This window comes from Neofelis nebulosa, chromosome 12 (genome assembly GCF_028018385.1).
Source record: "Neofelis nebulosa isolate mNeoNeb1 chromosome 12, mNeoNeb1.pri, whole genome shotgun sequence".
Taxonomy (NCBI): domain Eukaryota; kingdom Metazoa; phylum Chordata; class Mammalia; order Carnivora; family Felidae; genus Neofelis; species Neofelis nebulosa.
The window spans coordinates 3,664,957-3,734,646 of record NC_080793.1 but is presented as its reverse complement, the minus strand read 5'-3'; the positions used below and the strand labels follow the sequence as shown (position 1 = coordinate 3,734,646).

The window sequence follows — 69,690 nt, the reverse complement described above, 5'->3', positions numbered from 1 at the left end:
CTCTGGGCCAAATAATGCTCCAAATCCGTGCGTTACCTGGGATGGAGGCCAGACCCGTCCCAGTCCAAGGGGAGGCGACCTTCATGGGAGCAGGCGTCAGAGATGCGGGATGTCCCGGGGTGGGACTCGGGCAAGCGAGACCCCAGAGAGGCAGCGCTGGTGGCCTTCAGATGGGCAGGTTTCTGGCCTGGGGACCGGCACCCTAGGTATCCACGTGAGGAAGCAGAGGCCCCAGCCGATCCCCAGCGAGAAGTCCTCGTCCTGCAGGGGACCGGCTGGCCCAATACTGGGAGAGCCCCCAGAGCCCGGAGTCGGCCCTTCCCCAGCCCCATGTGGGGCCCCAGGCGCGTTGGTCAGCTCTGCTCCCCAGAGTTAAGTGGGGGCCCCCGGCAGGTGGTGGGGTTTCCCAGGAAGAGGGACCCCGTGCTCCAGGACGCCAAGATGCACGCCTGCGGGTAGGACAATCCAAAGTCAAGGAGATGGGCTTCCTGACCAGCTCGTCTTACTAGTGACCCAGGCTGTGCTATTAGCCTCGGTGTCCCCATCTGTGACATGGGGATGTAACGGGCCTTCTAGATGGGTGGGCACATTCCCTGAGACATGAGGTGGAATCGTGGCCTGGTGCCTGGAGGACATAAAGGGCCACCTGGAAGGCTGTCCCAGAGTCCCCCAGGGCACAGGATTCCGGTAGCCCCTCTTTGGCCCCTACCCACTGTCCCCCTTCTGGGAACACTCAGCGTTGTTTGCGGAGGAGGTGGAGACGATCCAGGAGGTCAACAGGTCCCACGTGGAGGCAGGTCAGTACTGGAGGGACAGAAGGACGTGTCCCGTGCCCCCTTCCAGGGCCCGAGTTGTGACGCCCTCTGACCAGACCTCTGACCTGATCTGGGGTAGACCCCACTTCTATGGTTTCCCTTCCCTCCCTCCTTCCCTTCCTCCTTCCCTAATTCAGCTGGGGAACTCAGGTCCCTGCTGTGTGCTGAGCACCATGACCTCTTCAGTGAGCACGACCCTACGGGGTCCCCCACGTGGCATCTTCCTTTGCAGGGTCTGAATCTTCCTGTGCCGTGTCCCCTCTGACGAGTCTGGGAGGAGGCCTCTGCACATGTGCCTGCAAGGAAGCACGAGTCCAGAAGGTCCAGACCACCTGCCCCAGGTCCCAGCCTGTGGAGCCTGAACGGAAAGGCGGCCCCAACCGCCTCAGTGGATGAGGGAGGCTGGACCTTCGTCCCTCCCAGCCTTCTCCAAAGTGCAAGGCCTTCTCTCCAGCCCAGGGTGAGCCTGCTGGGCACACAGGCCCCTCCGAACATGCCCTCGTTCACATGTGGGTCTGGGCCCCTTGCCCCACCCTCAGCTCCTCTGCCGGATGCAGGGGGAGCCCTCTCCTCTCCCTGGGTCTGCTCCTGGGGTCCCGGCCTGCTGGTCTCAGAGGAGCTTGCAGATTTGCTCCCCATGACCAGCGTGGGATCAGGGACAGGATGGGGGCTGTGGGTCGAGGCCTGGACTTAGCGAGTGCGGGACGATGGGATTTGGTAAAAGAATGACCTGCAGGTTCAGCTGGACTCCCGTAGACTGAGCAACCAGACTGCATACCCACTGGTCCCCCCTGAGCGCACAGGACAACAAGGAACAGAGGAGCAGAGACCCGGAGGGACAGGCTTGGCCCAGGGCTCACCTGCCCTTACGGTTTTAAACCTCACCTATATGGGGGCGGGCGTACGCTGTCCCGACGGTACCTAAGGCAGAAGCCCTGTGTGGCAAACACGGGACAGAGCTGCTCAGGGTGACACCGGGATGAGGCGTGGACTCCCCGAACGTCCACGGCCCCCTAGAGGCCCGACCCCCAATCCCAGAAGCACAGCTCGACGAGCCCATGAGGAACCCATCGCTTCTTTTTATAGCAGGGAACACCGAGGTTTTGTCCAAGGTCACCCAGAACTTGGAGGGCAGAGCCCGTGGCAGGTGGCCTGAGACCTGGCATCTGTCCACAGAGACACGTCTCCTGTTGTCGCCCAGTCCCGATACCGAGGCCCCGCGGGGCCTGACATGGATGTCTGGGTCTACCCTGAGCTCTCCAGAGCCGTCTGCTGGGCTCCCGGGAAAACGCTGGCCCTTGCTCCAGACAGAAGGTTCTGCCCTCTGGTAACAAATGGGAGGTGCATGCACTCACTGGGCTTGAGGCCCTGCCTCCACCTGCCCTTGGAGATGAAGGTCTGGGGAGCCCTGTTCCTGCTCCTTCCAGGGTGCTAACACATGCTCGACCACGTAGCCCCTCCTTCCTGGGAGACATTCCCGGGCCTCCTCCGGGATCTCAGGCGGAGGTCACAGCAAGGGATCAAGCGGGAGGATCTGGGTGGGAGGGAGGTTGAGGACGCAGTCTGGAGGCCAGGGCTCCCAGTCCAGCTTGGCCGCTAACCAGAAAAGGATCCCTAGCCATTCCCCCGGGGGTGCCGCCCCGTCCCCTTGGTGACGTCAACCCCTCTCCTGGAGTTACCAGTGGGGAGACCGACCAGCAGGAAGTTCTTCCTCCTCTGCCCGGAAGAGTCGAGACCAAGTTCACGGACAAATCGAGGGCCTTGTTTCCCTACACACCCGTGGGACACATGGGAAATCTAAGGACAGGCCAAGGGAACGGAGGCTTGCTTATCCGGGGTGGCTCGGGCATAGCCCCTCCACCGCGGGCCTCACTTGGCTTGGTCCTAAGCTGCTGGACGAGCCCGCTGATCCCAGCGAGACCACATGGCTGTCACCAGAATTCCTCAGTGAACCCCTCCCTGCTGCAGTCAGCTCCATGCGAGCAGGAACTAGGTTGGCTCATTGTTCTAAGTCCAAGTCCCCAGAACCTTCCCGCAATGTAGTGGACGTTTACCTTTCTCGAATAAGCAGATGAATTGATATGCGAAAGGTGCTGTCATTGACTGAAACCGCTTCTGTCCTTGTCCCTTTGTGGATGCGTCCATGCCTGCCCTCGGCACCCTGTCTGCTCCCCGCTGTGTGCCCGAACCTGGATCCCAAAAGCGAGCCCCGGACCCCACCCAGGAGGTGGTACGGCCTCTCACCCGTCAGCCAGCAAGGGGAGCGCCGTCCCCATGGCCCTCCTCACCCTAAGAAGACACGTAAGCCATATTCACCAAGGTTTTTAACCATTGTACACACTCACACACACACACACACACACACGCGCACACACACACACACAGAGCGAAGGGTGGGGGCCCTGGAGGACCCGCACACGTAGGTCTCCGGCACCTCCCGCCGCCCCTGTGCTTTTGTGGGTTTGCTCTGGTTCTCTCGGATCCTCCTCCCGGCTCCCTTGAAGGCGTCAGGTCTCCGCCCGAGTCCCTGGGTCACCCACCCACCTCTACTCTTAGGAAGACGTGCAAATGCACACCCTGCATTTCCTCCCATCTTCCTCTCGCCTCCCAGACTTGGGTCGTCAGATTTGGGAGTCGAGAACACCCCTTGTGTCTTCCCTCACCTGTCCTAACACCCAGATCTTCCCAGGCCGACCCCGAGGCGGTCCTCGGGCTGGATTTGTCTCCTGGGAGGTGGGGGTCAGCAGACAGAGGGCAGACGGTGCCGGTGGGGGCAGGAGAGGGCCGTGGTCCACAGGCCCAGTGCCGGCTTGTCTGCCAGGGCCCCCGGGCTGGGTGAGCCCCACCGGCTCTCCTCTTTCTTACCGGGAGGCATCCTTGTCCTGAACGGGCACCAGGGAACCTGAGTGAAGAGACCACTTTGCTTGGAGACGAGGGGCGGTGTGGCAAGGGCTGCAGAAGACGTTGGCCTTGGATGGGGAAAGCGAGGCCGGCCACGCACTGCTGTCCCGTTCAGGTCCCTCTGGCACCTGGGTTCACCTGCAGCCGGAGGGGCTGGTTCCCGGCAGGCTTGCCACATCCCCCTGGAGCCCCTGGTCCCTCCTCTCTGCCTGAGGACTCTCTCCCAGACACGGGAGCCCATCACATCTGAACTGGGGACCTGTGCTTCCTCACCTTGTCACCTGGGCGGCCGGTCCCCAGACCAGAAACCTGCCCGTCTGAAGAGACCACCAATGCCTCCCTTGGGTCTCACTTGCCAGAGTCCCTCCCCGGGACGCCCCGCATCTCTGACGCCTGCTCCCGTGGGGACCGCCTCCCTCGGACTGGGACGGGTCTGGCTTCCATCCCGGGGAACGCACTGGCTTTGGTGCATTAATTGGCCCAGAGTCCTGTGAACCTTTCTGGCCCTGGGTCGTGAGGGATGCTCTCCCCTCTGTGGTGTGACCGTCCAGCCTTCTGCATCTCCCAGTTTGTGATTGGGCCACGGGAGGACCAGCCCTGTCCTGGCTGGCGTCAGACTGTGGCGTCACAGCACGCACAGGGGTCTCTATCTCTGACACGTGCCCTCTTTTACTAACACAGCCTCTTGAATCCTCGTGACATCCTCTCCCCTCCCCGGTGGAAGGCCCGTGTGACCGGTTCTGAGGGAGAGAATATAACGATGGGTGTCGCTTCCAAGCTGGTTCATGAAAGCCTGTGGTTTCTCTGGGTTCCTTTTCTCCCGGGTCCATTCTCTGTCTCTGTGTCAGTCTGTGTGTCTGTGTGTGTGTCTCCCTCTGACGAAGCAAGAGCAGACAATATGAGCTGCCCCAGGAGGCCCAGTGCCAAGAACCTGCAGAGGCTCCGGGCTGAGACACAGAAGTCCTGAGACCCCCCCAGTCCCGGCCGAATCCTGCCAAGAGCACGTGCCCGGTCGCGGTCTTGGAGGCGGACCCTGCCCCAGTCGAGCCTCCGCTGAGGCTGCAGCCCTGGCCTCCTGGGTGAACGTGGGGCTGAGGCCCCCAGCTGAGCCGAGCCGGGAGACTGGTACAGAAAGTGTGAGGTGGTCCAAGTAAGGTGAATGTGTCCCCCAGCATAGACAACAGCCCATCCTCCAGGCTGGGGCCCGGGCCCACTCTCCTCCCTCCCGAGCTCTCTCCGGCCACACTGGCTCCTCCTCAGCTCCTCTGCGGACAAACCCTCCGTGCCTCTGAGTCTCTGCAGCTTTGCTTGTCCCCGGAGCACACTGCTTGCAGACGTGTGTGGGACTGGCTCCTCTTGTCCTTCTGGGTCCCAGCATCAGAGCCACCCTGGAAGCCTGTGAGACCCCCACCCACCCAGGGCCCCTGGCCGCCCTCCTTCACCCTGCTTCATTTCCCGACAGTGTTGGTCTTTCCTTTCACACGGATTCACTCTTGTGCTTTGACCCACCTCCCCCTCTGGGCTGTGAGCTCCTGGAGGGCTGGGACCTCACGGGATCTTTGACTCCGGCCCCTGGGCCCAACACAGCCCCTGCTCAGGGTAAGAGGTACAGGGGCTGAATGCGTCCAGAGAGGAACTCAGAGTCCCTACCTGCCTCTGAGCAGCTCACGCTGTGGACATGCAGACTAATAGTAAGAGGTACATGTTGGGTTGGGGGCAGGGGACGCCCAGCTTGACCCCTGAGCGTCCCTTCCCCCTCCAGAGACTTCACTGAGCACAGTGGACACAGCCTGCCCCCTGGTGGTCAGCACCGGCATGACAGCCCCAGGCTTGGAAACCAGAAAACAAAACACACACGTTTGTTTGGGTGTAGTCCAGGCAGCAGCCCTCCCTGGCCCTAGGGGGGCACAGGGGCAGGACCTGCGGGCTCCAGGGCGATGTGAGGACTTCACAAGCCTCCCTTGGCCCCCGTTCCACCTCTCCCGTCCCGGTGCCCCGTTCACTCCTAAGGCTTCCTCACCCCAGCCAGGGCACTACCTCTGGAAGCCCTTCCTAATGAGGCCCCGGGGCTCCGACAAGGAGGGTATTGACCTCGGTCCCCACACCAGGGTCCGCTGCTTGGCCACGTGCTGCAAACCCAGGTCCTCGGTCCTCCAAGTCCCCAGGCTGCCCTCCGCTCAGAAGGACCTTGAGGGAGGAGATAGCATTTTCCCAGGACCAGGAGCATCTTGGTGCAGGGGTGGAGGTCCAGGGCCAGCAGACAAGCCTGTGGGACCCTTGGGACACCACATCTATGCAGCCCAATTTACACAGGAGTAAGCTGAGGCCTGTCCCGTAGCCCCCTCCCACTAGGGGGGTGTCTCCTTCTAGATCCAGGCTGGTGGTGGACACAGGACCCCAGATCCCGTCTTCTTTGGGTGCCCTGGGGAAGTGCCCAGCCCAGGCAGCCCTCTGGGTACCCTGGAGACCCCGCTGGCCATCAGGCTGGCACGTCTCCCCACCCCACGTAAGAGCCCTGGTCATGCTGCCAGCACACTGGGCGCCCCTGCCCCGTGGCAGAACTGCCTCTAGTCCCCTTCTTCTTGCCCCGGTGTCACCTCCCCCCTCCAGGGTGTACTCCCCTTGAGCCGCTGCCGGGTGGTCAGTGTGCGTGTGTGTGTGTGTGTGTGTGTGCGTGTGCTTGCCTGTACGGTCTGGGGACATGCAGATATAACAGCCCCACCTCGTATGGGGTTGATAGGGATCCGACGGGACCTCAGGGGTCTCCTTCCCAGGGCGAACCCCAGGGGAGGACTGAGTTTGGCCTAGGACGGAGACCCCCACTGCTTGGACTCTGCCCACCTCACGTGTCCTGGGCCGGTCCCTGGCCTCAGTCTCCCACCTGGCCCTGAGGTTGGGCGTGGAGTGACGTCAGCGTGGACAGGGCCCAGGCTCTCCTCCTGGGTGGATGGAGAGGAGATGTGCCAGGCACACAGGCCTCCCTAGCAAAGGGCAGCTGGGTCTCGTGTCCTCGGCCTGGCACGGCTGTGTGCCCTCCCCGGGGGGCTCCGTGCCACTGATCCCGTGTGCACCCTGCCTCCAGACCGCTGCCCTGTAACCCCAAATCCTGTGAGCCCTCGGGTCAGCCTCACCCCAGCCAGTGGGCTGCAGACTTGAGGGCCGGGTGGGTTGGACACGCGGGTACACGAGGGTCGCCGAATGTCCCTATACCGTCCCAGCTGTCACAGACCCCACGCTCCCCCCCAGGGTCCAGCTGGGTGCACGGCCGGGGCAGGGGGCCTGGAGGAGACGGTGGACACCAAGTACGGGCAAGGAGAGGATCGGCCTGTCACCTCCCGCCTCCCCCTCCTTCTCTCCACCTCCTCCCATTGTCTTCCTGCCAGAACCCGGGACACAAGGGGCAGCCTGTCCCTGGCCGCAGCCCTGGCCGGGTCAGAGGGGTGGGAGGGAGACCCGGAAGGAGGGGGCACATCGTGGGGATGTCTGAGTGTTGGGGGTGGTTAGAGTTGCTAGGGACTCCCCGGGGTGCTCACTGACTTCACCCCTTCTTATACATGAACTGCGGCCCCGGGATCAAGGGCACTCAGCTCTAAGCGACCAAGGCCAGCGGTGAACGGGAACAAGGGACTCAGTCTTCACCCTCATGGAGCCCTGCCCTGACCAGCCCAGGTCTTGTCCTGGGTTGGGGCTCCCCCAGCCAGGTGACCCCCGTGCCTCCTGCTCACCTTCCTGAGATGGGAGTCACGGACCCCATTATCAACGAAGAAAATGAGGCTCTGACCCCCACCACGTGAGTTTGTGGGTCACAGGGCTGGGACATGACCCTATTGTGGGTTTGCCCCCAGGACAATCCGACCCAAAGCCTGAGCTCGCACGGGAGCCTGAGGAGGCTCCAACCCTGGAGATGAGGACGTCCTGGGTGGGGGCCATGGGAGGGGCGGTGGCGACAGGGGCCTCTGAGGGGCCGCGGCTCCGTGGGTTCCCTGGGGGAGGAAGGCCCTAGGGAGGCCGGAGTGGGGTGAGGGCTGCCCACAGGGGAGGGCGTCTGGACCAGCTCACGCAGGGCGCCGGAAGTCGGGCCAGGAGTCGGGGGTCACTGCAGGTTGGGGAGGGTGGGGACGCTCTGCCTCTGTGGCCCCAGCTGCTGACTGTGGGGGAGACGCCGTCCCTCCACTTAGGCTGTGAGCCCGAGGGCAGGGTGGTGTCTGGGCTTCACCATCGTGTGCGGGTGCCTGCACACAGCAGCAGACAGACACGGGTGCTGACGCCTGCGGTGATGAATGAATGGACACGAGGCCGCGGCTCCCATGTGTCGCTGTAAACAGCGGGGCCCGCGTCATGCGGCTCTGGGACGGTCCCAGTGAGTCAGCGAGATGTGAAGTGTTATTCCTCACCCGGCACAGTTTGAGGGCTGAGAATCCAGCAGGGAACGGGACGGGGTGTGTGCGCCTGGAGCTGACCGGAGCGGGTGCCGCTCGAGCCGGGCATAGACGCCAGAAATACGTCGCTTGCGGGTGTTCTCGTCGGCCCTCCCTCTCCGGCTGGGGACGTGGTGGCCGCCGGCCTGCAGCAGAGGGAGTAGCGGGAGGGAGCGGAGTCCACACGGCCCCCAGGCGAGGGGCAGGGGCAAGCACAGAGCTGACGCGGAGGGGCAGGGAGAAACGCCCGGGGCCTGCAGCCTGCCCGTCTGGACACGCGTGGGGGCTAAGCAGGTGACCTCTAGCCGGTCAGTCCCTGTAGCCCCGACACTGGGGCGTCCGAGGGTGATGCCGCAGAAAGCCAAGCACCTTTTTCCCAGTTTGATGCCGACTCAAACGCCCAGGACCCACCTGGGAGCCAGGGGAGGTGGAGGCCAGCGGTGGGATTATGGGGTGTCTCCGGGCCCATCACTGTTCTTTTTCTCATTTCTAGCATCCTGTAGGAAATATGCCAGTAACTGGAACAAGGTATCACACACGATGTCTGCATAACACCCTGTTCTAGATTTTCTGAAACGAGATCCTCTACAATTAGGGTCATGGCAGACGCTGGACCCCGGCCAGCACCCCGGCGGGAGACACCGTGGCTGGCGTGCAGGGTCTGGGGCGGCAGGGCCGCCTGGCGGGGGCGGGGATGTTGGGGGACGCACATCTCCTCCGGAATCCTGCTGTGTTTCTTGGGTCTCAGCCCTCCCTGCAGTGTCTACATTTTATATTCCACCGGAAACTGGCCCAACCTTTTGTTCCAGAATTTCACATGGCCAGTAACAGCCGGGACAGAGGAGTGAGCGCACAGGTGTTTCCTACAGCTGCCCTGGGCCAGTGCCCGCCTTTCCTGGCTTGTTTCCCAACTGTCCCCGAGGGCCTGAGGTGGAACCACATCGCTCACCCAGCCTGGGGGCAGTGTGGGCTCCCAGCAGGGCTGGAGGGTAGCAGGAGGCAGTGGGTGGGGACGTCGGAGGCAGGGGTGGGGACACTGGGGCAGGACTGGGGCCCTCCAACCAGGGCAGGAGAGGAGACACACGCCTGGGGCAGGGGAAGGGAGGCTCGGGCTCAAGTCGCGGGCCTCTGTCCTCACTTAGCCACGTCCTGGGACCCAGCCAGGAGGGCGCGCATCCCGCCCGGGAGTCTCCGCCCCTCCTGGTCCCGCGTGGCGCACGTCCGTGGGGGTGTTGGAAGGATTCCTCCAGCCGCTGTGGGGCCTCGTCGTGCGCACTGGGTGTGCGCAACCTGTTGCAGGGCGACCCGTGCCCGCCCACAGTTTGCAGCCCTTGCACGGGCCTCAGCCGGTGCCCAGAGTCCACTTAGGACTTTCCGGTGCTGGGGCAGGTCTGGGTGCCCTTCGACTGCCCAGCTGCCCCGGGGGACCGGGGATCCTTTGCCTGTCCCCGGGCCTTTGTCTTGCACTGTCCTTGTTTGTGTATGAAGGGACCGGCTGGAGACCTCCGTCCCTCCATGGAGGATCGGGGACCCCCGTCATCCAGCAGGTGAGAGGGCGCATCCTCGGTACCAAGGGGAGCACCGTCCACCACCACTGCCCTCGACCCCCTCGGGGCGCCTGGGGGCAGGGGCACACCTGAGGTCATTTTTCCTGTAATGACCTGGTAGCAGGCGCCCAGCTGTAGCTAGGGAGGCTGTGTTGGGCCTCTTCTACACACAGAATAACGCGGATGTGCTGGTTTCCGAAGGCTCCTTTAAATGCAGCTGATGTTGTCAAGGTTCACCGTGAGTGCGGCATGGACCGGGAGTTCAGTCGGTCTCAAGCCTGATCATGTTCTTCAAATCATTTTTATGGTGTAGATAGGCCGTGTTCTGTATCCACTCAGCAGTCGATGGACATTGGGGGCGTTTCTACCTTTGGGCAACTGTGAGTGGCAATGCTGTGAATGTTCACGGTCAGGCTTTTCACAGGTTTTCATCCCTGGATCATATGGATACTCCGTGTTTACGTTTTGAAACATGGCCAGACTGTCTCCCAAAGGACTACATCACTTTATATTTCTGCCAGCATAGGAGGAGGACCCCAACGTCTACAGATCCGTGCCAACACTTCTTAATATCTATCTTTTTAATGACAGCCGTCCTGGTGGATGTGAACTTGTATGTCATGGTGGCTTTGATTGGATTTCCATCCTAAAGAACGATGTGGAACATTGTTGGTCACTTGTTTATCGTTTGTCGAGAAATGTCTCCTCAGCTGCATTTCCCTTTTTTTTTTATTTTTTATTTAAAAAAAATTTTTTTTTCAACGTTTATTTATTTTTGGGACAGAGAGAGACAGAGCATGAACGGGGGAGGGACAGAGAGAGAGGGAGACACAGAATCAGAAACAGGCTCCAGGCTCTGAGCCATCAGCCCAGAGCCTGACGCGGGGCTCGAACTCACGGACCGTGAGATCGTGACCTGGCTGAAGTCGGACGCTTAACCGACTGCGCCACCCAGGCGCCCCTGCATTTCCCATTTTTAAAAAAAATTTTTTCATGTTTATTTATTATTGAGAGAGACAGAGGCAGAATGTGAGTGGGTTAGGGGCAGAGAGAGAGGGAGACACAGAAGCAGAAGCAGGCTCCAGGCTCTGAGCGGTCAGCTCAGAGCCCGACGCGGGGCTCGAACTCACGAGCTGTGAGATCATGACCTGAGCCGAAGTCGGACGCTCAACCGACTGAGCCACCCAGGCGCCCTGCATTTCCCATTTTTAAATTGGATGCGTGGTTTCTTCCTATTGAGTTGTAAGATTTAATATGCATTCCACATGCGAGTCTCTTAGGATATATGTCCTTAGCCGATTCATTGTCCCATTCAGTAGGGTGCCTTCTAGCTTTCGTGATGCTGTCTTTCAGTTCACCTACTTGTAGTGTTTCTTTTTGAGAGAGAGAGAGAGAAAGACAGAGTGCAGGTGGGGGAGGGGCAGAGAGAGAGGGAGACAGGGAATCCGAAGCAGCTCCAGCTCTGAGCCATCAGCACAGAGCCCGATGCGGGCTTGAACCCACGAACTGTGAGATCCTGAGCTGAGCTGAAGTCGGCCGCTTAACCGACTGGGCCCCCCGGGCGCCCCTGATTTTGTTGAACGGACGCGTGGCATTCAGTCCGTTCCGTATGTACCTCGATGATTGGGTAGCTGTGTGTATGGCCGAGTGATCACACAGCAGGGCCTGTTAACGTCCATCTGCACACGTAGTTGCACATTTTTTCTTGTCACAGAGACTTTTCAGATTTACCCCTTTGCAGTTTCCACACGTGCAATGCAGTATTAACTATAGTGACCAGGCTGCACATCACGTCCCTAGGCTTATTTATTTTATCACCGGCAGCTTGTACCTTTCGCCCACCTTCCCCGGTTCGCTCATCCCTTAGCCCCTGCCTCTGGCAACCACCAGTGTGATTGCTCTGTCTGTGAGTTCTTTGAGCTCTGTTTTTAAGATCCCACTTACAAAGGAGACATGATATCTGTTTTTCTCCGTCGGACTTATTTCCCGTAGCATAATATCCTCGTCTGTGTTGTCACAAACGGGTTTCCTCCTTGTTTATGACTGACTAGTATTCTATGATATGTACGTTTCTGTGTGCGCACACTCCCACATCCTCTTGATCCGTCCATCCATCGTGGACGTTTGGGTTCCTTCCACGTCTTGACTCTGTAAGTAGTGCTGGGAGGCGGGGGTAAGATATCTTTTGGCGTGAGTGTTTCGTTTTCTTCCCCTAAATACCCGAAAGTGGAATTGCCGGATTACATGGTGTTTCTATTTTCGATGTCTTGGGGAGTTTCCATGCTGCTTTCCGCATTGGCTGCACCAGTTTACCGTCTCGTACAATTTCTTTGTTGGTACTGTGCTTGTATCCTGCAGCCTTGCTGAACTATTTTATTACTTCCGGAAGCTTTTCTGTGTATTCTGTATGATTTCCCATGTCCACAGTCATGTTCTTTGCAACTAGAGACGGCTTTCCTTCATTCCCTCCGATCTAGATGTCTGTTATCCCCCTTTCTTGCCTCGTCGACACGGCCCAGACCTCTAGGACAGCGTGGGCTGCTGCCGGGGGCTTGGGCCTCGTCCGTCTTGCTCCTGAACTCAGGGACAAGGCTTCCAGTCTTGTCTCCGTTCTGGGTGACGGGAGCTGTGGCTTGTTCGTAGGTGGCCTGTAGGAGCGCTCAGGGAGTTCCCTTCTGTTTCTGCTTTGAGCGTTCGTATCACGAAATGGTGTTGGATTCTGTCAAGCGTTTTCTGTACTTAGTGGCGATCGGATTTTACAGCAGCGTGAAAACCACGAAGTCGTGTCGCTTTCCCTCTTCTTCTGTCTTTCTCCCTCACACAAACACACAGAACTTCTCTGGAAGCTCATCAGGATCCGGATGGGAGCTCTTTGGTCCTGGTTATCCTCGTTCGGGCCGCTGTGTGCCTGGGGGTGGGCCCGTTCAGATGACACGCCCCACAAGGGACAACTAGAAATCAAAATAGTAACGATGATCTTCCAGGTGGTGGCTGCCTCTGGCACGCGTATGCCATAATTTCCTCCTCTCTGTCCCGACGATAGAGTGAGAATTTTTAGCATCAATGGAGTCGACTGTACGGGAAACAGAGCATATCAAGCATGTGTCCTAACGGGTAATGACAAGGAGGCAAAAACCCCTGCTCACCCGAGACGCATGGCAGAAGGAATACAGCATCTTCTGTACTGACTTCCTTTGTGGAAGTCCACATTCCGAAAAGACCGTTTCTGGCTTGTTTTCTGAGGCCTCGCGTCGGGAGGCCCGTTTTTCTCTTCCGGGAGTCTGGGTGCTGACGGTGTTTCCGGCCGGTCTCGTGAGCGGCAGCCCTGAGCCCACAACTTGGCCTCTTCCAGGTAAGAGGGCTTGGGGGGTCACCTGTGTCCTCAGCCAGGAAAGCATCAGCCACGCACTTCTCGGCATTCCCAGGAGGTGCCCGCAGAGCCCAGTACGCAACACGAGGCCTGGACCGGGGAGGCACTTTGCACGCTGCGTGGCGCTCGGTCTCTAAGGCCCGCAAGTGACAGAGACTCTTAAAGTGGGAACGGGAAGGCAGTTTAGCGCTGTGGTCGTTGAGGTTCTCCAGGTTTAGCTCCAAAGAAAGAGAGTGAGAAAGTCATCCTCCCTCCTAACGTAGCACAGCTGTCCCACGTACAGTTCAAACCATACAAATCCTCTCCCCGAGGAGGATGCTGAGCTCTCAGGGGACGTCCACGCTAGTCTTCGATATCCTGTGACTTACATCCTATGATGTGAAGTGAGCCGTTATTAATGCATCTTATATGATGTTACACGATAAGATGTTACACGATAAGAAGGAAGGGAAGAAAAGAAAGGTATTTGATATTCACGCATACGGTCTACAGGTGAGGAAGACGCCCTGGGGTGGATCCTCGGGCTGGGGCTTCTCTGCGCGGCGCTGGAACGTGTTCTGGTTTTGCAAAGGCACGTGGGAAGGCGCTCGCGTGGCCAATTTTCGTCCTCTTGCGGCACCAGTGCCGACCACGGTGCCGACCACGGTGCCGGCTCGACCCCCGGCTCCAAAGCTCGCACCGCCTTCAGGGCCAGCTCTTTGGTATCGAATCCGGAGTTAGGGGCGTCTCCGGCACAAGCCCAGCAGCAGATAGAGCGGCAGGTAAGGAGCGCGGGCCGGCTCTCCCACCTGAGCCAGTGTCAAGTCCAGAGCTGTTGTTCTCACATCGGCTCACGTGAGAGCCCCGGAACCACGGCCAGCTCCAGCACCGGCTCCAGGACCAGCGGAAGGGCTGGAACCAGCACAGGCACCCGCGGTATCACCGGCTGCAGAGACAGAGGCAGCTCTGTCGTCACCCGACTTGCCAGGTCCGGCACCAGCCAGCTCTGGAGTGTGGGTCGGACCGACGTACATTCCAGAGCAACGGACAAGGCAGGAGCGAACTAGACCTGGTCCTCATCGCTCCCGGCAGCACGACTAGAGCTACAGGCATCTCGAGGGCTGGAACCGTCTCCACAGCCAGCGTCAGCCCCGGAAGTGGCTTCAGCGCCAGATCCCACCCGAGAGCCAGCTCCGGCACCGGCTCAAGAGCTTGAGAGACCTGCAGAGCCAGCCAGCTCCCGCCGAAGCTCCAGACCCAGAGTCAGTCTGAGCCCCGGCCTCTGCGTCTGAGCCACTGCCACAGCGGGTTCTGTCACCAGCCCAGAACCACAGCCAGAGCCGGCTCCAGGGCCCGAGGTCAAGCCACTTCCCAGCTCGAGTCAACTCCAGGTCCGGCACTGATTCAACTGCCGAGACCGAGGCCGCTCCAGCTTTAGCTGTGGTGCCAGGTCCAAGGTCAGGGTCGGTGTTCTCCCGCCAGCCAGCCCTGGCTCGATGCCGGCTGGAGCGCTGCCTCCAGAGACGGCGGCTGCTCTCTGGCCAACTGCAGTGTCAGCCCCGGTGGTCGTTCCAGTGCCCACTTGAGAGAGAGAAGCTGCTCGAGGCCCATGTAGCGCCGGTGCCAGGGTGCACGGAAGAGCCAGCTCCAGCATCGGCTCCAGCATCGGCTCCAGAACTAGAGTCCGGACCGAGTTGAGGGTCAGAGCCTGCCACAGCAGCAGTTCTCATACCGGGTCCGGAGCAGAAGCCCCCGCAAGTGCCAGCTGCTGCGCCCGCTCCAGAGCGAAAGCTGCCTTGGGCACCAGTGGTAGACGCAGAGCCGATGCCACCTCCGGACAAAGAACCAGCTCCGGCACCGACATCCCAGCCACGTCCTGCTCTGGCACCGGCTCCGTCACCGCCTCCTGTGCCGGAGCCCGTGTCCGCTCCAGCGCCGGCTCTGGTGTCGGCGTCCGCCCGGACGCCGGGTCCGCAGGTGGAGCCAACGCCGGGGCTCCGACCAGCTCCCCCGCCGGTTTCCCCACCAGCCGGAGGGCCAGATCCAGGACCGGCGATGCAAGCGGGGCCCCCGGCACCGGGCGCGGCATCGCAGCCGCGACGAGAGCCAGCTCCGAACCAGAGCAGCTCCAGCACCATGGACAGCTCCCGCAGCGGTTCCGGGCTCGGATCCCCCGGGACTCTGGCACCGGCTGCGTCGCTCGCACGGGCTGCACGGCCAGCTGCACTTCCAGGGCCAAAGCTGAAGCCGCTGCAGCACCCACTCCGGAGCCAGAGCCAGAGCCAGAGTCCACAGCAGAAGCTCTAGCTTCAGCTCCAGAGCCATATCCGGCTGCAGAAGCAGGTCTGGGTCCTCTCTGGAGGTGCCTGCGGCTCTAGCACCTTCCCTAGAGCTGGAGCCCCGTCCAACACCGCCTCTTGCCCCAGCTGCACAGATGGGGCCGGCTCCGGCTTCAGCCCTGGGGCCAGTTCCGGGGTTAGAGCCCCCGTTCGAGCCAGAGCAGCTCCGGCACCAGCTGTGGAACTACCCACACGAGTGTCCGCTCCTTCCTCGTCCACCGCCACCATCGTGGGGGCCGGTATGGGGCTGGGGTCAGGACGGTCTTTGCTGGGCCGGCCACCCCAGGTACCCTGGTCACTCCACTCAGAGCTCGCCTGCCCGATCCCTCCTGGAGATCACAGTCCCGGGGCTCTGCACCCCCGTTTTCCCAAGCAAGGATCTCAGTGGCCCGGGAGACCGTGGAGGTTGAAAGCCGAGGCTTGTACCTGACACATGATATAAAATTTGACCCAGAAAGTCCACTTGACGGCTTGTGTCCTGAAAAAGGAGAGATTTATGCACACAGTTGATCCCTTGAGGAAGCTGGGAGTGAAAACTCACAAACGGCCCATGTTCCAGGGCTGGGGCGCTTTGGAAATTCTGATGTGGGGACACAGGATGCAGAGGAAGAGACTTGAGTGGCCAGCACCCAGCCCCAGGGAAAGCTGGCTCGGGAAGAGCACCTACCTGGCACCCGGCTCACCCCACACGCTGCACCAGAGTTTCTCCGCTGGTCCTGGGACGAGCCCTGCTGGGGGAGGGTCCGCGCCTGTGGCCGCGGATGGGGGCTGCGCTCTGTTGTCCAAGAGAGGGGTGCCGGTCACACTTCTCGCTGTGGATCGGCTGGGGCCTGTGCTTCCTCACATTGTCACCTGGGCTGCGGGTCCCCAGACCAGAAACCTGCCCGTCTGAAGGTGCCCAGCACTGCGTCCCTTGGGTTTCACTTGCCCGAGTCCCTCCCTGGGACGTTCCGCATCTCTGATGCCTGCTCCCATGGGGGCTGCCTCCCCTTGGACTGGGACGGGTCTGGCCTCCATCCCGGGGAACGCACTGGCTTTGGAGCATTATTTGGTGCAGAAGGCTGTGAACCGTTCGGGCCCTGGGTCATGAGGGATGTTCTCCGCTCCGTGATGTGACCGTCCGGCCTTCTGCATCTCCCGGTTTCTGTTTGGGCCACGGGAGGACCAGCCGTGTCCTCTCTCGTGTCAGGCTGTGGTGTCACAGCACAAACAGGGGTCTCCACCCTGAGACCATCGTCACCGAAGGGGCCTCTTTTTCCCACCTAATCTTTAATCCATTGTGATTTCAATATCAAAGGAGAAAAAGTCTATTTCAAACGAACACAAAGTACAAAAATGAATCTGTCTCGTCTGAAAAGTTGGTTCAGACCCAAAGGTATCTCTGGCGAGATTCCCCTTGACGGAAACCTCCAGAGTAGGTAACGGAACACCGAGAGAAAACAGACTCGGGTTCCCAGGGGCTGGAGGGGACACGAATGGGCACTGAGGGCTGCGTGTACACGGTGACCCTTGGGGACCGAGATATTCTGCAACAAAATTCTGTGGCGTGGTTCACAGCGTCGTGAGCGTACCCCGTGCTCAGGAATTGCACAATATAAAATAAATTTTTATTGAAGATTAATGTGGATTTTAAACAAACCATGAACAAATAAAGTACCACCTAAAACGTGGTGGAGAGAAAGGATAAGGGAGAAGAGGAAGAGTCATTCTGGTGACGGGGTCGGTGACTGGGACTGGAGCAACAATTAGAAATACAATAAACACCCCTCGAAGGCCTTTGGGCCCTTGATTTGTGGCCGGAATCCATACGGGAACCAGGGCGGTGGCAGGAACGGTGTCGGGAGCAGAAGCAGGAACCAGCTGACACTGTTCAGGTGCCCGCTGTCCCAGCACAGGTTCCAGGTCACCTGCTGGCTCTCCGGCCCCTGCAGGAGTCGCTCCAGACTCCACCCCTGCCTGCAGAGACGCCGAGGACCCGGATGCCCTTGGGTCGGGCTCTGGAGCCCCACCAGCTTCTGGTCCTGCCCCGGACTCTTGAGAAGGAAACAGAGTGATGGTTGCAGCGGCTCCAAAGCCTCAGGGTGAGAGGAGGGAAGTTCCCCCCGCCCCCCACCCACCCAGCGACGGCCTCTCAAGGGCCTTTGCAGACACACAACTCACCCCAGAGCCTCCCCGAGAAGCCGCGGCCAGGAACCCACACCAGGACCTCTGCCCCCCTGCAGGCCGCAGCCCGGGCTCTCAGTCTCTGCTCCTGGCCCCACACGAGCCCCCGGGGGCTCCTCCCTGGGTGGCCCAGCACCGCCCGGACCCCGTGAACACACATCTGCCACCCCAGCCTTCTCACCCTCGGGCTCTGGCTCCGGGGGCTCCGGGTCCTGATCCCAGGACCCGTGAACCAGGACCCTGTGGAGGGGCCGGGGCGGTGAAGGAGGCCTTCCCAGGTCATCCCCAGGCTCTGCTTCCCAAGACCTCCGTGCAGCCACTCTCTCCCTGGGTCCAGGGTGGCCCTCCTGGGCGACGGGGCACACGCACAACTCTGTAGGGCTGGTGTATCGGGATTCGGCCAGACGTTTCCCGATTTCATCAGTTGATTTCTGTAAAGACAGTGACCCGCGGACGGCCCGGAGACATCACAGCCCCGGCCGGCCATCCTCAGTGTCCTTCCACCCTCTCCACCTGGGGCTCCCAGATTGGACACAGACCTGAGTGTGCATAGACCTGCCCCTGGGACACAGTGACATCCACCAGCAGGGCTTGGGATGAACATCGGGGACAAGAGGGCCACCCCAGCACACCCTGTCCCTCCCAACCAGCCTTGACCGAGTGTGAGCCTGACTTGCCCACCAGGCATCTGACCCCTTCATCAGCCTGCACCTGCTCGGGTGGGCCCTCCACACACGACCCCTCCTTCCACACAGACACACACACACACACACACACGGGAGGGCACATGGGACCGCACAGGTCAGATCAGAGCGGTGTCGGGCTGGAACGGCTATCTCTGGGTCTCCCTGTGTTACCTTTGGGTCCCTGCGAGATAGAGACCTTAGGCGTCCAGTGCACGACCTGACCCACTGTCTCCAGGGTCGGGAAGCGTCGCGGCCAAGGGCGCCCCTGAGCCGGCAGCTGCGGGACACGGGCACACAACAGGAGAACATGTTCGTCAGGCGAAGGTGTCCCAACGAATGAGCCCAGTCGGGCGCTGTCTCCAGAACGTGGGTGCCTGGTGACCCGGGTTGTGAGTTCAATCGGGCTCTGTGACCAGGGATGTGAGGTCACTTCCTGGGGCCCCCTTACCCGGCTTCCTCCTCCCACAGGAGCCCCTCCCAGTCTGCAAAGGGCTCCCCTCCACCCCATGCCCTGTCCCTACAGTGACACCAACACAGCCCAGACACGTCCCCGCGAGGCCTGGTGCGGCCGGTGCCACGGCTTTGGGGCCACAGAGCTGGGTTCAGACCTGGGATTTCCTCCTGACCACTGCTGGGACCCTGCACAGACCCCGTGCCTCCTGGGGCCCCCCATTCTCCCCATCTGCCCAGTGGGGTCCTTGTGGCATCTACTTGTGGGGGCGCCATCAGGGAGCCACCTGTAGACACGTCTCGTGCCTGCTATCCTGTGAGGCTCGTGGGCACACGTGGCCGTGGAAGGATGAGGAAGGGGTGCGCCTGGCACGGAACACAGGAGAGGGCCGAGTGGAGTCTCCTTGAGGTCATGGCCTCCTGCTCAGCCCAGACCCAGGTGTGTGCCGACCCCTAGGGCACCTGCACCCCAGCTTCCGGCCGGGCTCGGGGACGGACACCAGAATGTGTCCCTGTGTCCTGTAGCTCTACACAACTCACCCTGTCCCTCCCGGTCACCCTTGACCTGGGGTGTGGACATGACCCTCCCATCAGCCTACTCCTGCTCTGGGTGGCTTCCCCCCCACGTCCCATCCTTACAAACACACACAGCCTCACACACACTCACAGACACAGGGAGGCTCGTGCGACTCACAAGTCGGATCAGGCTAGTGTCAGGCTAGACCAGCCAGTCCTGGGCCTCCCGGTGTCACCTTTGCGTCCCTCCGGGCACATGACCACAGCCTTCGGGGGTGAGACCTGACCCCCCGTCTGCAGGTGGGAAAAGGCTCTCCCTGTGGGCTTTTCCTGAGACCACAGCCTCGAGGTATCAGGACACAGCATGAGAACACGTCGCGCATTCGAAGGTCTCCAACCACGGGAGCTGAGTGGGGTGCTTCTCTAGAATGGGGGTGCCTGTGATACACACGGGGGTATCTGGGGGTCCCCTGGCCATCGGCCTGGCGTGGCTCCCCTCATGGGCATGTTCCCTGGAGACAAGGTCCCCGCCCCACACTTCTTCTCTTCCCCAACCCCTGTCACCTCCAGGGTCCACTCATCCTTTGACCCCCACGCGGGTGGTTAGTTACTGGGGGGCGGGGGACTGTGTTTCCATGCAATTGCGTGGACCTGTGCCCACTCGGGGATGCCCAGAGGAAAGGACCCCACACGGGATGGGTTCAGTGGTCCTCCAGGATGTTAGAGGCTCTCATTCCCTCGAAAACCCCCTGGGAAAGTGAAGCCCTGGCCTAGGACCTGAAACCTCCCCCAGCCCCTCTAGGCTCTGCTCACCTGGTGGGTCCCCGGCCAGTCCCTGCCTCTCCTGGCCTCAGTTTCCTGACTGTTCCATGAGCGCTTGGAGGAGGAGCTTCACCAGTCCGGCTAGAGTGGCCCCTGGCTCCCACCTTTGGGCAGGATGTGGCGCGGGAGCCTTGGGGGCAGGGAGGTGCTCCCACCAAAGGTCGAGGCAGGTGGAGCCTGGGCAGGTGCACCGGGACCACGGGACTGCGCGCACGGGACCACCTCGCGGCAGGAGCCCACGACACCTGGGTCGCACGTATCCGATCTCCGACGCCCGCTCAGTGACCCTCATATCCTCTTAGGCCTGGGCCCACGGCCACTCCACCCAGGCAGAGCGGCTGGACGCAGCGGGTATGGAGACACGGGGGCAAGAGGGAAACGAGACACACCCCCACCCTGCTGACCTGGCCCCCACACTCCACTCCGCTATTCATGCGGGCGCGTGGCTGAGCCAGGAGGAGGGGGAGGTGGACACCAGTCTAAGGGGGGAGGTCAGGCCGCCTTTCCTTCTTCCCCATCCCCTCCCCCTGCCTTCCTGAGAGCCCCCTCCGCCCACAAGCTTCCCCACTTCGGAAACCTTCACCTCCCTGCTTTCATCCCCCACACACCCACCGGAGGTGGGAGCCGCCGACCCCATCTGCAAAAAGAGCACCGAGGTCCCAGAAGCTGGCATAGAGCTTGCGTGTCACACGACTCTGACGTGGTCCCGCTGTGGGTGTGAGCCCGGGTCGCTCTGACCCGGAGCCTGGGCTTTGGCAGGACCCCGAGGAGGTGACCTCTGAAGCCAGCCTTAGAGATGAGGGTGTTCTGGATGGGAGCTATGGAGCGGGGCGGTGGGAGCAGGGGGCTCGAGGGGCAGGGATGGTGGGCTCCCTGGGGGAGGAAAACACTAGGGAGGGGGGAGGGGAACACCCCAGGGAGGGCATCTGGCCCAGTTCACTCGGGGCTCCGGACGTCAGGTAAGGAGTCGGGGGTCACCGCAGCTTGCCAGGTGCAGGGGACGTGACCAGGCAGTGTCGTCACAGCCACGGCATCCTAGATGTGGAGGGAGCTCGCGGGCTTGGTATTTGCCCCCAGGCAAGCATGGATTCCCAGGCACCGGCCTGGGAGGACGATGCTGCCTCGGTCTCCCCCTCTGTAGAGCAGAGCAGGTCGTCGCCTCCTCCCGGGGCTGGATTCCCCGGCAGGTCCAGAGATGGTCTCCTGTCAGAGGCGTTGTTCAAGTGAGGTCTGTACCCGGAGAGGTCTCGGAGAGGGGACCAAGGGACGTGCCCCCTGCCAGCTCGGCGGATGCTCTCGTCCAAGCTGCTGATCGTCACGTCCAGGCCGGCACCGGTGATGCGGTGTCGCCCGCCGGCTGGGGGGACAGGGGCAGTGAGGAGCTGTGCTTGCGGACCCTGAGAGACAGAGCTCGTGAGGGCCCAAGGCTGCCCCGGGGCGTGTGGTGGCTGAGGCTGAGCTGAAGCCCGATGTCTCTGGGAAGGACCGGGAGGACAGCCCAGGCCCTGGGGTCTCTGGCGGGGGGGGGGGGGGGACTGGGAGGACAGCCTGGGCCCTGGGGTCTCTGGGAGAGACTGGGAGGACAGCTTGAGCCTGGGGTCTCTGGGGGGGACCGGAAAGACAGTCCGGTCCCTGGGGTCCCTGGGGGTACTGGGAGGTCAGCCAGGGCATTGGGGTCTCCAGGAGGGACCGGGAGGACAACACAGGCCCTGGAGTCTCCGGGAGGGACTGGGAGGACATCCTGGGACCTGGGGCGCCTGGGGGGACCTGGAGGACAGCCTGGGCCCTGGGGTCTCTGGGGGGGGGGGACCGGGAGGACAGTCCAGGCCCTGAGGTCTCTGGGAAGGACAGGGCTCCAAACTGAGACTCACAAGCTGCCGAAGCAACTTCCTGCCGAGTTTTCAGTGAAACCGCCTCTCAGTGTATATGGTGAATTCGGGGGCTCACACATTCAAGTGCAGAGTCACAGCCAGTATAACCCGCTGACCCCCTACCATCGCCAGGGAAATAGTCACGGGGAAGAGCTCTCTGGGCTGGGGGAGCGCTCCTCCCATTTCTCCTGGCCTGGGGGGACCCCAGAGAACGTCTCCATTGTTCTCTTTCCCTCTGAGGGAGGAGCTGCCCCGAGCACCCCTGCACCCTGGGTGTCCCCGCCCCCGGGTCCCCACTGCTGAGAAAGAGGCCACAGTGACCTGTGTCCGGAGTCTGGTCGGCCACCGCTCCTGGGGCCATGCCAGGCCCTGGTGGCTGCATGGAAAGGCTGGATGGCTTTGGGGGCGGGGCCTCACTGGCGTCCCCTCTCCCCTTCCCCACTGCGGTCTGCGATCCGGGCCCTGTACGGGTGCTCCATCCGTCACCGGTACCTGCCTTGTTCCTGCCATGGGAGTGATCGCTCTGCATCACCCATTTCACAGAGCAGGAGAGTGAGGCCCAGAGAAGGGAGGCAGGTGTTTCTGGGCACAGGGCTGGTCAGCAGAGCGCTGGAATACCACCTCCAGAGCCCCCGCCAGCCCGGCAGGGACCCCCCGAGCCGAGGGCGAGCCTTCCCCTTCTGCCTGGCCACTCATTCTTCCCAGACCTCGACGGTGGCCTGTTCCTTTTGGCCACAGACATTGCTGGCCGAGCAGGAGGGAGTCCAGCTGGTAGGACAGGTGTAGCTGCAGGGCACAGGGACACCTGTGAGCTACCAGGAGCCACATTGTGGTCTCTGTCCCCGAGCCTGCCCGGCAGCCGGGGTCCAGGTGCCCTAGGGGTCAGCACACACCTGGGTCTGGGCTGAGCAGGAGGCCATGACCTCAAGGAGACTCCACTCGGCCCTCTCCTGGCTCCTGCCCGGTCTCACCTGTCCTCCTGAGGGGCTCCAGGGCCCGGATCCAGGCCCCTGATGGCTGCTCGGGCTCCAGCCGCGAAAGATGTAGAGCCTCTGGAGCCGCGGAGTTCTTGGGGCTGGAGGGAGAGCCGGCCACCGACGGGGCCTCGGCTGGGGAGGATGCGGGCCTCGTGGGATGAAGAAGGGGCCGGGACTCGGTCCCGGGGTCACAGCTCATGTATACAAAGGGCTGACATCACCGAGTGCCCGGGAGATGGCCAGTTACAGTAGCCCCCTGACACTTGGTCATCCTGGAGGTGGCCCCCGGCCTCCCCGGGCAGCTTGCCACCCTCTGACTGCTCACGGGGCTGCAGCCAGGCACAGGCTGGACCTCTGTCCAAGGTCCTGCCAGGAAGACAAGGCGGAAGGAGGAAAGGAGAAGGGCAAGGGGCAGACCGACTTCTCCCTGCCCTGAGTCGGCCTCCACTGCTGCCTCCAGGAGCCCTGGCCCAGCCATGTCCCAGGGTCCATGCACCTGGACCCTGGGGTGGAGTCTGCGGTCCAGGCCAGCTGGGTGGGATGGGTGTAGTCACTGGCCATCGTGTCCCCAGATGTCCAACCCACCTTGCCTCGCACCCTGAGGCCTGCCTGGATGGGGCGGGCATGCTTTTGGGGCTGAGGAGAGGTTCGGTTCCCAGAGCAGTTGGTGGAGGTGGGAACATGGGGGACCAGCCAGGTGGGGAGCGGTTGGATTCATGCACATCACTGGACCATCTGGATCATCTACAGGTGCTGGGTGCAGGTCCCTGGGCACACCTGGCCACCCCACGTCCCCGCCGGCCCTGGGGAGAGAGGCCTGGGTACCCGGGGCAGCTCCCCTCCATCTACCCCTGGGGTAAGCCTGGCCACACTGATGCACTTCCCCGTCTGACCCCCAGGGACAGAGCGACCCTGAGGAGAGGCAAGGACTGGCCTAGGACATGTGAGGTGTGCAGGGTCCAAGGAGCAGGGCTGGTCTCCAGTCCTAGGCCAGCCTCTATCCGCCCCCCCTCATGGGGATCCCCGTGGGAATGAGAGCCCCTGAGATGCTCAGGGGTCCCTATCCACCCCGTCCCTGTGAGGCTGTGACCTCTGGGCATCTCCAGAAAGGCACGTGCACACACACACACATTCTGACTGTCCAACTGGAGATCAGAGGGGAGTCCACACTGGGAGGGGGTGGGTAATACGGGGGAAAGAAGAGAACGGCTGGAGGCAGTGGGGCCATGGGGCAGGGACATCAGGATTCCTGGCAATAGCCCGGGACCCACAGCATAGGGAGGGACACATGCCGGCTGAGGTCAGGGGGTGTCCAAGGTGTCCAGGAGGATTGGCAGGAAGTAGGGAAGACGGGGTCTGGGGTCCTGTGTGTACCACGCTGGGCCCCTGGAGCTAGGAAGTGTGGACGGGGCTACAGCACAGAAGGACTCAGCTTTCTCCTCCTAAAATGGGCTGTGTAGACAGTGTCCCAAGTGTCCCACAGGCTCATAGACGACTCTATGTCCTGGGATCTTCATCCCTGGCCCTCTGTTCTCCCCTCCTGGGAAAACGCTTCCTACTCCCTCAGGGTCCTTCTGAGCAGAGGACAGCCTGGGGGCTTGGAGGACCGAAGACCAGGGTTTGCAGCACGTGGCCAAGCAGCGGACCCTGGTGTGGGGACCGAGGTCAACACCCTCCTTGTCGGAGCCCCGGGGCCTCATTAGGAAGGGCTTTCAAAGGCAGTGCCTTGGCGGGGGTGAGGAAGCCTTAGGATTGAACTGGGCACCAGGGCAGGAGAGGTGGAACGGGGGCCAAGGGAGGCTTGTGAAGTCCTCACATCGCCCCTGGAGCCCGCAGGTCCTGCCCCTGTGCCCCCCTAGGGCCAGGGAGGGCTGCTGCCTGGACTACACCCAAACAAACGTGTGTGTTTTGTTTTCTGGTTTCCAAGCCTGGGGCTGTCATGCCGGTGCTGACCACCAGGGGGCAGGCTGTGTCCACTGTGCTCAGTGAAGCCTCTGGAGGGGGAAGGGACGCTCAGGGGTCAAGCTGGGCGTCCCCTGCCCCCACCCCAACATGTACCTCTTACTATTAGTCTGCATGTCCACAGCGTGAGATGCTCAGAGGCAGGTGGGGACTCTGAGATCCTCTCTGGACGCATTCAGCCCCTGTACCTCTTACCCTGAGCAGGGGCTGTGTTGGGTCCGGGGGCCGGAGTCAAAGGTCCTGTGAGGTCCCAGCCCTCCAGGGCCACTCCGCCCCTCGTCTCAAAGCAAAGTGGTCTCTTCACTCAGGTTCCCTGGTGCCCGTTCAGGACAAGGATGCCTCCCGGTAAGAAAGAGGAGAGCCGGCGGGGCTCACCCAGCGCGGGGGCCCTGGCAGACAAGCCGGCACTCGGCCTGTGGGCCTCGGCCCTCTCCTGCCCCCACCGGCACCGTCTGCCCTCTGTCCGCTGACCCCCACCTCCCAGGAGATGAATCCAGCCCGAGGACCGCCTCGGGGTCGGCCTGGGAAGAGCTGGGTGGAAGGACAGGTGAGGGAAGACACAAGGGGAGTTCTCGACTCCCAAATCTGACGACCCAAGTCTGGGAGGCGAGAGGAAGATGGGAGGAAATTCAGGGTGTGCATTTGCACGTCTTCCTAAGAGTAGAGGTGGGTGGGTGACGCAGGGACTCGGGCAGAGACCTGGCACCTTCACGGGAGCCGGGAGGAGGGTCCGAGAGAACCAGAGCAAACCCACAAAAGCACAGGGGCGGCGGGAGGTGCCGGAGACCTACGTGTGCGGGTCCTCCAGGGCCCCCACCCTTCGCTCTATGTGTGTGTGTGTGTGTGTGTGTGTGTGTGTGTGTGTTGTGGTTAAAAACCTTTGTGAATATGGCTTATGTGTCTTCTTAGGGTGAGGAGGGCCATGGGGACGGTGCTCCCCCTTGCTGGCTGTGGGTGAGAGGGACTCTTTTTTCCCACCTTATCTTTAATCCATTGTGATTCAATATCAAACGAGAAAAAGTCTATTTCAAAAAACCACAAACTACAAAAATGAATCTGTCCCATCTTAGAAAGTCGGTGCAGACCCAAAGGTATCTCTGGCGAGATTCCACTTGAAGGAAACCTCCAGAGTAGGTAACGGAACACGGAGAGAAAGCAGACTGGGGGTTCCCAGGGGCTGGCGGGGGCACGAATGGGGAGTGAGGGCTCCGGGTACACAGTGACCCTTGGGGACCGTGATATTCTGCAACAAAATTCTTTGGCATGGTTCACAGCGTTGTGAGCGTACCCAGTGCTCAGGAATCGCACAACGTAAAATAAATAAAACATTTTATTGAAGATTAATATAGATTATAACTAATGAATAAATAAAATAACAGCTAAAAGTAGAAGAGAAAAAGGATAAGGGAGAAGAGGAAGAGACATTTTGGTGGGAGGTCGGGCTCAGGGATTGGAGAATAAATTTGAAATAAAGTATCATAAACAAAAAATAAAAGAAAATAACAAAGGCACCCTGTATAGGTCTTCAGTCCCTTGATTTTTGGCCGACATCCATGTGGGAGCAAGGGCAGTGGCAGGGGCGGGGAGAAGGGCGATGGCAGGAACAGTGTTGGGAGCAGAAGCAGGAACAGTGGAACCAGCAGAAGCAGGACCCAGCTGACTCTGCTCAGGTGCCCGCTGTCCCCGCACAGGTCCCAGGTCGCCTGCTGGCAACCGGGTCCCTGCAGGAGTCGCTCCAGATACCACGCCTGCCTGCAGATACGCCGAGACCCCCGATACCGTTGGGCCGGGCTCTGGAGCCCACCCGGCTTTTGCTCCTGCGGCGGACTCTTGAGAAGGAAACAGAGTGACGGTTGCAGCGGCTCCAAGGCCTCAGGGTGAGAGGAGGGAAGGTCCCCCCCGTGCCGGCCTCTCCAGGGGCCTTTGCAGACACACAACTCAACCCAGAGCCGCCCCGAAAAACCGCGGCCAGGAACCCACACCAGGACCTCTGCTCCCCTGCAGTCTGCAGCTGGGGCTCTCAGTCTCTGCTCCTGGCCCCACACCAGCCCCCAGGGGCTCCTCCCTGGGTTGCCCAGCACTTCCCAGGCCCCGAGCATCCCATCCCCCACCCCCAGCCTTCTCACCCTCGGGCTCTGACTCCGGGGACTCCAAGTACCGGTCCCAGGACCAGTGAACGAGGACCTTACAGCGGCGCCGGGGCGCTGAAGGAGGCCTTCCCAGGCCAAGTCCAGGCCCTGCTTCCCAAAACCTCTGTGCAGCCACTCTCTCCCCGGGTCCAGGGTGGCTCTCCTGGGCGACGGGGCACACGCACAACTCTGTAGGGCAGGTGAATCGGGATTCGGCCAGACGTTTCCCGATTTCATCGGTTGATTTCTGTAAAGACAGTGACCCGCGGACGGCCCGGAGACATCACAGCCCCACCCGGCCATCCTCAGTGTCCTTCCGCCCTCTCTCCCTGCTGCTCCCAGATCGGACACAGACCTGAGTGTGCACAGCCCTGCGCCTGGGACACAGTGACATCCACCATCAGGGCTCTGGATGAACCTTGGGGACAAGAGGGCCACCCGAGCACAACATGTCCCTGCCGTCCAGCCTTGACCGGGGTGTGAGCCTGACCCGCCCACCAGGCATCTGACCCCTTCATCAGCCTGCACCTGCTCAGGTGGGCCCTCCACACACGACCCTTCCTTCCACATGCACACACACACACACACACACACACACACACAAACAGGAGGGGACCTAGGGCCGCACAAGTCAGATCAGAGCGGTATTGGGCTGGACCGGCTGTCTCTGGGTCTCCTGAGTTACCTTTGGGTCCCTGCGAGCTAGAGACCTGAGGCGTCCAGTGCACGACCTGACCTACTGTCCATGGTCGGGAAGCGTCGCGGCCGCGGGCTCCCCTGAGCCGGTGGCCAAGGGACACGGGCACGCAACAGGAGAACAAGTTCGTCAGGCATAGGCGTCCCAACGAATGAGCCCAGTCGGGCGCTGTCTCCAGAACGTGGGTGCCTGGTGACCTGGGCTCTGAGTTCAATTGGGCTCTGTGACCAGGGAGGTGAGGTCACATCGTGGGGTCCCCTTACCCGGTTTCCTGCTCCTACAAGAGCCCCTCCCAGGCTGCAAAGGGCTCCGCTCCACCCCATGCCCTGTCCCTACAGTGACACCAACACAGCCCAGACACGTCCCCTCTTCTGTAAACTGGGCTGAGTAGACAGTGTCCCAAGGGTCCCACAGGCTCATAGATGAGTCTGTGTCTTGGTATCTTCATCCCTGGCCCTCTGATCTCCCCTCCTGGGAAAATGCTTCCTACTCCCTCAAGGTCCTTCTGAGCGGAGGGCAGCCTGGGGGCTTGGAGGACCGAGGACCTGGGTGTGCAGCACGTGGCCAAGCATGGACCCTGGTGTGGGGACCGAGGTCAAGATCCTCCCTGTTGGAGCCTCGGGTACTCATTAGGAAGTGGTTCCCCAGGCAGTGCCCTGGCTGGGCCGAGGAGGCCTCGTGAGGGACCTGAGCCCCGGGCTTGATGAAGGACATGGTCCACAAGGGAGGCTTCTGAGGGTTGTCACCTGGACCCTGGAGCCGACAGGCCCTGCTCCTGCAAGACACACAGAGACAGACAGAGTCCGAGGCAGAGACAGAGAATGGACCCAGGAGAGAGGAAACCAGAAATTCCATGAATTGGCCAGGAAATGACACCCGGTCATCATGTTCTAGCCCTTAGAACCCGGTCACACGGGCCATCCACCCGGGAGGGGAGGGTGGACAGAGGGATGTGGGACCAGGAATCGGGAAGGCTGGGAGCCACAGTGGGGACCGCCCAGCACCTAGGCCCAGACCAGGCAACGGGACCCGAGCCCAAATGCAATGAGCCCCTGGAGTGCGTGTCCGGTGGGCACAGGGTCTGAACGAGTTCACCTCCACCTCCCGCGGGGCCCGGGACCTAGGCAGGAGGGGTGGCTGTGCCTGGACCCGGAGCAGACCCAGGCCCGCGTGAGTGTGTTCCGTGCCAGGCCCACCCCTTCCTCATCCTTCCACGGCCACGTGTGCCCACGAGCCTCATGGGATAGCAGGCACGGGACGTGTCTACAGGTGGCTCCCTGATGGCGCCCCTACAAGTAGATGCCAGAAGGACCTCACTGTGCAGACGGGGAGACCGGGTGGCCCCAGGAGGCACAGGGTGTGTGCGGGGTCCCAGCACTGGTCAGGAGGAAAACCCAGGTCTGAACCCAGCTCTGTGGCCCCAAAGCCGCGGCCCCGGCTGCACCAGGCCTCGCGGGGACGTGTCTGGGCTGTGTTGGTGTCACTGTAGGGACAGGGCATGGGGTGGAGGGGAGCCCTTTGCAGCCTGGGAGGGGCTCTTGTAGGACCAGGAAGCTGGGTAAGGGGGCCACAGGAAGTGACCTCACCCCTCTGGTCACAGAGCCCAATTGAACTCACAACCCGGGTCACCAGGCACCCACCTTCTGGAGACAGCGCCTGACTGGGCTCATTCGTTGGGACACCTTTGCCTGACGAACATGTTCTCCTGTTGTGTGCCCGTGTCCCGTGGCTGCCGGCTCAGGGGAGCCTGTGGCCGCGACGCTTCCCGACCCTGGAGACAGTGGGTCAGGTCGTGCACTGGACGCCTCAGGTCTCTAGCTCGCAGGGACCCAAAGGTAACACAGGGAGACCCAGAGACAGCCAGTCCATCCCAACAGTGCTCTGATCTGACCTGTGCGGCCCCAGGTCCCCTCCCGTGTGTGTGTGTGTGTGTGTGTGTGCGCGTGGAAGGAGGGGTCGTGTGTGGAGGGCCCACCTGAGCAGGTGCAGGCTGATGAAGGGGTTAGATGCCTGGTGGGCGGGTCAGGCTCACACCCCAGTCAAGTCTGGAAGGCAGGGACAGGCTGTGCTGGGTGACCCTCTTGTCCCCAAGGTTCATCCAGAGCCCTGCTGGTGGATGTCACTGTGTCCCAGGGGTAGGTCTGTGCACATTCAGGTCTGTGTCCGATCTGGGAGCAGCGGGGAGAGAGGGCGGAAGGACATTGAGGATGGCTGGGCGGGGCTGTGATGTCTCCGGGCCGTCCGCGGGTCACTGTCTTTACAGAAATCAACCGATGAAATCGGGAGGCGACTGTCGGAATCCCGATTCACCTGACCTACAGAGTTGTGCGTGTGCCCCGTCGCCCAGGAGGGCCACCCTGGACCCGGGGAGAGAGTGGCCACACGGAGGTCTTGGGAAGCAGAGCCTGGAGATGGCCTGGGAAGGCCTCCTTCACCGCCCCGGCCCCCCCACAGGGTCCTGGTTCACGGGTCTTGGGACCAGGACCCGGAGCCCCCGGAGCCCCCGGAGTCAGAGCCCGAGGGTGAGAAGGCTGGGGTTGGAATATGTGGGTTCACAGGGCTGGGGGGTGCTGGGCCACCCAGGGAGGAACCCCCGGGGGCTGGTGTGGGGCCGGGAGCATAGACGCAGAGCCCCGGGCTGTGGACTGCAAGGGGGCAGAGGTCCTGGTGTGGGTTCCTGGCCGTGGCTTCTCGGGGAGGCTCTGGGGTGAGTTGTGTGTCCCAAAGGCCCCTGGAGAGGCTGGCGCTGGTGTGAGCTGGGACCTACCCTCCTCTCACCCTGACGCCTTGGAGCCACTGCAACCATCACTCTGTTTCCTTCTCAAGAGTCCGGGGCAGGAGCAGAAGCCGGTGAGGCTCCAGAGACCAACCCAACAGCATGGGGGCCTCGGGGGCTCTGCAGGCAGTGGTGGTGTCTGGGGCGACTCCTACAGGGGCCCGGGAGCCAGCAGGTGACCTGGGACCTGTGCAGGGACAGCGGGCACCTGAGCAGAGTCAGCTGGGTCCTGCTTCTGCTCCTGCTTCTCCTGGTTCCACTGTTCCTGCTTCTGCTCCCAACACTGTTCCTGCCACTGCCCTTCTCCCCGCCCCTGCCCCCGCCCCTGTCAACGCCCTTCTCCCTGCCCCTGCCCCCGCCCTTGCTCCCATATGGATGCCAGTCAGAAATCAAGGGCCTGAAGGCCTACACGGGGTGTTTATTTTACTTTATTTTTGTTATGTTTTATTTCAAATTTATTCTCTAATCCCTGACTCCGACCCTCCACCAGAATATCTCTTCCTCTTCTCCCTTATCCTTTTTCTCTTCTACTTTTTAGCTGTTACTTTATTTGTTCATTAATTATAATCTATGTTAATCTTCAATAAAAAGTTTTATTTATTTTACATTGTGCAATTCCTGAGCACTGGGTACGCTCACAACGCTGTGAACCACGCCACAGAATTTTGCTGCAGAACATCTCGGTCCCCAAGGGTCACCGTGTACCCCGAGCCCTCACTCCCGATTCGTCCCCCACCAGCCCCTGGGAACCCCCAGTCTGCTTTCTCTCCGTGTTCCGTTACCTACTCTGGAGGTTTCCTTTAAGTGGAATCTCACAAGGGATACCTTTGGGTCTGCACTGACTTTTCAGACAAGACAGATTCATTTTTGTACTTTGTGGCCGTTTGAAATAGACTTTTTCTCCTTTGACCTTGAAATCACAATGGATTAAGTATTAGGTAGGAAAAAAGAGGCCCCTTTGGTGACAATGGGCATGGTCTTGGGGTGGAGACCCCTGTGCGTGCTGTGACACCACAGCCTGAAGCCAGACAGGACACGGCTGGTCCTCCCGTGGCCCAAACAGAAACCGGGAGATGCGGAAGGCTGGACGGTCACACCACAGAGGGGAGAGCATCCCTCACGACCCAGGGCCAGAACGGTTCACAGGCCTCTGGGCCAAATATTGCTCCAAATCAGTGCGTTCCCCCGGATGGAGGCCAGACCCGTCCCAGTCCAAGGGGAGGCGACCCCCATGGGAGCAGGCGTCAGAGATGCGGGACGTCCCGGGGTGGACTCGGGCAAGTGAGACCCGAGGGAGGCAGCGCTGGTGGCCTTCAGACAGGCAGGTTTCTGGTCTGGGGACCGGCAGCCTAGGTGTCCACGTGAAGAAGCAGAGGCCCCAGCCGATCCCCAGCGAGAAGTCCTTGTCCTGCAGGGGACCTGCTGGCCCAATACAGGGAGAGCCCCCAGAGCCCGGAGTTGGCCCTTCCCCAGCCCCATGTGGGGCCCCAGGCAGGGTGGTCAGCTCTGCTCCCCAGAGTTCAGGGGGGGCCTCAGCGGGTGGTAGGGTCCCCCAGGAAGAGGGACCCCGAGCCCCAGGACACCAAGATGCACGCCTGCGGGTAAGACAATCCGAAGTCAAGAGATGGGCTTCCTGACCCAGGTCATCTTACCAGTGACCCAGGCCGTGCTATTAGCCTCGGTGTCCCCCTCTGTGACATGGGGATGTAACGGGCCTTCTAGATGGGTTGTCGCATTCCCTGAGAGATGAGGTGGAATCGTGGCCTGGTGCCTGGAGGACATAAAGGGCCACCTGGAAGGCTGCCCCAGAGTCCCCCAGGGCACAGGACTCCGGTAGCCCCTCTTTGGCCCCTGCCTGCCCACCCCCTTCTGGGAACACTCAGCGTTGTTTGCGGAGGAGTTGGAGACGATCCAGGAGGTCAACAGGTCCCACGTGGAGGAAGGTCAGCGCTGGAGGGACAGAAGGACGTGTCCCGTGCCCCCTTCCAGGGCCCGAGTTGTGACGCCCTCTGACCGGACCTCTGACCTGACCTGGTGTGGACCCTGCTTCTATGGTTTCCCTCCCTGCCTCCTTCCCTTCCTCCTTCCCTAATTCAGCTGGGGAACTCAGGTCCCTGCTGTGTGCTGAGCACCGTGAAATCTCCACTGAGCAGGACCCGATAGGTCCCCCACGTGGCATCTTCCTTTGCAGGGAGTGAATGTTCCTGGCCGTGTCCCCTCTGGCGAGTCTGGGAGGGAGGCCTCTGCTCACGTTCCCGACAAGGAAGCACGAGTCCAGAAGGTCCAGACGACCTGCCCCAAGTGCCAGCGTGTGGAGCCTGGACAGAGGGTGGTCCCTGGCAGAGGAGGACCTGGGCCCACGCAGCCCGGAGGAGGAGGGGGAGCACCGTGGCGGCCTGGCGCTCAAGTCCGCTGGGAGACGGTGTCTTACCCGGACCGGCCCTGTCCCCAGGGCATTCGGGGTACCTGCGCTCTCAGGTGGCAGGCTGGCCCCGGCTGGCAGGAGAGGAGGCGCCCCTGGGGCAGGACAGAGCCCTCAGGCAGAGAGGAGGGTCGCAGGTGCTCCCCCAGGGGCAGGTGGACTCGGGCGCCCTGAGGGGGCGTCACCGGGACAGCTTGCCTTGCCAGCCGCAGTTCCCCAAATCCAAGCACAAGACCCTAACAGCCTCTGCCCCACCCCCCAGAGCAGAAACCGCTTCTGTCCTTATCCCTTTGTGGATGCGTCCTTGCCTGCCCTCAGCACCCTGTCTGCTCCCCGCTGTGTGCACGCACCTGGATCCCAAAAGCGAGCCCCGGACCCCACCCAGGGCCTCTGGGCCACAGCCAGCAAGGGGGAGCGCCGTCCCCATGGCCCTCCTCACCCTAAGAAGACACGTAAGCCATATTCACCAAGGTTTTTAACTATCGTACACACACACACACACACACATAGAGTGAAGTGTGGGGGCCCTGGAGGACCCGCACACGTAGGTCTCCGGCACCTCCCGCCGCCCCTGTGCTTTTGTGGGTTTGCTCTGGTTCTCTCGGATCCTCCTCCCGGCTCCCTTGAAGGCGTCAGGTCTCCGCCCGAGTCCCTGGGTCACCCACCCACCTCTACTCTTAGGAAGACGTGCAAATGCACACCCTGAATTTCCTCCCATCTTCCTCTCGCCTCCCAGACTTGGGTCGTCAGATTTGGGAGTCGAGAACACCCCTTGTGTCTTCCCTCAACTGTCCTAACACCCAGCGCTTCCCAGGCCGTCCCCGAGGCGGTCCTCGGGCTGAATTCGTCTCCTGGGAGGTGGGGGTCAGCGGACAGAGGGCAGACGGTGCCGGTGGGGGCAGGAGAGGGCCGTGGTCCACAGGCCCAGTGCCGGCTTGTCTGCCAGGGCCCCCGGGCTGGGTGAGCCCCGCCGGCTCTCCTCTTTCTTGCCGGGAGGCATCCTTGTCCTGAACGGGCACCAGGGAACCTGAGTGAAGAGACCACTTTGCTTTGAGACGAGGGGCAGAGTGGCAACGGCTGCAGAGGACGTTGGCCTTGGATGGGGAAAGCGAGGCCGGCCACGCACTGCTGTCCCGTTCAGGTCCCTCTGCCACCCGAGTGCACCCTCAGCCGGAGGGGCTGGTTCCCGGCAGGCTGGCCGCGTCCCCCTGGAGCCCCCGGTCCCTCCTCTCTGCCTGAGGACTCTCTCCCGGAGACGGGATTCCGTCACACTTGTCTCTGGGGACCTGTGCTTCCTCACCTTGTCACCTGGCTGGCTGGTTCCCAGAGCAGAAACCTGCCCGTCTGAAGGCAACTAGCGCTGCCTCCCTGGGTTTCACTTGCCCGAGTCCCTCCCCGGGACGCCCCGCATCTCTGATGCCTGCTCTCACAGGGGTCGCCTCCCCTTGGACTGGGACGGGTCTGGCCTCCATCCCGGGGAATGCACTGATTTGGAGCATTATTTGGCCCAGAGGCCTGTGAACCGTTCTGGCCCTGGGTCGTGAGGGATGCTCTCCCCTCTGTGGTGTGACCGTCCAGCCTTCCGCATCTCCCGGTTTCTGTTTGGGCCACGGGAGGACTAGCCGTGTCCTCTCTCGTGTCAGGCTGTGGTGTCACGGCACAAACAGGGGTCTCCACCCCGAGACCGTGCCCATTGTCACTGAAGGGGCCTCTTTTAACCCACCTAATCTTGAATCCATTGTGATTTCAAGGTCAAAGGAGAAAAAGTCTATTTGAAAAGACCACAAAGTACGAAAATGAATCTGTCCCATATGAAAAGTCGGCGCAGACCCAAAGTATCTCTGGCGAGATTCCACTTGAAGGAAACCTCCAGAGTAGGTAACGGAACACGGAGAGAAAGCAGACTGGGGGTTCCCAGGGGCTGGCGGGGGCACGAATGGGGAGTGAGGGCTCCGGGTACACGGTGACCTTTGGGGACCGAATTATTCTGCAACAATTATCTGTGGCGTGGTTCACAGAATCGTGAGCATGCCCAGTGCTCAGGAATTGCACAATGTAAAATAAATAAAATTTTTATTGAAGATTAATGTGGATTTTAAACAAACCATGAACAAATAAAGTACCACCTAAAAAGTAGTGGAGAGAAAGGATAAGGGAGAAGAGGAAGACTCATTCTGGTGGGGGGGCGGAGACTGGGACTGGAGCAAGAATTAGAAATACAATAAACACCCCTCGAAGGCCTTCGGGCCCTTGATTTGTGGCCGGCATCCCTGCGGGAGCAAGGGCGGTGGCAGGAACGGTGTCGGGAGCAGAAGCAGGACCCAGCTGACTGTGCTCAGGTGCCCGCTGTCCCCGCACAGGTCCCAGGTTACTGCCCGGGGACTGCAGAGACAGAGACGCTCTGTCACCCGCCCCGGTGTCGGCTGGGCTCCCAGCTCCAGGGCCGTGACCCGCTCTGACACGTTCGCGGAGACAGAGCCAGCCAAAGGCCCAGACTAGAGCCGGCCCCGCATTCGCTCTCGCATCCCCTCCTGACGCAGAGCCGGTGCCCTCGACACGGCGAGACCCCCGCCAGCACCTGCTCCAGAGCCAGACCCGGCTCCCGCCTGCCTCGGCACCGCTTACGAGACACGGCCAGTGCCAGCTCCAGACCGGAGTCTTCCCGTCCTCATCCGGGAAGGCATTCTTTCTCTTTTCTTGGTTTGTTGCTTTTCACTAGTACGTGTATTGATGTCTTAAATGTAATATAAAATGGACTTTCTCGCTTTAATTTTTTGAACGTCTATTTTTGAGACAGAGAGAGACACAGAGTGCGAGCGGGGGAGGGGCAGAGAGGGAAGGAGACACAGAATCTGAAACAGGCTCCAGGCTCCACGCTGTCAGCACAGAGCCCGACGCGGGGCTCGAACTCACGAACCGTGAGATCATGATCTGAGCCGAGGTCGGACGTGGCACTGACTGAGCCCCCCAGGTGCCCCTCGACTTTCTCCTTTTGAACATTTAACATGGTACAAGTCCCTGACCTTAACTAGGCTTCCTCTGCCGGGCGCCATCACCGCTATCTAGTTCCAAACATCCCCATCACCCCAGGCAGAAAACCAGTCCCCGCCGAGGGTCAGGTGCTTGCTCTTGCCGACCCCCCGTGCTCCCCGGCAACCAGCGACGTGGCTCCCGTCACTATTTCTTTACTTCTCATTGTGAGTTTTTCACACGGGTGGGATCCTACAGCGTGTGGTATTTTGTGTCTGGTTTCTGCCACTTAGTATAACATTTTCTAGTTCGCCTATGTCGGGGGCGCCTGGGAGGCTCAGTTGCTTACACATCAGACTCTTGACTGCAGCTCAGGACATGATCTCAGGGTCACGAAGTGGAACCCAGAGACGGGCTCTGTGCTGGGCGTGGACCCCGCTTCAGATTCTCTCTCCCTCTCCCTCTGCCCCTCACACTCTGTGTACGTTCTCTCTCTCTGAAGAAACAAACACCGAGTTCATCACACTGTAGCCCGTATCCACACTTCAGTCCTTTGTGCCCGAACGAATAAAGGGCTATTGTGAATGGTGCTGCTATGAGTATTGACGTACAGGCTTTCGTTAGAGCACCCGAACTCGATTCTTCTGGTTATACGATAGACAACTTGGGTGAAATGATACGCATACGCCCGACTCTTCGAGAACGTGCCAAACGTTCTGCTACAGAGGCTCCACCATTTTACGTCTCCCTCGGCTACGTAAGCGGGTTCCGAGTTCTCGAAATCCTCCCCAACAGGTGTGATGTCGGTGTATTCAGTAGAGCCCCTCCTTGTGGGTGTGGGAAGGCGGGTTACTGTGGTGGTGCGGTGTCGGGTTGCATTTCCTTTTCTTTGTATATTCCAGATGCAATACCCTTATCAGAATTACGGTGCGCCAACATTTCCTACCATTCTTTGGGTTTTCTTTACATTCGTTTGAGATTGTCAGGCATTCACAAAACGTTTTGGCAATGATGAAGTCCCGTGTGTCTCTTTTCTCCTTGGTTGCCTTGCCTCCGGTGCTACATTAGAGACACGACTGCCAAACCCAAGGGAATGAAGATTACCCTCTAAGTGCTCTTTATTGATTTCTGGGGCGTTAAGATTTTTGCCCTTGAGAAAATGTTTTCCTTATATTTGAGAGGGAGAGCATGAGTGGGCAAGCGGCGGTGGGGGGGAGGACAGAGGATCCGAAGCGGGGTCCATGATGACGGCAACGAGCCAGCTACAAGGCTCAAACTCCTGAACTGGGAGGTATGACGTGGGCTGACGTTGGATGACCCACTCACTGCCTGAACCACCCAGGTGCCCCTGGAGATCATTGTTTTCCGTGGTGTCAGGTAATGTTCTGAGTTCACGCTTTTCTGCGTGGAATCTGGTTTCCCAACACCGTTTGCGAATACTCCGTTTTTACCGCACGGAACGGTCTTGGCATCCATGTTCATAAACAAGTGACCATACCCGTACGGATTTATTCATTGATTCCCAGTTGGATTCCATTGATCCCTATGTGTTGGACTTCTCTGCCCATAGCTTGGTGAAAGTATTATAATCTCACACAGAATGTTTTTATTCCATGATATTTTGCCCGTAAGGTCATGGAATATATACACGTATTTTCCTTCTTGTCCATTCGAGAACTTTTAAATTATCCATCTTGTGTAGTAGCTGTGACCAAACTTCCATTACGCTGTGGAAATGAGGTGTTGGAAGAGGGCATCCTTCCCTTACTCACCATCATAAGGGGAGAACGGTCAGTGTTTAACCACTGAGAATGACACACATGTGAGTTTTTTCCTAAATACCCTTTGTCATAATGCAATCTCCTATTTCTATTTCATTGGCAGCACTTGTCATGAAAGGTTGTAGATTTTGTCAAAGCTCGTCCTGCAACGACGGATCCTTCTTGAACCGTGTTGGCCAAAGCACCAGTGAGAGCGTCAGGCTCTGGGGTTGGCTTTGTTGGAAAGCTCTTGGTACCGCTTCAGTCTCTGCACGTATTCCAGGTCTGCTCGCGGTTTCCATCTCTTCTGGAGTCAGTTCTGGTAGTTTGTGTGTGTCTCAGAATTGATGCGTTTCATCTCAGCCAATTTCCTGGTACGAAATTGTTCAGTTTTTGTCTATTCTGTCAATTTTGTAAATCTCTAGAAGAAAGAATGTTGTTTTCACCGATTTTCTCGAGGGCTCCTCTGTTTCCTCTATCGTTATAATTTCTTTCGATCTAAGATATTTAGGTTGCCTTTGATCTCTTTTCTAGTTACCCAGAGGAACCTTCTACCTGTTGTGGACACCAGCCATCCACAGGGCCACTGTCCAGGTTTGGGTTGTTGGGTAGATAAGCAACTACAGACAGGAGTGGATGAGGCTTCCAGGCAATTTCTACCTCAGCTGGCATCCCAGGCCACCCCTACACTGCAGCTGTGTCCAGGACCCCTCCTTTTGCCAGGCTGGGTGCCCAGCATCACGCTAACCTGGCTTCCCTGGACCACTCACAGCCTTAGGTCCCTTCTGCGCTCGGGGAACAAGAAGAACCATGAAGTGAGGCAGTGGTAGCAGGGGGCTCTGAGGGGCCAGGGATGGTGGGCTCCCTGGGGGAGGAAAACACTAGGGAGGGGGGAGGGGAACACACTGGGGGGGGCATCTGGACCAGTTCTCAGGGGGCTCCGGATGTCAGGTAAGGAGTCGGGGTCACCGCAGCTTGCCAGGTGCAGGTGCATGCTGATGCACTTCCCCATCTGATCCTCAGGGACAGTGGGGACACTGAGGTCAGGAGAGGCAAGGACTGGCCCAGGACATGCGAGGTGTGCAGGGTCTAAGGAGCAGGGCTGGTCTCCAGTCCTAGGCCAGCCTCTACCCCCACATGGCATTCCCCCTGGGAATGAGAGCCCCTGAGAGGCCGGGGCTTCCCTATCCACCCCGTCCTTGTGAGGCTGTGACCTCTGGGCATCTCCAGAAAGGCTCACACGCACAGAAACACACACACACGCTGACACTGACTGCCCAGCTGGGGATCGGAGGGGAGTCCACACTGGGAGGGGGTGGGTAATACGGGGGAAAGAAGAGAAAGGCTGGAGGCAGTGGGGCCATGGGGCAGGGACATCAGGATTTTTGGCAATAGCCCAGGACCCAGAGCATGGGGAGGAGGACATGCCGGCTGAGAGTCAGGAGGTCCCCAAGGTGTCCGGGGGGATTGCCAGGAACTAGAGGAGGATGTGGTCTGGGGTCCTGTGTCCAACACCTTGGGCCCCTGGAGCTAGGAAGTGCGGATGGGGCTACAGCACAGAAGGACTCAGCTTCCTCCTCCTAAACTGGGCTGCGTAGACAGTGTCCCAAGTGCCCCATAGGCTCATAGATGACTCTGTGTCCTGGGATCTTCATCCCTGGTCCTCTGTTCTCCCCTCCTGGGAAAACACTTCCTACTCCCTCAAGGTCCTTCTGAGCAGAGGGCAGCCTGGGGGCTTGGAGGACCGAGGACCTGGGTGCGCAGCACGTGGCCAAGCATGGACCCTGGTGTGGGGACCGAGGTCAAGATCCTCCCTGTTGGAGCCTCGGGTCCTCATTAGGAAGTGGTTCCCCAGGCAGTGCCCTGGCTGGGCCGAGGAGGCCTCGTGAGGGAGCTGAGCACCGGGCCGGGAGAGGGACACGGGCCACAAGGGAGGCTTCTGAGGGTTGTCACCTGGACCCTGGAGCCCACAGGCCCTGCTCCTGCGAGACACACAGAGACAGACAGAGTCCGAGGCAGAGACAGAGAATGGACCCAGGAGAGAGGAAAGCAGAAATTCCATGCATCGGCCTGGAAATGACACCCAGTCATTATATACTAGCCCTTAAACCCGGTCACATGGGCAGCCCACCCGGGACGGGAGGGGTGACAGAGGGACGTGGGACCAGGAATCGGGAAGGCTGGGAGCCACAGTGGGGACCGCCCAGCACGTAGGCCCAGACCAGGCACTGGGACCCGAGCCCAAATGTAATGGAGCCCCTGGCGTGCGTGTCCGGTGGGTCCAGGGTCTGAACGAGTTCACCTCCACCTTCCCCCGGGCCTGGGACCCAGGCAGGAGGGGTGGCTGTGTCTGGACCCGGAGCAGACCTAGGCCCGCGTGAGTGTGTTCCGTGCCAGGCCCACCCCTTCCTCATCTTTCCACGGCCACGTGTGCCCACGAGCCTCATGGGATAGCAGGCACGGGACGTGTCTACGGTGTCTCCCTGATGGCGCCCCTACAAGTAGATGCCACAAGGACCCCACTGTGCAGACGGGGAGACCGGGGGACCCTAGGAGGCACGGGGTCTGTGCAGGGCCCCAGCACTGGTCAGGAGGAAATCCCAGGTCTGAACCCAGCGCTGTGGCCCCAAAGCCACGGCCCCGGCTGCACCAGGCCTCGCGGGAACATGTCTGGGCTGTGTTGGTGTCACTGTAGGGACAGGGCATGGGATGGAGGGGAGCCCTTTGCAGACTGGGAGGGGTCTTGTGGGAGCAGGAAGCCGGGTAAGGGGGCCCCAGGAAGTGACCTCACCTCCCTGGTAACAGAGCCCAACAGAACTCGGAACCCGGGTCACCAGGCACCCACGTTCTGGAGACAGCGCCCGACTGGGCTCATTCGTTGGGACACCTTCGCCTGACGAACATGTTCTCCTGTTGTGTGCCCGTGTCCGCCGGCTGCCGGCTCAGGGGAGCCCGAGGCTGCGATGCTTCCCGACCCTTGAGACAGTGGGTCAGGTCGTGCACAGGACGCCTCAGGTCTCTATCTCGCAGGGACCCAAAGGTAACACAGGGAGACCTAGAGACATCCAGTCCAGCCCGACACCACTCTGATCTGACCTGTGCGGCCCCATGCCCCCCGTGTGTGTGTGTGTGTGTGTGTGTGTGTGTGTGTCTGTGTGGAAGGAGGGGTCGTGTGTGGAGGGCCCACCTGAGCAGGGGCAGACTGATGAAGGGGTCAGATGCCTGGTGGGCGGGTCAGGCTCACATCCCCGTCAAGGGTCGATGGGAGGGACAGGGTCTGCTGGGGTGGTCCTCTTGTTCTGGAGGTTCATCACAAGCCCTGCTGGTGGATGTCACTGTGTCCCAGGGGCAGGTCTGTGCACATTCAGGTCTGTGTCCGATTTGGGAGCCACAGGTGGAGAGGGTGGAAGGACTGACTGTGAGGATGACTGGGGAGGGCTGTGATGTCTCTAGGCCGTCCGCGGGTCACTGTCTTTACAGAAATCAACCGATGAAATCGGGAAACGTCTGGCCGAATCCCGATTCACCTGCCCTACAGAGTTGTGCGTGTGCCCCGTCGCCCAGGAGGGCCACCCTGGACCCAGGGAGAGAGTGGCCACACGGAGGTCTCCGGAAGCAGAGCCTAGAGTTGGCCTGGGAAGGCCTCCTTCACCGCCCTGGCCCCTCCACAGGGTCCTGGTTCACCGGTCCTGGGATCAGGACTCGGAGCCCCCGGAGCCAGAGCCCGAGGGTGAGAAGGCTGGGGTGGCAGATGTGTGTTTATGGGACCAGGGCGGTGCTGGGCCTCCCAGGGAGAAGCCCCCAGGGGCTGGTGTGGGGCCGGGAGCAGAGACTGAGAGCCCAGGGCTGCGGCCTGCAAGAGGGCAGAGGTTCTGGTGTGGGTTCCTGGCCGCGGCTTCTCGGGGAGGCTCTGGGGTGAGTTGTGTCTCTGCAAAGGCCCCTGGAGAGGCCCGCGCTGGGTGGGGGGCCCGCGCTGGGTGGGTGGGGGACCATCCCTCCTCTCACCCTGAGGCCTTGGAGCCGCTGCAACCATCACTCTGTTTCCTTCTCAAGAGTCCGGGGCAGGAGCAGAAGCCGGTGCGGCTCCAGAGACCAACCCAACAGCATCGGGGTCCTCGGCGTCTCTGCAGGCAGGGGTGGAGTCTGGGGCGACTCCTGCTGGGGCCGGAGAGCCAGCAGGTGACCTGGGACCTGTGCTGGGACAGCGGGCACCTGAGCAGAGTCAGCTGGGTCCTGCTTCTGCTCCCGACACCGTTCCTGCCACCGCCCTTGCTCCCGCAGGGATGCCGGCCACAAATCAAGGGCCCGAAGGCCTTCGAGGGGTGTTTATTGTATTTCTAATTCTTGCTCCAATCCCAGTCTCCGCCCCCCCACCAGAATGAGTCTTCCTCTTCTCCCTTATCCTTTCTCTCCTCTACTTTGTAGCTGTTACTTTATTTGCTCATGGTTTGTTTAAAATCCACAGTAATCTTCAATAAAAATTTTATTTTTTTTTATGTTGTGCAATTCCTGAGCACTGGGCATGCTCACGATTCTGTGAACCACGCCACAGAATATTGTTGCAGAATAATTCGGTCCCCAAAGGTCACCGTGTACCCGGAGCCCTCACTCCCCATTTGTGCCCCCGCCAGCCCCTGGGAACCCCCAGTCTGCTTTCTCTCCGTGTTCCGTTACCTACTCTGGAGGTTTCCTTCAAGTGGAATCTCGCCAGAGATACTTTGGGTCCGCACCGAACTTTCATATGGGACAGATTCATTTTCGTACTTTGTGGTCGTTTGAAATAGACTTTTTCTCCTTTGACCTTGAAATCACAATGGATTAAAGATTAGGTGGGTTAAAAGAGGCCCCTTCGGTGACAATGGGCACGGTCTCGGGGTGGAGACCCCTGTTTGTGCCGTGACACCACAGCCTGCCACGAGAGAGGACACGGCTGGTCCTCCCGTGGCCCAAACAGAAACCGGGAGATGCGGAAGGCTGGACGGTCACACCACAGGGGGGAGAGCATCCCTCACGACCCAAGGCCAGAACGTTTCACAGGCCTCTGGGCCAAATAATGCTCCAAATCCGTGCGTTACCTGGGATGGAGGCCAGACCCGTCCCAGTCCAAGGGGAGGCGACCTTCATGGGAGCAGGCGTCAGAGATGCGGGATGTCCCGGGGTGGGACTCGGGCAAGCGAGACCCCAGAGAGGCAGCGCTGGTGGCCTTCAGATGGGCAGGTTTCTGGCCTGGGGACCGGCACCCTAGGTATCCACGTGAGGAAGCAGAGGCCCCAGCCGATCCCCAGCGAGAAGTCCTCGTCCTGCAGGGGACCGGCTGGCCCAATACTGGGAGAGCCCCCAGAGCCCGGAGTCGGCCCTTCCCCAGCCCCATGTGGGGCCCCAGGCGCGTTGGTCAGCTCTGCTCCCCAGAGTTAAGTGGGGGCCCCCGGCAGGTGGTGGGGTTTCCCAGGAAGAGGGACCCCGTGCTCCAGGACGCCAAGATGCACGCCTGCGGGTAGGACAATCCAAAGTCAAGGAGATGGGCTTCCTGACCAGCTCGTCTTACTAGTGACCCAGGCTGTGCTATTAGCCTCGGTGTCCCCATCTGTGACATGGGGATGTAACGGGCCTTCTAGATGGGTGGGCACATTCCCTGAGACATGAGGTGGAATCGTGGCCTGGTGCCTGGAGGACATAAAGGGCCACCTGGAAGGCTGTCCCAGAGTCCCCCAGGGCACAGGATTCCGGTAGCCCCTCTTTGGCCCCTACCCACTGTCCCCCTTCTGGGAACACTCAGCGTTGTTTGCGGAGGAGGTGGAGACGATCCAGGAGGTCAACAGGTCCCACGTGGAGGCAGGTCAGTACTGGAGGGACAGAAGGACGTGTCCCGTGCCCCCTTCCAGGGCCCGAGTTGTGACGCCCTCTGACCAGACCTCTGACCTGATCTGGGGTAGACCCCACTTCTATGGTTTCCCTTCCCTCCCTCCTTCCCTTCCTCCTTCCCTAATTCAGCTGGGGAACTCAGGTCCCTGCTGTGTGCTGAGCACCATGACCTCTTCAGTGAGCACGACCCTACGGGGTCCCCCACGTGGCATCTTCCTTTGCAGGGTCTGAATCTTCCTGTGCCGTGTCCCCTCTGACGAGTCTGGGAGGAGGCCTCTGCACATGTGCCTGCAAGGAAGCACGAGTCCAGAAGGTCCAGACCACCTGCCCCAGGTCCCAGCCTGTGGAGCCTGAACGGAAAGGCGGCCCCAACCGCCTCAGTGGATGAGGGAGGCTGGACCTTCGTCCCTCCCAGCCTTCTCCAAAGTGCAAGGCCTTCTCTCCAGCCCAGGGTGAGCCTGCTGGGCACACAGGCCCCTCCGAACATGCCCTCGTTCACATGTGGGTCTGGGCCCCTTGCCCCACCCTCAGCTCCTCTGCCGGATGCAGGGGGAGCCCTCTCCTCTCCCTGGGTCTGCTCCTGGGGTCCCGGCCTGCTGGTCTCAGAGGAGCTTGCAGATTTGCTCCCCATGACCAGCGTGGGATCAGGGACAGGATGGGGGCTGTGGGTCGAGGCCTGGACTTAGCGAGTGCGGGACGATGGGATTTGGTAAAAGAATGACCTGCAGGTTCAGCTGGACTCCCGTAGACTGAGCAACCAGACTGCATACCCACTGGTCCCCCCTGAGCGCACAGGACAACAAGGAACAGAGGAGCAGAGACCCGGAGGGACAGGCTTGGCCCAGGGCTCACCTGCCCTTACGGTTTTAAACCTCACCTATATGGGGGCGGGCGTACGCTGTCCCGACGGTACCTAAGGCAGAAGCCCTGTGTGGCAAACACGGGACAGAGCTGCTCAGGGTGACACCGGGATGAGGCGTGGACTCCCCGAACGTCCACGGCCCCCTAGAGGCCCGACCCCCAATCCCAGAAGCACAGCTCGACGAGCCCATGAGGAACCCATCGCTTCTTTTTATAGCAGGGAACACCGAGGTTTTGTCCAAGGTCACCCAGAACTTGGAGGGCAGAGCCCGTGGCAGGTGGCCTGAGACCTGGCATCTGTCCACAGAGACACGTCTCCTGTTGTCGCCCAGTCCCGATACCGAGGCCCCGCGGGGCCTGACATGGATGTCTGGGTCTACCCTGAGCTCTCCAGAGCCGTCTGCTGGGCTCCCGGGAAAACGCTGGCCCTTGCTCCAGACAGAAGGTTCTGCCCTCTGGTAACAAATGGGAGGTGCATGCACTCACTGGGCTTGAGGCCCTGCCTCCACCTGCCCTTGGAGATGAAGGTCTGGGGAGCCCTGTTCCTGCTCCTTCCAGGGTGCTAACACATGCTCGACCACGTAGCCCCTCCTTCCTGGGAGACATTCCCGGGCCTCCTCCGGGATCTCAGGCGGAGGTCACAGCAAGGGATCAAGCGGGAGGATCTGGGTGGGAGGGAGGTTGAGGACGCAGTCTGGAGGCCAGGGCTCCCAGTCCAGCTTGGCCGCTAACCAGAAAAGGATCCCTAGCCATTCCCCCGGGGGTGCCGCCCCGTCCCCTTGGTGACGTCAACCCCTCTCCTGGAGTTACCAGTGGGGAGACCGACCAGCAGGAAGTTCTTCCTCCTCTGCCCGGAAGAGTCGAGACCAAGTTCACGGACAAATCGAGGGCCTTGTTTCCCTACACACCCGTGGGACACATGGGAAATCTAAGGACAGGCCAAGGGAACGGAGGCTTGCTTATCCGGGGTGGCTCGGGCATAGCCCCTCCACCGCGGGCCTCACTTGGCTTGGTCCTAAGCTGCTGGACGAGCCCGCTGATCCCAGCGAGACCACATGGCTGTCACCAGAATTCCTCAGTGAACCCCTCCCTGCTGCAGTCAGCTCCATGCGAGCAGGAACTAGGTTGGCTCATTGTTCTAAGTCCAAGTCCCCAGAACCTTCCCGCAATGTAGTGGACGTTTACCTTTCTCGAATAAGCAGATGAATTGATATGCGAAAGGTGCTGTCATTGACTGAAACCGCTTCTGTCCTTGTCCCTTTGTGGATGCGTCCATGCCTGCCCTCGGCACCCTGTCTGCTCCCCGCTGTGTGCCCGAACCTGGATCCCAAAAGCGAGCCCCGGACCCCACCCAGGAGGTGGTACGGCCTCTCACCCGTCAGCCAGCAAGGGGAGCGCCGTCCCCATGGCCCTCCTCACCCTAAGAAGACACGTAAGCCATATTCACCAAGGTTTTTAACCATTGTACACACTCACACACACACACACACACGCGCACACACACACACACAGAGCGAAGGGTGGGGGCCCTGGAGGACCCGCACACGTAGGTCTCCGGCACCTCCCGCCGCCCCTGTGCTTTTGTGGGTTTGCTCTGGTTCTCTCGGATCCTCCTCCCGGCTCCCTTGAAGGCGTCAGGTCTCCGCCCGAGTCCCTGGGTCACCCACCCACCTCTACTCTTAGGAAGACGTGCAAATGCACACCCTGCATTTCCTCCCATCTTCCTCTCGCCTCCCAGACTTGGGTCGTCAGATTTGGGAGTCGAGAACACCCCTTGTGTCTTCCCTCACCTGTCCTAACACCCAGATCTTCCCAGGCCGACCCCGAGGCGGTCCTCGGGCTGGATTTGTCTCCTGGGAGGTGGGGGTCAGCAGACAGAGGGCAGACGGTGCCGGTGGGGGCAGGAGAGGGCCGTGGTCCACAGGCCCAGTGCCGGCTTGTCTGCCAGGGCCCCCGGGCTGGGTGAGCCCCGCCGGCTCTCCTCTTTCTTACCGGGAGGCATCCTTGTCCTGAACGGGCACCAGGGAACCTGAGTGAAGAGACCACTTTGCTTGGAGACGAGGGGCGGTGTGGCAAGGGCTGCAGAAGACGTTGGCCTTGGATGGGGAAAGCGAGGCCGGCCACGCACTGCTGTCCCGTTCAGGTCCCTCTGGCACCTGGGTTCACCTGCAGCCGGAGGGGCTGGTTCCCGGCAGGCTTGCCACATCCCCCTGGAGCCCCTGGTCCCTCCTCTCTGCCTGAGGACTCTCTCCCAGACACGGGAGCCCATCACATCTGAACTGGGGACCTGTGCTTCCTCACCTTGTCACCTGGGCGGCCGGTCCCCAGACCAGAAACCTGCCCGTCTGAAGAGACCACCAATGCCTCCCTTGGGTCTCACTTGCCAGAGTCCCTCCCCGGGACGCCCCGCATCTCTGACGCCTGCTCCCGTGGGGACCGCCTCCCTCGGACTGGGACGGGTCTGGCTTCCATCCCGGGGAACGCACTGGCTTTGGTGCATTAATTGGCCCAGAGTCCTGTGAACCTTTCTGGCCCTGGGTCGTGAGGGATGCTCTCCCCTCTGTGGTGTGACCGTCCAGCCTTCTGCATCTCCCAGTTTGTGATTGGGCCACGGGAGGACCAGCCCTGTCCTGGCTGGCGTCAGACTGTGGCGTCACAGCACGCACAGGGGTCTCTATCTCTGACACGTGCCCTCTTTTACTAACACAGCCTCTTGAATCCTCGTGACATCCTCTCCCCTCCCCGGTGGAAGGCCCGTGTGACCGGTTCTGAGGGAGAGAATATAACGATGGGTGTCGCTTCCAAGCTGGTTCATGAAAGCCTGTGGTTTCTCTGGGTTCCTTTTCTCCCGGGTCCATTCTCTGTCTCTGTGTCAGTCTGTGTGTCTGTGTGTGTGTCTCCCTCTGACGAAGCAAGAGCAGACAATATGAGCTGCCCCAGGAGGCCCAGTGCCAAGAACCTGCAGAGGCTCCGGGCTGAGACACAGAAGTCCTGAGACCCCCCCAGTCCCGGCCGAATCCTGCCAAGAGCACGTGCCCGGTCGCGGTCTTGGAGGCGGACCCTGCCCCAGTCGAGCCTCCGCTGAGGCTGCAGCCCTGGCCTCCTGGGTGAACGTGGGGCTGAGGCCCCCAGCTGAGCCGAGCCGGGAGACTGGTACAGAAAGTGTGAGGTGGTCCAAGTAAGGTGAATGTGTCCCCCAGCATAGACAACAGCCCATCCTCCAGGCTGGGGCCCGGGCCCACTCTCCTCCCTCCCGAGCTCTCTCCGGCCACACTGGCTCCTCCTCAGCTCCTCTGCGGACAAACCCTCCGTGCCTCTGAGTCTCTGCAGCTTTGCTTGTCCCCGGAGCACACTGCTTGCAGACGTGTGTGGGACTGGCTCCTCTTGTCCTTCTGGGTCCCAGCATCAGAGCCACCCTGGAAGCCTGTGAGACCCCCACCCACCCAGGGCCCCTGGCCGCCCTCCTTCACCCTGCTTCATTTCCCGACAGTGTTGGTCTTTCCTTTCACACGGATTCACTCTTGTGCTTTGACCCACCTCCCCCTCTGGGCTGTGAGCTCCTGGAGGGCTGGGACCTCACGGGATCTTTGACTCCGGCCCCTGGGCCCAACACAGCCCCTGCTCAGGGTAAGAGGTACAGGGGCTGAATGCGTCCAGAGAGGAACTCAGAGTCCCTACCTGCCTCTGAGCAGCTCACGCTGTGGACATGCAGACTAATAGTAAGAGGTACATGTTGGGTTGGGGGCAGGGGACGCCCAGCTTGACCCCTGAGCGTCCCTTCCCCCTCCAGAGACTTCACTGAGCACAGTGGACACAGCCTGCCCCCTGGTGGTCAGCACCGGCATGACAGCCCCAGGCTTGGAAACCAGAAAACAAAACACACACGTTTGTTTGGGTGTAGTCCAGGCAGCAGCCCTCCCTGGCCCTAGGGGGGCACAGGGGCAGGACCTGCGGGCTCCAGGGCGATGTGAGGACTTCACAAGCCTCCCTTGGCCCCCGTTCCACCTCTCCCGTCCCGGTGCCCCGTTCACTCCTAAGGCTTCCTCACCCCAGCCAGGGCACTACCTCTGGAAGCCCTTCCTAATGAGGCCCCGGGGCTCCGACAAGGAGGGTATTGACCTCGGTCCCCACACCAGGGTCCGCTGCTTGGCCACGTGCTGCAAACCCAGGTCCTCGGTCCTCCAAGTCCCCAGGCTGCCCTCCGCTCAGAAGGACCTTGAGGGAGGAGATAGCATTTTCCCAGGACCAGGAGCATCTTGGTGCAGGGGTGGAGGTCCAGGGCCAGCAGACAAGCCTGTGGGACCCTTGGGACACCACATCTATGCAGCCCAATTTACACAGGAGTAAGCTGAGGCCTGTCCCGTAGCCCCCTCCCACTAGGGGGGTGTCTCCTTCTAGATCCAGGCTGGTGGTGGACACAGGACCCCAGATCCCGTCTTCTTTGGGTGCCCTGGGGAAGTGCCCAGCCCAGGCAGCCCCCTGGGTACCCTGGAGACCCCGCTGGCCATCAGGCTGGCACGTCTCCCCACCCCACGTAAGAGCCCTGGTCATGCTGCCAGCACACTGGGCACCCCTGCCCCGTGGCAGAACTGCCTCTAGTCCCCTTCTTCTTGCCCCGGTGTCACCTCCCCCCTCCAGGGTGTACTCCCCTTGAGCCGCTGCCGGGTGGTCAGTGTGCGTGTGTGTGTGTGTGTGTGTGTGCGTGTGCTTGCCTGTACGGTCTGGGGACATGCAGATATAACAGCCCCACCTCGTATGGGGTTGATAGGGATCCGACGGGACCTCAGGGGTCTCCTTCCCAGGGCGAACCCCAGGGGAGGACTGAGTTTGGCCTAGGACGGAGACCCCCACTGCTTGGACTCTGCCCACCTCACGTGTCCTGGGCCGGTCCCTGGCCTCAGTCTCCCACCTGGCCCTGAGGTTGGGCGTGGAGTGACGTCAGCGTGGACAGGGCCCAGGCTCTCCTCCTGGGTGGATGGAGAGGAGATGTGCCAGGCACACAGGCCTCCCTAGCAAAGGGCAGCTGGGTCTCGTGTCCTCGGCCTGGCACGGCTGTGTGCCCTCCCCGGGGGGCTCCGTGCCACTGATCCCGTGTGCACCCTGCCTCCAGACCGCTGCCCTGTAACCCCAAATCCTGTGAGCCCTCGGGTCAGCCTCACCCCAGCCAGTGGGCTGCAGACTTGAGGGCCGGGTGGGTTGGACACGCGGGTACACGAGGGTCGCCGAATGTCCCTATACCGTCCCAGCTGTCACAGACCCCACGCTCCCCCCCAGGGTCCAGCTGGGTGCACGGCCGGGGCAGGGGGCCTGGAGGAGACGGTGGACACCAAGTACGGGCAAGGAGAGGATCGGCCTGTCACCTCCCGCCTCCCCCTCCTTCTCTCCACCTCCTCCCATTGTCTTCCTGCCAGAACCCGGGACACAAGGGGCAGCCTGTCCCTGGCCGCAGCCCTGGCCGGGTCAGAGGGGTGGGAGGGAGACCCGGAAGGAGGGGGCACATCGTGGGGATGTCTGAGTGTTGGGGGTGGTTAGAGTTGCTAGGGACTCCCCGGGGTGCTCACTGACTTCACCCCTTCTTATACATGAACTGCGGCCCCGGGATCAAGGGCACTCAGCTCTAAGCGACCAAGGCCAGCGGTGAACGGGAACAAGGGACTCAGTCTTCACCCTCATGGAGCCCTGCCCTGACCAGCCCAGGTCTTGTCCTGGGTTGGGGCTCCCCCAGCCAGGTGACCCCCGTGCCTCCTGCTCACCTTCCTGAGATGGGAGTCACGGACCCCATTATCAACGAAGAAAATGAGGCTCTGACCCCCACCACGTGAGTTTGTGGGTCACAGGGCTGGGACATGACCCTATTGTGGGTTTGCCCCCAGGACAATCCGACCCAAAGCCTGAGCTCGCACGGGAGCCTGAGGAGGCTCCAACCCTGGAGATGAGGACGTCCTGGGTGGGGGCCATGGGAGGGGCGGTGGCGACAGGGGCCTCTGAGGGGCCGCGGCTCCGTGGGTTCCCTGGGGGAGGAAGGCCCTAGGGAGGCCGGAGTGGGGTGAGGGCTGCCCACAGGGGAGGGCGTCTGGACCAGCTCACGCAGGGCGCCGGAAGTCGGGCCAGGAGTCGGGGGTCACTGCAGGTTGGGGAGGGTGGGGACGCTCTGCCTCTGTGGCCCCAGCTGCTGACTGTGGGGGAGACGCCGTCCCTCCACTTAGGCTGTGAGCCCGAGGGCAGGGTGGTGTCTGGGCTTCACCATCGTGTGCGGGTGCCTGCACACAGCAGCAGACAGACACGGGTGCTGACGCCTGCGGTGATGAATGAATGGACACGAGGCCGCGGCTCCCATGTGTCGCTGTAAACAGCGGGGCCCGCGTCATGCGGCTCTGGGACGGTCCCAGTGAGTCAGCGAGATGTGAAGTGTTATTCCTCACCCGGCACAGTTTGAGGGCTGAGAATCCAGCAGGGAACGGGACGGGGTGTGTGCGCCTGGAGCTGACCGGAGCGGGTGCCGCTCGAGCCGGGCATAGACGCCAGAAATACGTCGCTTGCGGGTGTTCTCGTCGGCCCTCCCTCTCCGGCTGGGGACGTGGTGGCCGCCGGCCTGCAGCAGAGGGAGTAGCGGGAGGGAGCGGAGTCCACACGGCCCCCAGGCGAGGGGCAGGGGCAAGCACAGAGCTGACGCGGAGGGGCAGGGAGAAGCGCCCGGGGCCTGCAGCCTGCCCGTCTGGACACGCGTGGGGGCTAAGCAGGTGACCTCTAGCCGGTCAGTCCCTGTAGCCCCGACACTGGGGCGTCCGAGGGTGATGCCGCAGAAAGCCAAGCACCTTTTTCCCAGTTTGATGCCGACTCAAACGCCCAGGACCCACCTGGGAGCCAGGGGAGGTGGAGGCCAGCGGTGGGATTATGGGGTGTCTCCGGGCCCATCACTGTTCTTTTTCTCATTTCTAGCATCCTGTAGGAAATATGCCAGTAACTGGAACAAGGTATCACACACGCTGTCTGCATAACACCCTGTTCTAGATTTTCTGAAACGAGATCCTCTACAATTAGGGTCATGGCAGACGCTGGACCCCGGCCAGCACCCCGGCGGGAGACACCGTGGCTGGCGTGCAGGGTCTGGGGCGGCAGGGCCGCCTGGCGGGGGCGGGGATGTTGGGGGACGCACATCTCCTCCGGAATCCTGCTGTGTTTCTTGGGTCTCAGCCCTCCCTGCAGTGTCTACATTTTATATTCCACCGGAAACTGGCCCAACCTTTTGTTCCAGAATTTCACATGGCCAGTAACAGCCGGGACAGAGGAGTGAGCGCACAGGTGTTTCCTACAGCTGCCCTGGGCCAGTGCCCGCCTTTCCTGGCTTGTTTCCCAACTGTCCCCGAGGGCCTGAGGTGGAACCACATCGCTCACCCAGCCTGGGGGCAGTGTGGGCTCCCAGCAGGGCTGGAGGGTAGCAGGAGGCAGTGGGTGGGGACGTCGGAGGCAGGGGTGGGGACACTGGGGCAGGACTGGGGCCCTCCAACCAGGGCAGGAGAGGAGACACACGCCTGGGGCAGGGGAAGGGAGGCTCGGGCTCAAGTCGCGGGCCTCTGTCCTCACTTAGCCACGTCCTGGGACCCAGCCAGGAGGGCGCGCATCCCGCCCGGGAGTCTCCGCCCCTCCTGGTCCCGCGTGGCGCACGTCCGTGGGGGTGTTGGAAGGGTTCCTCCAGCCGCTGTGGGGCCTCGTCGTGCGCACTGGGTGTGCGCAACCTGTTGCAGGGCGACCCGTGCCCGCCCACAGTTTGCAGCCCTTGCACGGGCCTCAGCCGGTGCCCAGAGTCCACTTAGGACTTTCCGGTGCTGGGGCAGGTCTGGGTGCCCTTCGACTGCCCAGCTGCCCCGGGGGACCGGGGATCCTTTGCCTGTCCCCGGGCCTTTGTCTTGCACTGTCCTTGTTTGTGTATGAAGGGACCGGCTGGAGACCTCCGTCCCTCCATGGAGGATCGGGGACCCCCGTCATCCAGCAGGTGAGAGGGCGCATCCTCGGTACCAAGGGGAGCACCGTCCACCACCACTGCCCTCGACCCCCTCGGGGCGCCTGGGGGCAGGGGCACACCTGAGGTCATTTTTCCTGTAATGACCTGGTAGCAGGCGCCCAGCTGTAGCTAGGGAGGCTGTGTTGGGCCTCTTCTACACACAGAATAACGCGGATGTGCTGGTTTCCGAAGGCTCCTTTAAATGCAGCTGATGTTGTCAAGGTTCACCGTGAGTGCGGCATGGACCGGGAGTTCAGTCGGTCTCAAGCCTGATCATGTTCTTCAAATCATTTTTATGGTGTAGATAGGCCGTGTTCTGTATCCACTCAGCAGTCGATGGACATTGGGGGCGTTTCTACCTTTGGGCAACTGTAAGTGGCAATGCTGTGAATGTTCACGGTCAGGCTTTTCACAGGTTTTCATCCCTGGATCATATGGATACTCCGTGTTTACGTTTTGAAACATGGCCAGACTGTCTCCCAAAGGACTACATCACTTTATATTTCTGCCAGCATAGGAGGAGGACCCCAACGTCTACAGATCCGTGCCAACACTTCTTAATATCTATCTTTTTAATGACAGCCGTCCTGGTGGATGTGAACTTGTATGTCATGGTGGCTTTGATTGGATTTCCATCCTAAAGAACGATGTGGAACATTGTTGGTCACTTGTTTATCGTTTGTCGAGAAATGTCTCCTCAGCTGCATTTCCCTTTTTTTTTTATTTTTTATTTAAAAAAAATTTTTTTTTCAACGTTTATTTATTTTTGGGACAGAGAGAGACAGAGCATGAACGGGGGAGGGACAGAGAGAGAGGGAGACACAGAATCAGAAACAGGCTCCAGGCTCTGAGCCATCAGCCCAGAGCCTGACGCGGGGCTCGAACTCACGGACCGTGAGATCGTGACCTGGCTGAAGTCGGACGCTTAACCGACTGCGCCACCCAGGCGCCCCTGCATTTCCCATTTTTAAAAAAAATTTTTTCATGTTTATTTATTATTGAGAGAGACAGAGGCAGAATGTGAGTGGGTTAGGGGCAGAGAGAGAGGGAGACACAGAAGCAGAAGCAGGCTCCAGGCTCTGAGCGGTCAGCTCAGAGCCCGACGCGGGGCTCGAACTCACGAGCTGTGAGATCATGACCTGAGCCGAAGTCGGACGCTCAACCGACTGAGCCACCCAGGCGCCCTGCATTTCCCATTTTTAAATTGGATGCGTGGTTTCTTCCTATTGAGTTGTAAGATTTAATATGCATTCCACATGCGAGTCTCTTAGGATATATGTCCTTAGCCGATTCATTGTCCCATTCAGTAGGGTGCCTTCTAGCTTTCGTGATGCTGTCTTTCAGTTCACCTACTTGTAGTGTTTCTTTTTGAGAGAGAGAGAGAGAAAGACAGAGTGCAGGTGGGGGAGGGGCAGAGAGAGAGGGAGACAGGGAATCCGAAGCAGCTCCAGCTCTGAGCCATCAGCACAGAGCCCGATGCGGGCTTGAACCCACGAACTGTGAGATCCTGAGCTGAGCTGAAGTCGGCCGCTTAACCGACTGGGCCCCCCGGGCGCCCCTGATTTTGTTGAACGGACGCGTGGCATTCAGTCAGTTCCGTATGTACCTCGATGATTGGGTAGCTGTGTGTATGGCCGAGTGATCACACAGCAGGGCCTGTTAACGTCCATCTGCACACGTAGTTGCACATTTTTTCTTGTCACAGAGACTTTTCAGATTTACCCCTTTGCAGTTTCCACACGTGCAATGCAGTATTAACTATAGTGACCAGGCTGCACATCACGTCCCTAGGCTTATTTATTTTATCACCGGCAGCTTGTACCTTTCGCCCACCTTCCCCGGTTCGCTCATCCCTTAGCCCCTGCCTCTGGCAACCACCAGTGTGATTGCTCTGTCTGTGAGTTCTTTGAGCTCTGTTTTTAAGATCCCACTTACAAAGGAGACATGATATCTGTTTTTCTCCGTCGGACTTATTTCCCGTAGCATAATATCCTCGTCTGTGTTGTCACAAACGGGTTTCCTCCTTGTTTATGACTGACTAGTATTCTATGATATGTACGTTTCTGTGTGCGCACACTCCCACATCCTCTTGATCCGTCCATCCATCGTGGACGTTTGGGTTCCTTCCACGTCTTGACTCTGTAAGTAGTGCTGGGAGGCGGGGGTAAGATATCTTTTGGCGTGAGTGTTTCGTTTTCTTCCCCTAAATACCCGAAAGTGGAATTGCCGGATTACATGGTGTTTCTATTTTCGATGTCTTGGGGAGTTTCCATGCTGCTTTCCGCATTGGCTGCACCAGTTTACCGTCTCGTACAATTTCTTTGTTGGTACTGTGCTTGTATCCTGCAGCCTTGCTGAACTATTTTATTACTTCCGGAAGCTTTTCTGTGTATTCTGTATGATTTCCCATGTCCACAGTCATGTTCTTTGCAACTAGAGACGGCTTTCCTTCATTCCCTCCGATCTAGATGTCTGTTATCCCCCTTTCTTGCCTCGTCGACACGGCCCAGACCTCTAGGACAGCGTGGGCTGCTGCCGGGGGCTTGGGCCTCGTCCGTCTTGCTCCTGAACTCAGGGACAAGGCTTCCAGTCTTGTCTCCGTTCTGGGTGACGGGAGCTGTGGCTTGTTCGTAGGTGGCCTTTAGGAGCGCTCAGGGAGTTCCCTTCTGTTTCTGCTTTGAGCGTTCGTATCACGAAATGGTGTTGGATTCTGTCAAGCGTTTTCTGTACTTAGTGGCGATCGGATTTTACAGCAGCGTGAAAACCACGAAGTCGTGTCGCTTTCCCTCTTCCTCTGTCTTTCTCCCTCACACAAACACACAGAACTTCTCTGGAAGCTCATCAGGATCCGGATGGGAGCTCTTTGGTCCTGGTTATCCTCGTTCGGGCCGCTGTGTGCCTGGGGGTGGGCCCGTTCAGATGACACGCCCCACAAGGGACAACTAGAAATCAAAATAGTAACGATGATCTTCCAGGTGGTGGCTGCCTCTGGCACGCGTATGCCATAATTTCCTCCTCTCTGTCCCGACGATAGAGTGAGAATTTTTAGCATCAATGGAGTCGACTGTACGGGAAACAGAGCATATCAAGCATGTGTCCTAACGGGTAATGACAAGGAGGCAAAAACCCCTGCTCACCCGAGACGCATGGCAGAAGGAATACAGCATCTTCTGTACTGACTTCCTTTGTGGAAGTCCACATTCCGAAAAGACCGTTTCTGGCTTGTTTTCTGAGGCCTCGCGTCGGGAGGCCCGTTTTTCTCTTCCGGGAGTCTGGGTGCTGACGGTGTTTCCGGCCGGTCTCGTGAGCGGCAGCCCTGAGCCCACAACTTGGCCTCTTCCAGGTAAGAGGGCTTGGGGGGTCACCTGTGTCCTCAGCCAGGAAAGCATCAGCCACGCACTTCTCGGCATTCCCAGGAGGTGCCCGCAGAGCCCAGTACGCAACACGAGGCCTGGACCGGGGAGGCACTTTGCACGCTGCGTGGCGCTCGGTCTCTAAGGCCCGCAAGTGACAGAGACTCTTAAAGTGGGAACGGGAAGGCAGTTTAGCGCTGTGGTCGTTGAGGTTCTCCAGGTTTAGCTCCAAAGAAAGAGAGTGAGAAAGTCATCCTCCCTCCTAACGTAGCACAGCTGTCCCACGTACAGTTCAAACCATACAAATCCTCTCCCCGAGGAGGATGCTGAGCTCTCAGGGGACGTCCACGCTAGTCTTCGATATCCTGTGACTTACATCCTATGATGTGAAGTGAGCCGTTATTAATGCATCTTATATGATGTTACACGATAAGATGTTACACGATAAGAAGGAAGGGAAGAAAAGAAAGGTATTTGATATTCACGCATACGGTCTACAGGTGAGGAAGACGCCCTGGGGTGGATCCTCGGGCTGGGGCTTCTCTGCGCGGCGCTGGAACGTGTTCTGGTTTTGCAAAGGCACGTGGGAAGGCGCTCGCGTGGCCAATTTTCGTCCTCTTGCGGCACCAGTGCCGACCACGGTGCCGACCACGGTGCCGGCTCGACCCCCGGCTCCAAAGCTCGCACCGCCTTCAGGGCCAGCTCTTTGGTATCGAATCCGGAGTTAGGGGCGTCTCCGGCACAAGCCCAGCAGCAGATAGAGCGGCAGGTAAGGAGCGCGGGCCGGCTCTCCCACCTGAGCCAGTGTCAAGTCCAGAGCTGTTGTTCTCACATCGGCTCACGTGAGAGCCCCGGAACCACGGCCAGCTCCAGCACCGGCTCCAGGACCAGCGGAAGGGCTGGAACCAGCACAGGCACCCGCGGTATCACCGGCTGCAGAGACAGAGGCAGCTCTGTCGTCACCCGACTTGCCAGGTCCGGCACCAGCCAGCTCTGGAGTGTGGGTCGGACCGACGTACATTCCAGAGCAACGGACAAGGCAGGAGCGAACTAGACCTGGTCCTCATCGCTCCCGGCAGCACGACTAGAGCTACAGGCATCTCGAGGGCTGGAACCGTCTCCACAGCCAGCGTCAGCCCCGGAAGTGGCTTCAGCGCCAGATCCCACCCGAGAGCCAGCTCCGGCACCGGCTCAAGAGCTTGAGAGACCTGCAGAGCCAGCCAGCTCCCGCCGAAGCTCCAGACCCAGAGTCAGTCTGAGCCCCGGCCTCTGCGTCTGAGCCACTGCCACAGCGGGTTCTGTCACCAGCCCAGAACCACAGCCAGAGCCGGCTCCAGGGCCCGAGGTCAAGCCACTTCCCAGCTCGAGTCAACTCCAGGTCCGGCACTGATTCAACTGCCGAGACCGAGGCCGCTCCAGCTTTAGCTGTGGTGCCAGGTCCAAGGTCAGGGTCGGTGTTCTCCCGCCAGCCAGCCCTGGCTCGATGCCGGCTGTAGCGCTGCCTCCAGAGATGGCGGCCGCTCTCTGGCCAACTGCAGTGTCAGCCCCGGTGGTCGTTCCAGTGCCCACTTGAGAGAGAGAAGCTGCTCGAGGCCCATGTAGCGCCGGTGCCAGGGTGCACGGAAGAGCCAGCTCCAGCATCGGCTCCAGCATCGGCTCCAGAACTAGAGTCCGGACCGAGTTGAGGGTCAGAGCCTGCCACAGCAGCAGTTCTCATACCGGGTCCGGAGCAGAAGCCCCCGCAAGTGCCAGCTGCTGCGCCCGCTCCAGAGCGAAAGCTGCCTTGGGCACCAGTGGTAGACGCAGAGCCGATGCCACCTCCGGACAAAGAACCAGCTCCGGCACCGACATCCCAGCCACGTCCTGCTCTGGCACCGGCTCCGTCACCGCCTCCTGTGCCGGAGCCCGTGTCCGCTCCAGCGCCGGCTCTGGTGTCGGCGTCCGCCCGGACGCCGGGTCCGCAGGTGGAGCCAACGCCGGGGCTCCGACCAGCTCCCCCGCCGGTTTCCCCACCAGCCGGAGGGCCAGATCCAGGACCGGCGATGCAAGCGGGGCCCCCGGCACCGGGCGCGGCATCGCAGCCGCGACGAGAGCCAGCTCCGAACCAGAGCAGCTCCAGCACCATGGACAGCTCCCGCAGCGGTTCCGGGCTCGGATCCCCCGGGACTCTGGCACCGGCTGCGTCGCTCGCACGGGCTGCACGGCCAGCTGCACTTCCAGGGCCAAAGCTGAAGCCGCTGCAGCACCCACTCCGGAGCCAGAGCCAGAGCCAGAGTCCACAGCAGAAGCTCTAGCTTCAGCTCCAGAGCCATATCCGGCTGCAGAAGCAGGTCTGGGTCCTCTCTGGAGGTGCCTGCGGCTCTAGCACCTTCCCTAGAGCTGGAGCCCCGTCCAACACCGCCTCTTGCCCCAGCTGCACAGATGGGGCCGGCTCCGGCTTCAGCCCTGGGGCCAGTTCCGGGGTTAGAGCCCCCGTTCGAGCCAGAGCAGCTCTGGCACCAGCTGTGGAACTACCCACACGAGTGTCCGCTCCTTCCTCGTCCACCGCCACCATCGTGGGGGCCGGTATGGGGCTGGGGTCAGGACGGTCTTTGCTGGGCCGGCCACCCCAGGTACCCTGGTCACTCCACTCAGAGCTCGCCTGCCCGATCCCTCCTGGAGATCACAGTCCCGGGGCTCTGCACCCCCGTTTTCCCAAGCAAGGATCTCAGTGGCCCGGGAGACCGTGGAGGTTGAAAGCCGAGGCTTGTACCTGACACATGATATAAAATTTGACCCAGAAAGTCCACTTGACGGCTTGTGTCCTGAAAAAGGAGAGATTTATGCACACAGTTGATCCCTTGAGGAAGCTGGGAGTGAAAACTCACAAACGGCCCATGTTCCAGGGCTGGGGCGCTTTGGAAATTCTGATGTGGGGACACAGGATGCAGAGGAAGAGACTTGAGTGGCCAGCACCCAGCCCCAGGGAAAGCTGGCTCGGGAAGAGCACCTACCTGGCACCCGCCTCACCCCACACGCTGCACCAGAGTTTCTCCGCTGGTCCTGGGACGAGCCCTGCTGGGGGAGGGTCCGCGCCTGTGGCCGCGGATGGGGGCTGCGCTCTGTTGTCCAAGAGAGGGGTGCCGGTCACACTTCTCGCTGTGGATCGGCTGGGGCCTGTGCTTCCTCACATTGTCACCTGGGCTGCGGGTCCCCAGACCAGAAACCTGCCCGTCTGAAGGTGCCCAGCACTGCGTCCCTTGGGTTTCACTTGCCCGAGTCCCTCCCCGGGACGTTCCGCATCTCTGATGCCTGCTCCCATGGGGGCTGCCTCCCCTTGGACTGGGACGGGTCTGGCCTCCATCCCGGGGAACGCACTGGCTTTGGAGCATTATTTGGTGCAGAAGGCTGTGAACCGTTCGGGCCCTGGGTCATGAGGGATGTTCTCCGCTCCGTGATGTGACCGTCCGGCCTTCTGCATCTCCCGGTTTCTGTTTGGGCCACGGGAGGACCAGCCGTGTCCTCTCTCGTGTCAGGCTGTGGTGTCACAGCACAAACAGGGGTCTCCACCCTGAGACCATTGTCACCGAAGGGGCCTCTTTTTCCCACCTAATCTTTAATCCATTGTGATTTCAATATCAAAGGAGAAAAAGTCTATTTCAAACGAACACAAAGTACAAAAATGAATCTGTCTCGTCTGAAAAGTTGGTTCAGACCCAAAGGTATCTCTGGCGAGATTCCCCTTGACGGAAACCTCCAGAGTAGGTAACGGAACACCGAGAGAAAACAGACTCGGGTTCCCAGGGGCTGGAGGGGACACGAATGGGCACTGAGGGCTGCGTGTACACGGTGACCCTTGGGGACCGAGATATTCTGCAACAAAATTCTGTGGCGTGGTTCACAGCGTCGTGAGCGTACCCCGTGCTCAGGAATTGCACAATATAAAATAAATTTTTATTGAAGATTAATGTGGATTTTAAACAAACCATGAACAAATAAAGTACCACCTAAAACGTGGTGGAGAGAAAGGATAAGGGAGAAGAGGAAGAGTCATTCTGGTGACGGGGTCGGTGACTGGGACTGGAGCAACAATTAGAAATACAATAAACACCCCTCGAAGGCCTTTGGGCCCTTGATTTGTGGCCGGAATCCATACAGGAACAAGGGCGGTGGCAGGAACGGTGTCGGGAGCAGAAGCAGGAACCAGCTGACACTGTTCAGGTGCCCGCTGTCCCAGCACAGGTTCCAGGTCACCTGCTGGCTCTCCGGCCCCTGCAGGAGTCGCTCCAGACTCCACCCCTGCCTGCAGAGACGCCGAGGACCCGGATGCCCTTGGGTCGGGCTCTGGAGCCCCACCAGCTTCTGGTCCTGCCCCGGACTCTTGAGAAGGAAACAGAGTGATGGTTGCAGCGGCTCCAAAGCCTCAGGGTGAGAGGAGGGAAGTTCCCCCCGCCCCCCACCCACCCAGCGACGGCCTCTCCAGGGGCCTTTGCAGACACACAACTCACCCCAGAGCCTCCCCGAGAAGCCGCGGCCAGGAACCCACACCAGGACATCTGCCCCCCTGCAGGCCGCAGCCCGGGCTCTCAGTCTCTGCTCCTGGCCCCACACGAGCCCCCGGGGGCTCCTCCCTGGGTGGCCCAGCACCGCCCGGACCCCGTGAACACACATCTGCCACCCCAGCCTTCTCACCCTCGGGCTCTGGCTCCGGGGGTTCCGGGTCCTCATCCCAGGACCGGTGAACCAGGACCCTGTGGAGGGGCCGGGGCGGTGAAGGAGGCCTTCCCAGGTCATCCCCAGGCTCTGCTTCCCAAGACCTCCGTGCAGCCACTCTCTCCCTGGGTCCAGGGTGGCCCTCCTGGGCGACGGGGCACACGCACAACTCTGTAGGGCTGGTGTATCGGGATTCGGCCAGACGTTTCCCGATTTCATCAGTTGATTTCTGTAAAGACAGTGACCCGCGGACGGCCCGGAGACATCACAGCCCCGGCCGGCCATCCTCAGTGTCCTTCCACCCTCTCCACCTGGGGCTCCCAGATTGGACACAGACCTGAGTGTGCATAGACCTGCCCCTGGGACACAGTGACATCCACCTACAGGGCTTGGGATGAACATCGGGGACAAGAGGGCCACCCCAGCACACCCTGTCCCTCCCAACCAGCCTTGACCGAGTGTGAGCCTGACTTGCCCACCAGGCATCTGACCCCTTCATCAGCCTGCACCTGCTCGGGTGGGCCCTCCACACACGACCCCTCCTTCCACACAGACACACACACACACACACACACACGGGAGGGCACATGGGACCGCACAGGTCAGATCAGAGCGGTGTCGGGCTGGAACGGCTATCTCTGGGTCTCCCTGTGTTACCTTTGGGTCCCTGCGAGATAGAGACCTTAGGCGTCCAGTGCACGACCTGACCCACTGTCTCCAGGGTCGGGAAGCGTCGCGGCCAAGGGCGCCCCTGAGCCGGCAGCTGCGGGACACGGGCACACAACAGGAGAACATGTTCGTCAGGCGAAGGTGTCCCAACGAATGAGCCCAGTCGGGCGCTGTCTCCAGAACGTGGGTGCCTGGTGACCCGGGTTGTGAGTTCAATCGGGCTCTGTGACCAGGGATGTGAGGTCACTTCCTGGGGCCCCCTTACCCGGCTTCCTCCTCCCACAGGAGCCCCTCCCAGTCTGCAAAGGGCTCCCCTCCACCCCATGCCCTGTCCCTACAGTGACACCAACACAGCCCAGACACGTCCCCGCGAGGCCTGGTGCGGCCGGTGCCACGGCTTTGGGGCCACAGAGCTGGGTTCAGACCTGGGATTTCCTCCTGACCACTGCTGGGACCCTGCACAGACCCCGTGCCTCCTGGGGCCCCCCATTCTCCCCATCTGCCCAGTGGGGTCCTTGTGGCATCTACTTGTGGGGGCGCCATCAGGGAGCCACCTGTAGACACGTCTCGTGCCTGCTATCCTGTGAGGCTCGTGGGCACACGTGGCCGTGGAAGGATGAGGAAGGGGTGCGCCTGGCACGGAACACAGGAGAGGGCCGAGTGGAGTCTCCTTGAGGTCATGGCCTCCTGCTCAGCCCAGACCCAGGTGTGTGCCGACCCCTAGGGCACCTGCACCCCAGCTTCCGGCCGGGCTCGGGGACGGACACCAGAATGTGTCCCTGTGTCCTGTAGCTCTACACAACTCACCCTGTCCCTCCCGGTCACCCTTGACCTGGGGTGTGGACATGACCCTCCCATCAGCCTACTCCTGCTCTGGGTGGCTTCCCCCCCACGTCCCATCCTTACAAACACACACAGCCTCACACACACTCACAGACACAGGGAGGCTCGTGCGACTCACAAGTCGGATCAGGCTAGTGTCAGGCTAGACCAGCCAGTCCTGGGCCTCCCGGTGTCACCTTTGCGTCCCTCCGGGCACATGACCACAGCCTTCGGGGGTGAGACCTGACCCCCCGTCTGCAGGTGGGAAAAGGCTCTCCCTGTGGGCTTTCCTGAGACCACAGCCTCGAGGTATCAGGACACAGCATGAGAACACGTCGCGCATTCGAAGGTCTCCAACCACGGGAGCTGAGTGGGGTGCTTCTCTAGAATGGGGGTGCCTGTGATACACACGGGGGTATCTGGGGGTCCCCTGGCCATCGGCCTGGCGTGGCTCCCCTCATGGGCATGTTCCCTGGAGACAAGGTCCCCGCCCCACACCTCTTCTCTTCCCCAACCCCTGTCACCTCCAGGGTCCACTCATCCTTTGACCCCCACGCGGGTGGTTAGTTACTGGGGGGCGGGGGACTGTGTTTCCATGCAATTGCGTGGACCTGTGCCCACTCGGGGATGCCCAGAGGAAAGGACCCCACACGGGATGGGTTCAGTGGTCCTCCAGGATGTTAGAGGCTCTCATTCCCTCGAAAACCCCCTGGGAAAGTGAAGCCCTGGCCTAGGACCTGAAACCTCCCCCAGCCCCTCTAGGCTCTGCTCACCTGGTGGGTCCCTGGCCAGTCCCTGCCTCTCCTGGCCTCAGTTTCCTGACTGTTCCATGAGCGCTTGGAGGAGGAGCTTCACCAGTCCGGCTAGAGTGGCCCCTGGCTCCCACCTTTGGGCAGGATGTGGCGCGGGAGCCTTGGGGGCAGGGAGGTGCTCCCACCAAAGGTCGAGGCAGGTGGAGCCTGGGCAGGTGCACCGGGACCACGGGACTGCGCGCACGGGACCACCTCGCGGCAGGAGCCCACGACACCTGGGTCGCACGTATCCGATCTCCGACGCCCGCTCAGTGACCCTCATATCCTCTTAGGCCTGGGCCCACGGCCACTCCACCCAGGCAGGGCGGCTGGACGCAGCGGGTATGGAGACACGGGGGCAAGAGGGAAACGAGACACACCCCCACCCTGCTGACCTGGCCCCCACACTCCACTCCGCTATTCATGCGGGCGCGTGGCTGAGCCAGGAGGAGGGGGAGGTGGACACCAGTCTAAGGGGGGAGGTCAGGCCGCCTTTCCTTCTTCCCCATCCCCTCCCCCTGCCTTCCTGAGAGCCCCCTCCGCCCACAAGCTTCCCCACTTCGGAAACCTTCACCTCCCTGCTTTCATCCCCCACACACCCACCGGAGGTGGGAGCCGCCGACCCCATCTGCAAAAAGAGCACCGAGGTCCCAGAAGCTGGCATAGAGCTTGCGTGTCACACGACTCTGACGTGGTCCCGCTGTGGGTGTGAGCCCGGGTCGCTCTGACCCGGAGCCTGGGCTTTGGCAGGACCCCGAGGAGGTGACCTCTGAAGCCAGCCTTAGAGATGAGGGTGTTCTGGATGGGAGCTATGGAGCGGGGCGGTGGGAGCAGGGGGCTCGAGGGGCAGGGATGGTGGGCTCCCTGGGGGAGGAAAACACTAGGGAGGGGGGAGGGGAACACCCCGGGGAGGGCATCTGGCCCAGTTCACTCGGGGCTCCGGACGTCAGGTAAGGAGTCGGGGGTCACCGCAGCTTGCCAGGTGCAGGGGACGTGACCAGGCAGTGTCGTCACAGCCACGGCATCCTAGATGTGGAGGGAGCTCGCGGGCTTGGTATTTGCCCCCAGGCAAGCATGGATTCCCAGGCACCGGCCTGGGAGGACGATGCTGCCTCGGTCTCCCCCTCTGTAGAGCAGAGCAGGTCGTCGCCTCCTCCCGGGGCTGGATTCCCCGGCAGGTCCAGAGATGGTCTCCTGTCAGAGGCGTTGTTCAAGTGAGGTCTGTACCCGGAGAGGTCTCGGAGAGGGGACCAAGGGACGTGCCCCCTGCCAGCTCGGCGGATGCTCTCGTCCAAGCTGCTGATCGTCACGTCCAGGCCGGCACCGGTGATGCGGTGTCGCCCGCCGGCTGGGGGGACAGGGGCAGTGAGGAGCTGTGCTTGCGGACCCTGAGAGACAGAGCTCGTGAGGGCCCAAGGCTGCCCCGGGGCGTGTGGTGGCTGAGGCTGAGCTGAAGCCCGATGTCTCTGGGAAGGACCGGGAGGACAGCCCAGGCCCTGGGGTCTCTGGCGGGGGGGGGGGGGGACTGGGAGGACAGCCTGGGCCCTGGGGTCTCTGGGAGAGACTGGGAGGACAGCTTGAGCCTGGGGTCTCTGGGGGGGACCGGAAAGACAGTCCGGTCCCTGGGGTCCCTGGGGGTACTGGGAGGTCAGCCAGGGCATTGGGGTCTCCAGGAGGGACCGGGAGGACAACACAGGCCCTGGAGTCTCCGGGAGGGACTGGGAGGACATCCTGGGACCTGGGGCGCCTGGGGGGACCTGGAGGACAGCCTGGGCCCTGGGGTCTCTGGGGGGGGGGGACCGGGAGGACAGTCCAGGCCCTGAGGTCTCTGGGAAGGACAGGGCTCCAAACTGAGACTCACAAGCTGCCGAAGCAACTTCCTGCCGAGTTTTCAGTGAAACCGCCTCTCAGTGTATATGGTGAATTCGGGGGCTCACACATTCAAGTGCAGAGTCACAGCCAGTATAACCCGCTGACCCCCTACCATCGCCAGGGAAATAGTCACGGGGAAGAGCTCTCTGGGCTGGGGGAGCGCTCCTCCCATTTCTCCTGGCCTGGGGGGACCCCAGAGAACGTCTCCATTGTTCTCTTTCCCTCTGAGGGAGGAGCTGCCCCGAGCACCCCTGCACCCTGGGTGTCCCCGCCCCCGGGTCCCCACTGCTGAGAAAGAGGCCACAGTGACCTGTGTCCGGAGTCTGGTCGGCCACCGCTCCTGGGGCCATGCCAGGCCCTGGTGGCTGCATGGAAAGGCTGGATGGCTTTGGGGGCGGGGCCTCACTGGCGTCCCCTCTCCCCTTCCCCACTGCGGTCTGCGATCCGGGCCCTGTACGGGTGCTCCATCCGTCACCGGTACCTGCCTTGTTCCTGCCATGGGAGTGATCGCTCTGCATCACCCATTTCACAGAGCAGGAGAGTGAGGCCCAGAGAAGGGAGGCAGGTGTTTCTGGGCACAGGGCTGGTCAGCAGAGCGCTGGAATACCACCTCCAGAGCCCCCGCCAGCCCGGCAGGGACCCCCCGAGCCGAGGGCGAGCCTTCCCCTTGTGCCTGGCCACGCATTCTTCCCAGACCTCGACGGTGGCCTGTTCCTTTTGGCCACAGACATTGCTGGCCGAGCAGGAGGGAGTCCAGCTGGTAGGACAGGTGTAGATACAGGGCACAGGGACACCTGTGAGCTACCAGGAGCCACATTGTGGTCTCTGTCCCCGAGCCTGCCCGGCAGCCGGGGTCCAGGTGCCCTAGGGGTCAGCACACACCTGGGTCTGGGCTGAGCAGGAGGCCATGACCTCAAGGAGACTCCACTCGGCCCTCTCCTGGCTCCTGCCCGGTCTCACCTGTCCTCCTGAGGGGCTCCAGGGCCCGGATCCAGGCCCCTGATGGCTGCTCGGGCTCCAGCCGCGAAAGATGTAGAGCCTCTGGAGCCGCGGAGTTCTTGGGGCTGGAGGGAGAGCCGGCCACCGACGGGGCCTCGGCTGGGGAGGATGCGGGCCTCGTGGGATGAAGAAGGGGCCGGGACTCGGTCCCGGGGTCACGGCTCATGTATACAAAGGGCTGACATCACCGAGTGCCCGGGAGATGGCCAGTTACAGTAGCCCCCTGACACTTGGTCATCCTAGAGGTGGCCCCCGGCCTCCCCGGGCAGCTTGCCACCCTCTGACTGCTCACGGGGCTGCAGCCAGGCACAGGCTGGACCTCTGTCCAAGGTCCTGCCAGGAAGACAAGGCAGAAGGAGGAAAGGAGAAGGGCAAGGGGCAGACCGACTTCTCCCTGCCCTGAGTCGGCCTCCACTGCTGCCTCTAGGAGCCCTGGCCCAGCCATGTCCCAGGGTCCATGCACCTGGACCCTGGGGTGGAGTCTGCGGTCCAGGCCAGCTGGGTGGGGTGGGTGTAGTCACTGGCCATCGTGTCCCCAGATGTCCAACCCACCTTGCCTCGCACCCTGAGGCCTGCCTGGATGGGGTGGGCATGCTTTTGGGGCTGAGGAGAGGTTCGGTTCCCAGAGCAGTTGGTGGAGGTGGGAACATGGGGGACCAGCCAGGTGGGGAGCGGTTGGATTCATGCACATCACCGGACCATCTGGATCATCTACAGGTGCTGGGTGCAGGTCCCTGGGCACACCTGGCCACCCCACGACCCAGCCGGCCCTGGGGAGGGAGGCCTGGGTACCCGGGGCACCTCCCCTCCCCCTACCCCAGGGGTGAGCCTGGGCCCTGGCCACACTGATGCACTTCCCCGTCTGACCCCCAGGGACAGAGGGACCCTGAGGAGAGGCAAGGACTGGCCCAGGACAAGTGAGGTGTGCAGGGTCCATGGAGCAGGGCTGGTCTCCAGTCCTAGGCTAGCCTCTACCCCCCCCCCCATGGGGATCCCCCTGGAAATGAGAGCCCCTGAGATGCCCGGGGGTCCCTATCCACTCCGTCCTTGTGAGGCTGTGACCTCTGGGCATCTCCAGAAAGGCGCGTGCACACACACACACACATTCTGATTGTCCAACTGGAGATCAGAAGGGAATCCACACTAGAGGGGGTGGGTAATACGGGGGAAAGAAGAGAACGGCTGGAAGCAGTGGGGCCATGGGGCAGGGGCATCAGGATTCTTGGCAATAGCCCAGGACCCACAGCATAAGGAGGGACACGTGCAGGCTGAGGTCAGGGGGTCTCCAAGGTGTCCAGGAGGATTGGCAGGAACTAGGGAAGACGGGGTCTGGGGTCCTGTGTGTACCACGCTGGGCCCCTGGAGCTAGGAAGTGTGGACAGGGCTATAGCACAGAAGGACTCAGCTTCCTCCTCCTAAACTGGGCTGTGTAGACAGTGTCCCAAGTGTCCCACAGGCTCATAGATGACTCTGTGCCCTGGGATCTTCATCCCTGGCCCTCTGTTCTCCCCTCCTGGGAAAATGCTTCCTACTCCTTCAAGGTCCTTCTGAGCAGAGGGCAGCCTGAGGGCTTGGAGGACCAAGGACCAGGGTTTGCAGCACGTGGCCAAGCAGTGGACCCTGGTGTGGGGATCGAGGTCAACACCCTCCTTGTCGGAGCCCGGGGCCTCATTAGGAAGGGCTTCAGAGGTAGTGCCCTGGCTGGGGTGAGGAAGCCTTAGGAGTGAACGGGGCACCGGGACAGGAGAGGTGGAACGGGGGCAAGGGAGGCTTCTGAAGTCCTCACATCACCCCTGGAGCCCGCAGGTCCTTCCCCTGTGCCCCCCTAGGGCCAGGGAGGGCTGCTGCCTTGACCACACCCAAACAAACGTGTGTGTTTTGTTTTCTGGTTTCCCTGCCTGGGGCTGTCATGCCGGGGCTGACCACCAGGGGGCGGGCTGTGTCCACTGAGCTCAGTGAAGCCTCTGGAGCAGGAAGGGACGCTCAGGGGTCAAGCTGGGCGTCCCCTGCCCCCAACCCATCATGTACTCTTAGTATTAGTCTGCATGTCCACAGCGTGAGCTGCTCAGAGGCAGGTAGGGACTCTGAGATCCTCTCTGGACGCATTCAGCCACTGTACCTCTTACCCTGAGCAGGGGCTGTGTTGGGCCTGGGGGCCGGAGTCAAAGGTCCCGCGAGGTCCCAGCCCTCCAGGATCTCACAGCCCAGAGGGGGAGGTGGGTCAAAGCACAAGAGTGAATCCGTGTGAAAGGAAAGACCAACACTGTCGGGAAATGAAGCAGGGTGAAGGAGAGCAGCCAGGGGCCCCTGGGTGGGGGTGGGGGGGTTCTCACAGGCCTCCAGGGTGGCCCTGATGCTGGGACCCAGAAGGACAAGAGGAGCCAGTGCCACACACGTCTGCAAGCAGTGTGCTCCGGGGACAAGCAAAGCTGCAGAGACTCAGAGGCACAGAGGGTTTGTCTGGAGAGGAGCTGAGGGGGAGCCAGTGTGGCCAGACAGAGCTCGGGAGGGAGGAGGGCGGGCCCGGCCCCCAGCCTGGAGGATGGGCTGTTGTCTGCTGGGGGACACATTCACCTTACTTGGACCACCTCACACTTTCTGTACCAGTCTCCCGGCTCGGCTCGGCTGGGAGCCTCAGCCCCACGGTCACCCAGGAGGCCAGGGCTGCAGCCTCAGCGGAGGCTCGACTGGGGCAGGGTCCGCCTCCAAGACCGCGACCGGGCACGTGCTCTTGGCAGGATTCGGCCGGGACTGGGGGGTCTCAGGACTTCTGTGTCTCAGCCTGGAACCTCTGCAGGTTCTTGGCACTGGGCCTCCTGGGGCAGCTCATATTATCTGCTCTTGCTTCATCAGAGAGAGACACACGCACAGACACACACACTGACACAGAGACAGAGAATGGGCCCGGGAGAAAAGGAACCCGGAGAAACCACAGGCTTTCATGAACCACCTTGGAAGCGACACCCATCGTTATATTCTCTTCCTCAGAACCGGTCACTCGGGCCTTCCACCGGGGAGGGGAGGGTTTGTCACAAGGATACAAGAGGCTGTGTTAGTAAAAGAGGACACGTGTCAGAGAGAGAGACCCCTGTGCGTGCTGTGATGCCACAGGCTGACGCCAGCCAGGACACGGTCGGTCCTCCCGTGGCCCAATGAGAAACCCGGAGATGCAGAAGGCCGGATGGTCACACAATAGAGGGGAGAACACCCCTCACGACCCAGGGTCAGAACGGTTCACAGGCCTCTGGGCCAAATTTTGCACCAAAGCCAGTGCTTTCCCCGGGATGGAGACCAGACCCGTCCCAGTCCAAGGGAGGGGGGCCCCACGGGAGCAGGCGTCAGAGATGCGGGGTGTCCCGGGGAGGGACTCGGGCAAGTGAGACCCGAGGGAGGCAGCAGTGGTCTCTTCAGACAGGCAGGTTTCTGGTCTGGGGACCGGCAGCCCAGGTGAAAACGTGAGGAAGCAGAGGTCCCCAGAGACAGGTTTGACGGGCTCCCGTGTCTGGGAGAGAGTCCTCAGGCAGAGAGGAGGGACCGGGGGCTCCAGGGGGACGCGGCCAGCCTGCCGGGAACCAGCCCCTCCGGCTGCAGGTGCACTCGGGTGGCAGAGGGACCTGAACGGGACAGCAGTGCGTGGCCGGCCTCGCTTTCCCCATCCAAGGCCAACGTCTTCTGCAGCCCTTGCCACACCGCCCCTCGTCTCAAAGCAAAGTGGTCTCTTCACTCAGGTTCCCTGGTGCCCGTTCAGGACAAGGATGCCTCCCGGTAAGAAAGAGGAGAACCGGCGGGGCTCACCCAGCGCGGGGGCCTTGGCAGACAAGCCGGCACTCGGCCTGCGGACCACGGCCCTCTCCTGCCCCCACCGGCACCGTCTGCCCTCTGTCCGCTGACCCCCACCTCCCAGGAGACGAATCCAGCCCGAGGACAGCCTTGGGGACGGCCTGGGAAGCGCTGAGTGGAAGGACAAGTGAGGGAAGACACAAGGGGTGTTCTCGACTCCCAAATCTGACCACTGAAGTCTGGGAGGCGAGAGGAAGATGGGAGGAAATGCAGGGTGTGCATCTACACATCTTCCTAACAGGAGAGGTGGGTGGGTGACCCAGGGACTCGGGCAGAGACCTGGCACCTTCAAGGGAGCCGGGAGGAGGGTCCGAGAGAACCAGAGCAAACCCACAAAAGCACAGGGGCGGCGGGAGG

General features: G+C 61.1%; 2 long non-coding RNA genes across 2 annotated transcripts in view; both read right to left on the bottom strand.

The window, feature by feature from the left end:
• Positions 1-20,282, bottom strand: part of LOC131491128 (uncharacterized) — a 36,760-nt gene extending 16,478 nt beyond the window's left edge. The window contains exons 1-2 of the long non-coding RNA XR_009251319.1: positions 19,998-20,282; positions 19,363-19,478 (exon numbers count right to left, since the gene is read on the bottom strand). This is a non-coding gene — a long non-coding RNA (uncharacterized LOC131491128). The remainder of the gene's footprint in view (positions 1-19,362; positions 19,479-19,997) is intronic.
• Positions 20,283-26,133: 5,851 nt separating this feature from the next.
• LOC131491127 (uncharacterized) lies at positions 26,134-62,604 on the bottom strand. The gene is made up of 3 exons (XR_009251318.1): positions 61,971-62,604; positions 26,943-27,192; positions 26,134-26,645 (listed from the first exon to the last, which is right to left on the bottom strand). It is a non-coding gene; the product is annotated as an uncharacterized LOC131491127 (long non-coding RNA).
• Between the last annotated feature and the right edge of the window lie 7,086 nt (positions 62,605-69,690).